General features: G+C 35.3%; 1 protein-coding gene across 1 annotated transcript; it reads left to right on the top strand.

The window, feature by feature from the left end:
* The first annotated feature begins 11,805 nt into the window (after nt 1-11,805).
* Nucleotides 11,806-52,460, top strand: LOC110445806. The gene is made up of 5 exons (XM_021490603.1): nt 11,806-12,203; nt 30,704-30,807; nt 33,455-33,565; nt 42,199-42,355; nt 52,062-52,460. Exons 2-5 carry the CDS (start codon nt 30,707-30,709, stop codon nt 52,107-52,109), a joined length of 417 nt encoding a protein of 138 aa, XP_021346278.1. The 5' UTR covers nt 11,806-12,203; nt 30,704-30,706; the 3' UTR covers nt 52,110-52,460.
* Nucleotides 52,461-72,089: the final 19,629 nt, after the last annotated feature.

Here is a 72,089-nt window from a genome sequence, read left to right as displayed (position 1 = left end):
TCATTTGCAAACGTTTTTGTTGTAGCCGAGACAGTTTCATTATTTTTGAAGAGTAGAGCTTTAAATTGTGATAGAGAGTTTACATTGGATAAACCAAAATTAAGAGCGAATGAGTTGAATTCCCTAAATGTACTTGGAAAATAGCTACTATAATAGCTTGCTGTTCTACATATTGGAGTGTTGAAATAGCAAGTCGTCCTTAATGGATATCTTTCATTTTCATTGTGATATATAAATGGTTGCACTATATCTTTCAGATGTTTCGGGGCATCCCATGAAGTACCTCAAACATTAATATTAATTTATCTTTTTGTCGTCTATCTGAGAGAGATTCCCAGACAAGTTCTTTATATAATCTATGATGAGAGGTACCTCTACGCAATCCTGTTATGACTCTAGCAGCTTCTAAATGAACAGACTCAAACAGTTGTTTAGCTTGTTCCGTGCAATTGTCCCACAAGACGTCTGCATAATCCAATAAAGGCAAACTATATGTTTTATACATCTTTAAAAGAGTTTTCCTTGAGACTCGTTTTTTAAGTGATTTTAATATATTTACCCTTTTAAACGCTTTTTCATATATATAATTTACATGGTGAATCCATTTAACATCTTCATATAAAATAACACCTAGATGTTTGTGAGTAGCAAGGGATTGAACTGGGCTATTGTTAAAAATATATCTGGATGTAGCGTGTCTCTTTTCCTAGTAAATATCATCGATACAGTTTTTGAAGGGTTGAAATTGATATCCCACTTTTTACCCCAAGTACTAATATTTGACAAATTTCTGAATTTTTTATTAGCTATTTAAATATTGTTATTTTCAATTATTTCACTTAAGGATGTATCATCAGCAAACAATTTTATGTCACTAGTTACAATATCGGCTATATCATTAATATATAAAAGAAATAAAAAGGGACCTAAAACAGATCCCTGTGAAACTCCAGCGTTTACAGATTTATAAGTTGAGAAAATGCCCTCGGTTAAAACACGTTCTTTTCTATCTGACAAGTAATTTTTAAACCACCTTAGCAAGTTTCTAGTTTGTATAATAACCCTTCATGCCTCACTCTATCGGAGGCTTTACTTATGTCACAGAATACAGAGCGGATTTCTCGTCCTTTATCAAGGGAATCCATAATCATATGATTTATCGAAAGAAGTTGATTCACAGTTGAATCTCCTGGAATAAAACCTGACTGGTTCTTAGTAATGATTTCATATTATTGCAAATAGTTATATAGATATTTAAAAATTACTTTTTCTATTATATTGCTAAAGCGAGAGGTAACTGAAATAGGACGATAATTAGAAACATCATTTTTCTCACCCTTGCCTTTATAAATAGCATTAATGTTTGCAGCTTTCCAGGACAATGGGATTGAGCCAGTTTCCATGGTTTTATTACAAAGGAGGGTAAGAGGAAGAGTGATAGAAGGTGTTAGTAGTTTTATAAGTTTTGGGACCACTTCATCAGGACCAGCGGGCTTCTTCCCATTTAAAGTAGAAAGTTGATCTTTGATATCCTGTTGGGTGAACTCAATGCTATCAATAACGAAAGGAAAATCAGAAGGGGAAGGGAGAGGATCAAGATCATTTGATGAAGTAGAGATAGAAGAAAAGTAACTATTAAGGTAGCAGTATACAGTAGAGGGTTGTGGCCATGGTGATATTTTTGTTAAATGGCTAACCCCTGTATAATGATATGTAAAAAAAATATAAAAATGAAACTGTACTAAAATTGGTATAAGCATGATGAAGTGGGCTATGTGAGTTTCACATTTGTAAAAAAATAAATAAAAAAATGTTTGGTTCGAGAATAAAATTTTGGCCATAATCCGAAAGGGTGCCTACACATGAAAAGCTAGCTTGACAGGAGGTAAAATTTTGACAACAGCACACGACGCAAAATTGCAAAAAAATCAAGTTTTACAACTTTACTGGGACCTAGATAATTCTGCATCCAGGTAGGTAATCTTTAATATTTCAGACAGAACTTAGGGGAAAAAAACACCAGTTGCGGGGGTCAAAGATGTATACACTTCTCAGTACTTTATATGAATTGTAAATGTAATGCAGTTTACAAATATATATACATGTATACATGTGTTGTGTAGGGTAAATCCGCTGTGTTTACATTTCCTCGACATGTGCCTTGTTTATCAGAGTCGGGTCATTTCTACTGTATTCTGCTACCTAAGACAGTCTGCCTTATCAAATGGATTTTGAAGGAAAGAGCCATTGTCGTTTAAAGGAGGGACACTGGTTTGCTTATTGTCGGTTTTTAACAGAGATTTCGCTACTTTCCACCACCTGTCAAGTGGTAAGCTATTGCTATTAAGGGAGGATTCGAGTTTCAAGAGGTATTGTTTGTTTGTAAGTCTAATTAAATCAATTGTTTCATTTCGAATTAATCTATACCTTTCCCAATGAAATGGGGAATTCGTGTTAACAGCTTTGTTATGGATACGATTTCTTTGCCTTATTTTAAGTCTAATAGTATTTGTAAACCAGGGTTTATCATTTGGTCTTACTGTAACTGATCGATGTGGAACGAATTCCTCGATTTGTTCATTTATGGATTCAACCAGAATATTATTGAAATCGTTAACATCATTGTTCTGGGAAATAGAGATCCAGTCAATGTCTGCATTATCATATTCAAAAATGGTTTTCTTATATGCAGTTTGTTTAAATACTGAGTATGATAAGTCAAAGTTGATGAGACAATGATCACCGCATACGGGACTAAGGACTGATGTACTTTTAATCAAGTTCCTGTTGTTGGTAAGTATAACATCAATAGAGGTAGCGCATGTGGGAGTAATTCTAGTAGGCTCATTTAGTAAACTGGTAAGATTATATTTTATTAGTAATAGACCTAGATGAGAGTGTGGCTGAAGGGATAACATATCTACATTTATATCACCAGTTAGAAAAAACATCAGTAACATCATCATCAAAAACTTTATCAAACATATCATCTAACTTTCGCCAGTATTCAACAGTAGATTCAGGTATGTAGATACATTCCAAAAGTGATTTACGATTATCAACTGTTAGTTCCAGCCAGATAATTTATATATCGTTGTGTTCTAAATCAATTCTATGCTTACTAACAACTGTATTTTTCGTATAAAAAATAACTCCACCTCCGAATCCTCCTTGTCTATCCTTTCGATAAAAAATACAAAAACTATCTAAAACAAGGTCACTATCACGTTTTCATGGGGTAAGATGTGTTTCTGTAAGACATATTATATCATTTTCAGAAAGTTCATTATCTATAATATCCAGTTTGTTTCTAATGGAACTTACATTAAGATGAGAAATTTGAAGATTGCGCAGAGGTCCAAGATTTAATTCAATATCATTACATAAAAGTAATAGGATTACCAATATAGGACTAAAATGTACGTTTTTCTCAATAAAAGTTAGACTGTATAGATAGAGTATATCAGAATATATTTTGAGTGCATTAGATTTGTTGCTTCCATGTACGTCATGTACCCATAGTCTCATTACATATTGCACACACATTAACCGGAATCTAAGTGATATAACACTATTTGGTACACGATACACATGGAAGATAAGATATGAGAAAATAACCTTGACTTGGGGTGGAGACACACTATACTGAACATAACACAAATAAGTATATACAAGACTATAACATTAACAAAATCTTTTTTGAAAAATCTGCGTGGGACAAAATGATGATAATATTAAATTCTATTTTTTACTACAGGAATGAAATTTTAACTACAACTGATATATACATGCAAACCGATGTCGGTCGTCACTGGTAGTCCGGTACATGTTTAATTAGACTTAAAATATTATTAGCTCAGATTAGCTATCTATAGTGTACGTGGAATCGTTGTTTACATGTGACGACACGTGTCTATTTTTTAAAGATACCATCTTGTGATATCACAGTGAAGTCATGTAGACATGTTTCATAATGTATGTATATTCTATGTTTTCACATTCTAAATGCATGTTTTATCAGAATATTGAAATATGTATCGAACTGCGATATAGTACACATGGCATGTACGTGCATACAGGCGCACGAGACACATGATCCATGACGACCGACCTCAATAACCGCGACACATATGAAGGGCCGTGGGTGGGTCAGGTTATCCATAGTGAACTCGTTGTATTCAAGCGCACGAGACCATCCGTGACAACCGACCTCGATAACCGTACCAAGGTGGACTAAGACCACAATTAATTTTACTATATGTTTCATTGTAACATTTAATTTCATAACAAATTCCCAATATCCGATAGCCAACTTTCCATCTAACCTGGTCAAGAGCAACATCTTGGGAGTAAAATATCAAAATTTCAACATAGCATGTTGGCCTTTTTCTTGAGATAATCGTCTGCATGTGTCACCAATGTCAAAAATAAACTTCCGGGTCAGGGGTAGAGGTAAACACAGGACTTTTCACACAGCACCCTGCACAAAAAATTAATGCACAATATAAAAATTTGACACAGAAATTGTTAGATTGATATCTCCACAGTATTTTAACACCAAACTTTTACACAAACACCAAGTTCTAAGAGGCATAGTATAGTTTTTACTAAAGTACCTATATTTCTAAGGGACTTCATTCGTGGGTACTGAACCCGGAAGCATTTAATTGTGACCTCAGTCCTATTATAGGACTCAATTTTTTTTGATTTTTTTAAGTAAATTTTTCCTGAAACTGTAAGCAATTTGGAACTTGTTGGTGAAAACCGCGTAATTTTAAGACATATAAAACAGAAGTTATGATGAATTTAAAAAACTCTATCATACTGTGATTTTGTGCTGAGTTTGACAGACATTTTCTACATATATTTCTAACTACAAGGGTCAGGGAAAATATCATATCTTCTGAAAAAAATATGATATTTCAATTCTGTAAAGTGATTTATGAAGCAGAATAATATCTCCACTTACTCAAATAAGTTGTTTACATTATAATCTTCAACTTAATTTTTTTTTAAGAATTTAAATTTAAATTTTTGCTTTAAAATTTAAACTCTTTCATTAAATGAATATTTAAACAGTGCCAAAACCATCATTCAGTCTCCATAACTACACAAAATACTCTAGAGACAATTACAATTATCATAAAGATAAGTTGCACGCATGGACGCACCCACAGCCACCTGCATACACACATATAGACAGATAGCCAGTGCCAAAGGCAGGGGGGGTGGGTGGGGGGTGTGTGTGAAAGGGACCTATCTCTTTGATGTTAAGGCTCTCCTGTTTTCTAAATCATCATCTTTAAAGTTGATAACAAACAAACTACATAAGAATGAGTAGACAAGTGGTCAGCACCACTCTGATTTTGGATTCTCAACACAACTGACCACTGACCACCACTACTACTATTACTACTATGAAGGGAGATACTAAGAGGAGGAAAAATCATTTTCAACCTGGAAATATTCCCAAGAATAAGGGCCAGACACTTATGCCTGTAGAAGATCAAGCTGGACACCCAAATGACCGGACTGTATTTACCAGAAGGCTAACTACAGAGGAGTTCAAGCTGGTGACCAAACCTAGTCATGATGGTCGATCACTTATAGCCTCGGACACTGAAGACAGACCATGTCCAGCTCGGATACTTCGCCCATCAACAGTTCCTCAGGAAGACTCAGACTCTGAACCGGACAATATCGAGGGAAACAGAATTATTGATGTACTCTTAATGGTAAAAATGTGGAATTCTGTATTCAGACTCCATGCAGAAAAACACCATGAGACATGCAAAATTCCAGAGTTTGAACTTGACACCGAGAGTAAACGGGCCCTGGGATGGAGTTGTTCCGTGCGGTGTGCTAAGTGCAGCTACCGGTCTCCACTGCACAAGCTCTACAGAGAAGCGGACACAAATAAGCCGGGACCAAAGCCAGCACTTGTGAACAGGTACCTACCATCAGCACTATGTGGCCAGTCTGTCAGCACCAAAGGAGCCAGACTGCTTCTCGGACACCTCAACATCCCTGCCGGAGCAAAAAGTGGGATGCAGCGACAAGCTAACCTGGTGTCCAAGGAGATAACAGCACTCAACAAAATAGACATGGCCGAGAAGACCAGACAGGTAGTGGAAGTTAACCACCTGAGAGGGGATGCTAATCCGAGCACTATCGGAATAGCACTGGACGGGCGATACAACAGCACATCATTTGGGAGTGCTAAGAAACCTGGCATGAATGCCTCACAGGGAATGAGTCTGGGCATTGAGACATCAACTCCTAAGAAGTGGATAGTAGCACGCACACTTCAGAACAAGCTGTGCTGGACTGGTGCTTGGCTGAGGGGAAAAGGATATGACGTCAACTGTCCTGGCGGCCACCCTGACTGCACAGCCAACACTGACCGATACGACGGCCTGTCAGAGCATGCCATGGGAAAAAACATCGGAGATCAGCTGACCAGTCAAGGTATTTTGGTCAAGTACGCCACGACTGACGGGGACGGTACTGGAGCCAAAGGCATTGAGGAGGCCATGCAAGCGCTAGATCCCATGTGGAAGGTGGAGAGACTGGCCGACCCTACACATTTAGGCAAGGCACAGTTCCGAAAGTCTAACAGTGCCAAGTTCAGTGAGTCCATGTTTCCTGGCCGAACCAGACTGATGAGAGCGCATTCCCAGAAAATATTTTCTCAGGACCTGAAAGCCCGGAGCAGTCTGATCTTCAAGGACCTGATGAAACTTCACAATGGAAACATGGACATTATAACAAAACGTTTACCCGCTGTGCTTGATGCGACTGTTGCGTGCTACTCCGGTGACTGCTCCAAATGCAAACAGCATTCTGTCGTGTGCTCTGGGGGTGACAGTAATAACTGGTGGACACGCTCAATGTTCCTAAGTGCCAACAAAATTCACGGCCTGCAGATGACATCAGATGATGAGATGTTAGTGCTGGAACTCCTGAAGATGAAACTCAGCACCGAGACGGTCCAATCAATGCGACTCAGTACATCTACCCAAAAGAATGAGGGATGTCATCGGACGCTGAATGTTTCCTTGCCAAAGTACCAGAATTTCGGAAGAAATGCTGAGGGACGGTTGGACAACACAATTCTAACCATAAATAATACCGCAGGCAAGGCCACTCAGCAGAAAGTAGATCATCTTGGTGGAACTCTGAGTAAGGAGGTTCGACATCAGCTGGACCAAATAAGCTCCGAGGAAATGTACCAGCGCCAGCGTCAGTACAAACCCGATGTCAAGAAGAGAAATCTTGAGTTGTTGGTGGAACAGCACAGGGAGCATGCAAACAGGTCAAAGTCTGCCAGGAAGTCCGACTACAGGAAAGGTCAACTTGATCCAACACTGCATCGAACCAGGGGAGACAATCAACCTCAGGACCACCTGTATTGAGAGAAAAATGACATTTAATTTGAGGACTTTTTTGAAATCAAAGACAAAATTCCAAATTCAAGAAATATGTAACAAATGAAATAAAAGTTACATATATATGACTACCTAAAGAGGGAACCTCCACGTGGTGGTAGTCGGACAATGTTGTATCTGTGTATACAATAGCTAATACCCTCAAAAATAGTTGTTTGTTGTTTTTTCAATCAAGCCACTTTCAATTCCAACATACAATTTCTAAAACCTACATGACCATAGCATAAATTTGAATTTAAGCAATATTGTCTGTTATTATTAATGAAATGATGCTCTAAACTAATGTGATTTACATTTACACACAAACTATTGTGGCACAAATGCGAGCAATCCATATCACTTCTAATATCTATTTTTTTTTCAAAAACCGTAAATGACAGTCTATGAGCATGGTTTTTTTTCCATTTCAAATCCCTGGGATCTCGGAAACTAATCAGTCCATATTTTCCATTCTTTGTTAATGGTCCCTGCCAGATTCTACATGTTCCATTTTCTGCACTGATAACTGAATTTTCTAATATTCTGTATTGATACAATTCAAAGAATTCCTCCATTTTTACTTTTAAAAATCAGGTGTAGGAATACATAAAACCACATAATATGCAAATTTAAGTGTCTATATTTAAACACTCTGCCATTAAAAAAATAATTAAAAAATTAAAATTAAAATGAATTTAAACTTTAATTTTTAATCAAATTTAACTTTTTTATAAAAACTATTTGATTCAAAAAATCAAGGATGCAGTATAGAATAATCATGCCAAATTTTATCGAAATCGGTCAAAAAATACGGATCTGAGAAATAAAAACATGCATTTTTAGACCAGTCATATAGGACTAAGACCACAATTAATTTTACTATATGTTTCATTGTAACATTTAATTTCATAACAAATTCCCAATATCCGATAGCCAACTTTCCATCTAACCTGGTCAAGAGCAACATCTTGGGAGTAAAATATCAAAATTTCAACATAGCATGTTGGCCTTTTTCTTGAGATAATCGTCTGCAGGTGTCACCAATGTCAAAAATAAACTTCCGGGTCAGGGGTAGAGGTAAACACAGGACTTTTCACACAGCACCCTGCACAAAAAATTAATGCACAATATAAAAATTTGACACAGAAATTGTTAGATTGATATCTCCACAGTATTTTAACACCAAACTTTTACACAAACACCAAGTTCTAAGAGGCATAGTATAGTTTTTACTAAAGTACCTATATTTCTAAGGGACTTCATTCGTGGGTACTGAACCCGGAAGCATTTAATTGTGACCTCAGTCCTAGGTAAGTATCATTCGGCAAAACCTCGGTCAGTTTCGGTACCCTACCAGGGTACGGATTCTGCCGAGATGTGGCGAGTGGGTAAGTATACGATAAATATTTTGGAATAGTTCTACAAGAATGGATAGGTGCAAAAAGGTATTGATTATTGAAATTCTGTACACATGTATGATATAGAAACGGAATTAGAATAATGCAAATATTCCTCACGATAATACAAGTGACATGGAAATTTATGTCCATATTGATGCCATGTGCTTATGACATCATAGAACAAGAGTACTGCGAGGTAGTGGACCAGCATATGCCCATCGTATGTTATGTATTGTATCCATTAAAACCAATTGTAAAACAAACGGCCAAATGTAGAATATTTCTGCTGGTTCAAAATGTATCAAAATATTGAAACCTCCTGAAAAAGTGAAAACTTGCCTTAACTATATGACTCATGGAAGGTTTTTTTAATATAAGTATTTTACGTATCGTGTATCACGCAACTCAGTGCAGTACTAAGGCAGAAGTGCGAACAATAAAAAAGTAAATGAATAAATTTGGGAGCTTACTCTAATCCATATACATTATATGTCTTCATTGTATATAAAATTGTTAACATAATGTCGACTAAAATATTCGGTACTTTGTTTTGTTTTCCTGGTTATGTTACTTGAATCAAACAATTGCCACTAGCAGAACTTCATTTCTCTATCTCTGGCTTTGGTGATAACGTTACTAAAGGCGTATTGGCTATGTTTTGCTATGAAAGGCGTCACACATTTTGTTGTATTTGCGTCATATCATTATTTATTACGTAAACAAAGAATGCCTTTGACATTGAGTGTGTACATATGTTAAACGACACGCAGTCTTCGTACAAATGAAATTAATAAAACAAAGATTTTCTAAGAAGCTCCCTAGTTCGTTTCCCTCTTTAGAGGTTCATCACGGGAACCCTGTTAATAAGACAATAACACACCACAGGAAATGTGAACGTCATGATACGTTATGACGTCACATAAAACTACCCAAATGCTACGCCAAAATCGACAATGATAAAATATATATCGATTGACCTTGATTCCTTTGAATCTCTTTGTAGAGTATCTTCAGCGGCTTGATAAAAAGGAATAACATCTAATTTATAAGTTGTTCAATGATGTTTATATTGATTTAAAGTTTAAACTCTAAGATGATCATCTTTTGTATGTAAAGTGTCATATGTTATCACAAATCACAACCAGTTTGTTAAAATCAGAACAATTTGCACACATGATTGTATGACATCATTCCGAGATCTATAGTTCATGCAAGCATTCATTTTTATCGCGTTTTTCTCTTCCATTTCTGAATGTTAATTCTTCTCCTTCCGCAACAATACTTCAAACTCCACATCTTATTTTAAACACATGCATTTTGTAAGGAGAAAATTAACCAAGAATACAGAACAATCTTTTCATTTTATTTGTTTGTCTTTTATTGTCAATAATTTTCTGTTTTGGTAAGGATTTTCCCAATACGTTCATCCGTTTTCATACCTTTTGATAATAGAAGAATATTCCAGTTATCGTGAATTATTCTGCAAATGTACAACAGATAAACCTAAATAACCGTGCATGTTCAAAATTTGTTTCAGTCATTAGTTCTATATATTTTTGAACAGCACACCATGATATACTAGCTTTAATTAAGTCAAATAAAGAATAAAAACATCTCTGAAAAAGAAATTCTTTGTAATAAGGAAAAATAAAAATAATAATAGTGAACGATTTCCATGCTAGTTAGTTAATTACAAATTTATTTTTGGGGACGAACGGTAAATACCGAAATAGAGTTTGCGTTTTTTGTACTAAACATTTTTTTCGGTTTTCACCGCATTATCCAAAAATTATTATGGTTATTCCTCATTATCTTTAGTCAAAAAGACAATTAAGAGATATAGTCTATAGTAAATGAATGTGTTCACTTGTTTAAAAAAATACATGTTTTCACAAAAAGCAACATTGTGCTTTTATTTTCTCGCAAAGCAGCTTCAACCAATATTAGGAAGTATAGCCAAAAGTATATGATGAATAGCATATCCTCGAGAAAACGCAAATCTCTTAATTTCAGAAATCATAACTAGTGGCGGAAACAAAAATTCATAATGTTCAATGTTGATCACAGTTTATGTATAGAAATCGCGTCCATCTCAGGATTAGGGGTGATATTAAAAGGCAGTATGTTTGGCATTTCACAACAATCTTAGAAAATCCAATTGTTTAAAATCGACTTCCGTAATCATAATAAATGTCGAATATTCACTTACGAAATAATTAAAGAGACATCTATAAAATAAAACATAGCAAGTCGATATAGTAGCCAATCATTTTCAATGAACCATATAGCTGTTTAACTAGGATGTGGGTTTTCTACGGTTACTCAGGTTTCCTCCCGTATGAAGACCCCCTGTGCACTAAAATCCGGATCAACAAGAGTGATTAATATAAGTTGAAAAATATTATTGAACATAAATTGAATATCTTATTTAATGTTTAACTTGGATGTATCAGTGATACCACGGATCAAAAGATTTAAAATCCATGTCTAAAGGATTTAAGAAATAGAAATGAGAAGCGTGATAGTCGATATGGATCTGTCAGTGCTCCATCATGAACAGGAAAATATCACCGAACACCCTATCTCAGTTTTAGCAATTAGTTATGGAATATCGTTTATCACTTTAGCATACTTTTTAAATGTTGTATTGCGTCGTTTCTTGTCACAGATCAATGTCCTTCTGAAACTATCATCACATGGAAGATCTAACTCGTATTGTAAAATCACAAGGCGACAGGAAAGACTACAAGACTATTCAGTACAAATCATTCTAGAAAAAGTTTATAAAATCTAAAGGCGACGATAAGAAAACGTGTTGTATGTCAGTGTTTATTGTTTTATCGACAATCCTATCTCCTGCAAATTTGTATATGTGTGATATTTTCTGACGCAGGACCTGAGGTAGTTAAGTTGGCGCCTTTAATTTCATCACCATTCACCAATCCCGATGTTTTGTTAAGCACGACATGCCCATTAGTGGAGCCCAGTAAGAAACCAAGACCGTTGCAAACGTGGGCACGGCCCCATGGTAATGTATAGCGGCGTGCATTCACGACCAACCAGCGGACACAGACAAAGACCCGATCAATGTATAGCGGGCGAACGGGCACTATTTAAATGCAACTTTGGCGACGTAACGCTACATCTGATAGACTCACGGACCGGCGCAATAGAGCAGTAATGGCATTATAGACCAACAACACATACAGATTGGTGTTAACTTATTTCTCCGAAGAAGACAAAAAACTAAGACTGAATTAAAAGCTTGGTGCTCGACGTATTCTTGAACATTTGACACAGCGTCTGTGGTTTTGAAACTCTACCGCAGTGAAGTATTGGTGAAGAGACAGCAGCTAACGGCTATATCGGTTTAAAGGTGAGTTTGTTTTAAGAGCTTTTATGTATAACACCTTAGAAGCAAAATATGTCGCTTTGTTTGATGAACACATCATTTTAATAGCATTAATATGAACGGTAACTTCCGCTATGAGATAACAGGAATATTGACAAAACTACAAATTATAAATTTATTTTTCGCAAAACACTGTAATGTACAGTTAATCATCCGTTGCGTATTTCTACATACACTCTTGTAAATTATAACTAACTCTGGTAGGTTGAAACTATAACTATGGCAGTTCGCGGGTTTTACCAACGTAAACTTTTTACTATCACATGGTATTAATGAAAATAATTCATGCACGAAACACCAGTAAATTGCCGTAAATATTCCAATACATTTTATAACTGTTATAGAATAGCTGGTAGATCCAATGAATCGCTCGCTCCCTTGGTGACGTAAACAGGTTCTTTAATTTGGCGGAGACATTTTGACATGTGCTACTTGAACGGCTGGAAACATCTTTTCAGAACACCGTTATTATCCTGTAATATTTTACGACTCAATGGCCTGTTTCATTTTACTATCTACCCATTTCCTGTTGAATTTGGCTGTGACTTCGGATATCGTTCTTGTGTTTTGACAACATGTCTATTATAATTATCTCGTTATGGCATCATGTTTTACGGCATGTAGAGAATGACATTATATCACTTAAGCGGGTTCAACGTTATCAGTTTTGCAGGCTTACATTGTCCGGTTGGGTTCATAGAATCAAACAGTATGTCGATTTCCAATAGCAGAGCATTGAGTTGCATTGCCCTTCTATTTAAAATTATGGTAGGAGTTGTATACAGAACAAAAGACTTCAGGCTGTATTTTATTACAAAGCCAACGTTTTAACATATTCGGAATCTATATTGCTTCGAGTAATTATGTCACGAACATAACTGTTACCAGATTACCAGATTAACTAAGAACCATTGAGTGTCAGCTTGTTAGTATACACTTAGTTTAACAATTGCTTCCCGTGTTCGTTTCATATAGCTAAATACAATATACCTTTCTCTTACGTACTGTTATATTGCACTTGCTGATTTCTCTCTCTATTATACATAATTAGCGCAGCACAACATTATATACATATCAGAAAATAAGAACATATAACACAAATATACAAGTCTGGACGCTAGATCTTTCTGCCTCTATGGGTATCTTCAATGATTTTTTTTCACATCGAGAGAGAAAGAGACATCAATTGTTCGTTTTAAAAGGGTATTTCAATTGTGTTGTTCACTACCATTCGATTTATGCTCGATCTATCTGAGTTTCTGTGTTTAAAGTTTATAAAAATAAAGATTAAGACATATACGTCCTTATCTACAACGGAACAAGTAAAACTTTCACTAAAGATGTATTTCGACGATCGCCGGGTATTTATTACAGAATCCGAAACCGACATGAACAAACAATTGTATGGCTGAAATGTGACACACCATACTTCAATTGCATATTCTTTTTCACTGTAGTGCAATATACTTACGGAGTAGTTAATACATTTATTTGCGTAACAGCTACCTTAAAAATATCTATCAAAAAGGAGATACTGCTGAAAACTAGACGTCTGTGCAGACAGACCAGATGCTCGTGCAGAGTCTGACGTCAACAAAGCTGCATCAGTTATTGCTGCAGAACGTAGAGTTTGTTTCGCGGATCACCAGATACTTAATGAACTAGAAAATAACGAACGTATGTCCTGTCACATTAAATACAGAAGCAAACTGGCGTCAGTACTACAATAACGAATGCAGCTGAAGAATTGAATTTATTTTCTTCAGCATCAGTAACCTTCAGATGAAGTTTATTTTTCTAAAGGTCATATACCTTCTGAAGAATTATCCAGAACCTTAATATTTATATTCACATTTGGTATGGCGATACCCCTTTTTGTTCACGACTACACGCGTAAAGTGTTTTTTAAAGCGTTATGCAAAGCATTCCCCAACACTTGATTCGACGCTAATTATATACTAATTATATACTAATTGTATACTAATTATATAATAGGTCTACAACAACTTTGCAGTTGGTTACATATACCATATTATTTTTACCTTTCAAACATGATTTGATAAGAAGCAATACATACATTTGTATGCGTTATCATTGCAATAAAATGGAACAAACAATAGCAAATAAAGGCTATTTTTCTCCAACGCTACGTTTATGTCACACTTGGGATGTCTCGCAAGCACCAGATTCCCAGTAGATGGATTATAATGTGTATGCAGCGAAAATATAACGTAAATGTAAATATGGATATATATATCATTAGTAACCAGCGTATAGCAACGTTCTGGAGTCAATACAACACTCGTTTCCAACCCATATATCGACCGTACTGTTATAGTTATATCATAGGAAATAATTAGTGGTACTGTCCTTGTTCTTGTTAATAAATGTAGACTGTTATCACTGTTCATTACACACAATGCTACGTGAATCACATTTTATAATTATTTGTTCGTCGAATACACGTACTAGTGATAAAATAATTCCTCTTATTAAAAAAACAATATATATTGTTTGTCTTTGATACATAATAATTTATGTTCAAATTGTCCGGTCGTAATAATCCAAATTCACTGTTAAATGTTTCATACACAGGTTTTGAATATGCTGACCACATGGTGTCAGCATAAATAATGTTATAGAATAGAAATGTTAACAGCTTGTTGTTTATGTCAAACTGTTCATTTTCAAAAATGATATTTTATTTATCATAGATATTGATGAATCATCTGAATAAAATTGTATATAGTGTAAACGAGTTAACGCAAGGGTGACGCTGTACATATGTTGGAGACCACAGACCTTACCCTTTATAGAATTAAGAGCTACTTCTGTAATAAGTACTGAGGTATATGTCACAGCATTTATACAAATTATACATTGTTAGCCCAAACATAGATTTCGAAGTAGACATCAATGCAAAGCAATGATAATCGAGAAGAAACCAAACAAAACATATTGCAACTCAAGCAAAACACTCGGTAGTGTCTGCTGTCTTCTATCTTCGAAATGTTAGTACTTTCTTTCTTTCAGAATATTGTATTGTACTAATCTTACGTTCTTAAGAAATTGGGCAACAGCCAAAGCCTATATAATCCCTCTCCTAAATGTTAATGACGAATAATGCATAACCGGTCGTCAGTTTTCCATAAAAAAAATGTCATCATGAAGTTATTTATTGTTGTGGCATAACATAACCGGCAATGCATGCGGAACTGTCAGAAAAAATACCGCTGGTCAAGTAATTGCAATTAACACATTGCTATAACGATGATGTTCCATGCCGCGTTAATCATTTAAGTACTCGGTATTGGCCGTTAAGTGACACTACACTTGGATGAGGTTCAATTTCACAACGTATTTCATAATGCCTTTTAATCGGATTAAGTTCGCAAAAGATGCAATCAGGCGCCTCGTAAATCAACATAGCACGTGCGTTTAATGGTTCACTGATGTTACGAACACGGCAATTCACGCTCGAATGCATTTGGTGATTAGGTAATATTTTGAATGCGTGTTATTCTTTACAACTGCATTATAACAAAATATAAAAGCTGAATAAGATTTTTACAAAATCTTATAGGCCATCTTTTCATGTCTTGTCGAATACATATCAGTATATCTTTGTGTATGCTATGCGTAAAATCGAATATATACAGTTACAGATATGAATAACAGCAAACAAAGAAAACAAGGGAAATGATTATATATATAAAAATGATTTCCCATGAGGAAGTCGAAAGCATGTGCTATGAAGGAATATGCTTATCTTGAACTGCATTGTTGCATTCGTCAAAAAGTATATAGAAAACTCAATAACCAATCAACTCACCAATAACTTCAGACAAAAGGTCAGATGCCATAGGGTAAACGCAAGAAGCAATATTTGGGATAAAAGTTATTCATGTCTGAAACACGGTGGAATTCATTCCCGAAATTACGATACTTTTATCAATGGGATAATATTAAATGACTGGGACAACTCTGAAAAGTAAAAAAAAAGAACAAAGACAAAAAACAAGTAACAATCTTCATGTGTAACTTTCGATATGTTGGTTTCAATCAGAAAACGGCATGAAAGACAGATAAGTTTAAGATTAACGCTGCTTTCTGTTTTCATGCAATGCATATATAAATGTAAGTACTAAAGACTCGTTATTGAGAATGTACATATATATATATATTCTGTTTGTTTATGTATTTTTATTGTATAATTGTTTCATGATGACTGTGTATCTGTCTGATCGTCCTGGACATTTGACAAGTTCCTTTGTCTGTACTGTCGTTATCACTTCTTTGCCCATTTATCTATTTAAGTAATACGCATCTAACCAGAATTTGTTTGTTCGGATCCAGTACCTATATTGGATCATACTGTCGTTATTACCTATGAGACATATATATACATTATATGTCTTAACGAAACACATACATTTGAAACGAAATTAGTGACGTCTAACTTGGGTTGATAGTCATGGTCCAATTACGTGGACACAATTTCACAAAAATAGAAAACAACAAATCTACACAAAGTGTATGCTGCATCATAAAACCTTTGTAGTGTATGTTTGTATAATAAATGACTACATTCTTATTAATAAATCCGACCTAAATGGTAATTTTAAAAAAGCAGGACCATACATATAAAAAAAATCTAAAAATAGGAATTATGTATTTAGCCGCACAGTGCAGAATAAGATATGTTTGGTTCGTACAGTGATTTAAGTATTTTCCATGTAGTTTCGCTTTATACTTTCTCAGGCATTTCATGTTCTTGGATGAGATTGAAGAAATATTGAGATAACAACATGCTAAGTTCTTGTAACATTACTTAATTCGCCTTTTTGCAGATACTATAGAAATACAAATAACGACGCCATCTCACATCTTTGTATAAACAAAAATATTCAAAAACATTGTACAGGGATTGCAATGCAGTTTGTTTTTACCGAATTGAATTTAAAATAGAATACACAAAGATATGAAAATACATTGAATATTGATTTCTGATATTTTGTTGACGAAGGTTTATATTTTAAAGTGTAATGGTGTACGATTGAAAAATAACACTGAAAGTCTCGTCAGTCGTTTTCTATCATCGGTACCTTAAACCATTGCTTTGTTAATGGTTGTATTGGTATCCCGTAGAGTTTGATTTTGTGTAATTGAGATAAGGGGGGACAAATGTCATTTTCTTTAGTCATACTATTGGAATAATTGTACCGTAGTGAATGGTATTGTCGAGACCAATTATGAAGTATTGCCTTAAGTTATAGCTATACTTGACGTTATCATATATCAATCATTGATATAAGAAATCATATAATGTTTGCGAATAATATAAGAGGACGTGATCTCTATTGGTTCGTCAAATGATTTAGTTAATGCCACGCATAACAGATGATAATGGACAGCAAGCATCTTATAAACGCGTCTTTCCCGAACTGTGAAATACAAGAGGACATTTTCCATGTATATGCATGGTATAGATAGAGGTGTTTGGCTGAATCGAGTCCTGATATATTTTCTACGTGTTTTTATGCTCAATAAACTGCGGAGAAGCATAAAAGGATATCGCACGGGAGAAATAACCCAATTCCATTAATTTATTGTTTTACTAGACAGTGTCCTTAAGATTCGGGCAATGTTTTAAATGCAAAGAGTATTAGGCTATTTAATACCTTGCAATGGAGTATTGTCTTATTTTCATTTATAGCGTAGTCGATGTAAGGAATATACGTAACTATCAACACATGCTCTTATACCAGGAAATCGAACCCAAAACACATATTAACATACGTTAATGGGTAAGACATCTTATGGAGTCTGTCTAGCGTCATTTGCTGATACATTACTGTTTCCATAAAAATGAGATATTTCAAACTTATTCAGGTGTTGGTACGTTGCAGTTTTTGTTATATAGTGATAATAGTTTCTTTTCACAAGGTTTCCTGTGGTATGATTAGAGTGTATTTTTTAGAGAACGCCATGTTTATATTTTATACTCTCAAATCGTCAAATCATTTTTGGAGTAATCATTAGCTACGACATACAATTGTACAGCAACTGTTTTTTTTAGATTCGATTAATTTTCTTGCCACGATTTTGTCATACTGCTTGTCATAGTTGAAGTGTCCGGACCAACTACATGAAATTTAATTCTTTTTCATTTTAGCGTATTTGAATATGGCTGCTATTAATTTTTGCCAATAATAAAAGAATATTTTTATTGAAACATAATTTCATTCGGTAGTTTTTATTTAGGATCTTGAAAAAACGCCCAATTGCAGAGCATAAATTTAGTTCTGTTATATGCATAGATCCTAATTACCTTCGATAATCCAAAGTTTGGAAGCATACTGTGTTCAGTTTCAGCAAAAACTTAACCAAATGCTAATGACATACAATATGTCGGTATATAAATGTTCTGGGAGACCAGTCAGTAATACATACATATCTGTCCATACGTGTGCCAAACTATTGAACACGATTTACTGGTAGTTGACCTATAAACGTGTTAAATAGGATGCTAGAAACGTATCAAGGGACAGTTCAGACTGCCATAAAAAGCAACGTCAGATAGCATTAAGGTTAACTAGCTTGTTGAGGAGTCAGAAGTGGTCACTTCAAGCTGTTAATTCGTTTTAGACCGTTTTCTGTTCGCAATACACACTTCGATTTAGGATTGATGGTCGTTTTTGTAATAGTACAGATATCCCTACATAAATAATAATAATATACAATAAACAACATTTGATATAGCGCCCTATTTACCAAAAATGAGCCACTCTAGAGCGCTTTACAGTACAACGATATACAATTTATACAATTAGCATATACATTAATCAATACAATTTTGAGGAATTTGCAGGAGCTGCCTTATCAGGCGCTAGCTATAAGTCCTATGCCACCTGGCTAATATATCCCTTTGTGTTTATGTCTGCGTGTGTGCTGGAGATGTATTGTGTTCTGTTTGTAGTGGCACCGTGCTTCCAACGGTATCATTGATAGTACTATCTCACTTGAATGCTACAGCACAGATACCGCAACATCCACCCCAGACCATTTTCTACTCCAGCTGAGTTGTGTGGACAGGAGAAAAACACTTTCTCTGAATATTCCATGCGTACGGCGACTTCGGAGATTGAAACCCGGCCGCCTTCGTGTTAATCACTCGACCAATCCGCCCATAATGAGAATATTAAGCATTGAACTGCATTATGTTAAGCGTTGTAGCCCTTATATCCCGTTTATATGCGAACATAACAAAATTTGTTATTGTGACGTCATCGATATCATTGTTGTCAACACCTTATTTGCTGTTCAAAAACTGTTCGAAATAACTAAGTAAAGCATGACTTCTGTATCAAAATGTAAATATAAATAATGAATAATTTAGCAAAATTGTTATGGTCGTATAACACATTTCTATTGCTAATTGGGTTTGTTTGGATCTGCGGCGTAATGCCTCAAAATTGACGAATTTCTTGTCTGCACCTTTTACTTCTTTGCTTATTACATTTACTATTTAACAAAACAAACATGAAGTTGTGCTTAAGATACAAGCTGATTTAGTTATAGCTCATCTCAAATAGCTTCGCTGGAGTACCTTTACACACCCTAGTGTCGTGTGACACAAATAAACACTAGTTCATCTTAAGTGAAATGGCCAAGGAAAATACTGAGTAGTACAAGAACAAACCGTATGCGGCTAAACTGTTTTCTAAAACAGGTCGTGATCGCAAATGAGTAACCATCGGGGTAAGAACAGGCACACACTTGGATACTATCATTTTAATTCCCCATGGTATGTTAACCAGATACACAGGCATTTGTTTTCTGCTTTCCGTAGAAAGTGGATGTAGCGAGGATAGGCCTAACATCTCCCTAATCACGGCGCTCACCTGGGTTTTTTCATCGGTGCCTTTGTCAAACAGTCACGTGTTATCCGTTGACGTTGTTAGAAGTGAAACACGTGAAGGAATACAAAAAGATTATTTTGAACGCACGTTAAATTCCTTTTTAGCTGACAAACGTTTCGTTTTCTTAATCAGAATATGCCATCTGAATTTTAGCTTGATCATCAATTAAATGAAAAGGGTTTTAGCCTCATTTGCTGTAATGCTTTCAATGTTCCGCTGTTAAGTCGATGATTTGCTTCACCGAGCTGTTAAATGTTTTATTCGAAATGTATGATAGAATTCATTCCTGATGATGTTGCCTGAATATGACTATATATTTACCGTATTTACAAATTAAATAATTCGTAGCTTTTTATAAGAACATGAGTTTGTTCAATGAAATATTCTGTTTTCCATCGATTTGACTGACTGTGTACCGGAACTGGATAGTGACCTATCCCGCGCTTAATGATCACCGCGTAACAGACTGGTTAATATCCACTACTTGAGAAAATCGTTCGTACAAATCAATTCCTCTGACGTGTATGACATCCAGTTCTCATTAAGCGTTAAACGATTTGTATAAACATCATCTCTTGACTTTAAATTCGGCTAATATGTGTCGTTAATTGATTGTGGATACACACTGGCATCGATTTCTTCTTGATTTCAAAGCAACGCGCGCGTGAACATCTCCGCCAACATATCTGTCGAGGAATGCTATGTTATCACACCAAACACTTTTCCTAACAACTGGATACAATTGTAACCGTCTGTTATTTTTAAAACTAATGGAGATCACACAAAGCGTCCGTATGTATGTGGGAGTCGGAATCATATCCGTGAGTAACTTACATGCTGGCGCTAGTTACTTCTGCAAGTCACGTCGATTATGAAAATATTAGTGTTGCTGTCGAAAGAAAAATAACCATATTGTTGGTATTTTTCTCTATATTACGTTTCCCATCCCGGCATAACACAAATTGTCCTCATGCTTTCTCTTGATTATTTGGTTTCACACATTTAAGTATTTCCCTGGCACACTTAAGATATTAACCTTGTGAGCTAAAATAGTAATTGAGTATTCCGTCTTATCTTATTCCGAGTTATCTTCTCTTGAGAACAGGTATTGATTGCTACGTCATTGGTTTGTGTGAGAAAGTTACGTCGTTTTTTCAAACATTGATGACGTTACTCTCACAAACAAATGACGTAACAATCAATACCTGTTCTCAAGAGAAGATAACTCTGCAATACGCAAAGACGGAATATGCTTGGCAATCGACAATACATGGTAAATTGCAACTATTTAATACTTATTTACATATACTCAATATCCCGGAATCTAGTGGCAGGACGCCGGGCTCGTGATCGAAGATTGCTGGTTCGAGTCATGTCACGGCTCTGGGTTGTATCATGGAACAACTGATACAAATGTCAGTAGTGTCTATGTATGATACAACTGTCAGTATCGTCCATGCATGGTCATCTGTTAATATTTACATTTGCACTGCATAGTGCCTAGATAACTCTACTGGTCCCATTGTAACATATTTTCCAATGAACTGCAACGGGGATTAGGTCAGTGTAGTGATACATAATTTGTTTGCCAGAACTACTTTTATGGGCGAAATGACTCGTGTTTCAGTGAGAATTTTGAAAAGTACATTATAAATAAAAAGGAAAAATACAAAAACAGTAGAAAATAGAAATAGAATGTTGTGAAATGGTATGAAACAATGGTCTTCGGTCTCCGAAATTGGCCCACTTTCTATCGTTCCGGCCATGACCAACACATGTACCACAGCTTCAACGGAAAACACAGTCATACCCACAACAGTTTTAACAGAAAGCACAGCATCACACTTGTCTACTCCATCTTCTGCATATCAGGCTAATTCGTCTTCATTCACGTCAGATTTCTTGAGTAATTCTACCTTTCATGGATGTTCATTTACCTTCGGGAAACAGTGAAAACTTATGTCAACCGCCTCAAAACTTTCAATAATGGCCGCCTCCGCCAGCTGATCTCTGACCTAATTACCGCCAAGTGGCGATGTTCCGCTGTGTTGTGTCTTAAAATGTTATTGTATGACAGTTAAATCGCTAAATGACCACAATAGATATTAAAATGGTCACATGTTAGTATACAAATTGGTAATTGACATATATGCATTTAAATATATATTTTTTTATCAAATTGATGTGTTTACTGTGGAACTTTCTTGTTTATTGTTTTTGTCGGCCTGGTTGCCCTTGACAACGACTGTGGAATGCGAAACTAACCGGCTGTTCCGAACAATTTACCGCTGACCCAGTCGGTGTATATAAGAGTTTTAAAATAGCAATTAACAATACTCGCAACATTGCACAACTAATATTGTTGGTTTGGAATATAAATATATGGATTGGTTGTCATATTTTTGACGTTTATTGGCGTGTAAACTACATCGGGCTTGCGATATATTGAAGTATCGTCTGTATGTTTTACAGCTGTCAGTATCCTATATGTGTGATACAACTGTCAGTATCGGTCGTGTGTGATACCACTTTCCGTATCACATGGTCTGGGAAATGTAGACATCAGTTGAATTTGATATGGTTTCTAATATGGTAGGTATGTGATAATTGAGAGACGGATGAAGAGACGATTTGTATATTAAGCATTGCCAATATCTCATTGACATGTATTTGACCGATTTAGTTCCTTTGATAATTCAAACATCCTACAACAGTTCATTAAATCGCCATTCTAGGAGTGGTTCATGATCCAGTGATATATACCGCCACTACGCATGTCGAAACAAACTGTTATCCGATTAACATAGTGTAGTGGCTTAGTCGTCGGAGAGACTTTGGAACATGAAGGCTGAGTTGAACTCTCCCAATTAGCCTTTGTTACATACCCAGCTATTGTCGCCTCCATTGTAAAGATGATAGATGGTTTCGTGACTTCAGATTATCTGTGATACGAGTTCATATTCCTTCAAGCATTATTCTCTAAAATGTTTTATGCTCGAGTTATTGAATATACGCAAGGGAATGATTGTCAATTGACAAGGATTAACTACGTTTAGAAACGAGTCACAAGTGTTTGAAAAACAGTCTCAAGCGAGAAGTAGTGTACAGTATCATGTCTTTGAAATGATTCACTCTGCTCAAGAAACTATCGTTGCGTTTCGAAGCCGTCAAATTAAATACACAATATACATTTGATTGACGAGGACAGACACGTTTTTTAAATTGACAATCTAGAGCAGCCGTTACAATAGAATCCACCAGAGGAGTGCATGCAACGGCCACGAAAGTAACTGTTTTGATGTCGTCTTCCACATTCAAAATAAGAGTGAAAATCTTACCTGTCGTGGCCGTATCAGCACTTCCAATCAAATCGTATCAAACTGACAGCTAATGACACGCGTGTCAGTCCCTCAATAAAGCTCCGGCAAATGGACTAGTGATATATTTCACCGGGTTGACTTTTAACATTTTATTTTGTTAACACGAAGGACTACACGAAATTACATATACTTGATAAAATCGAAACTGTACCAACAACAACCCTGTTTTAAGGATTTTAAGGATCCCTAGCCCAATGTACTGTGGACTTTCCTATATACAGTAGTTTTCTTTTAAGAAAAGATTTATCAAAACTGTAGTCAGGCCCGAAAAAACAGTTTCCAACAATTTGTGACAGTTTTTGGCAGTAGTACGGAGATCTTTAAGTAGAGATTAACGAGACATCACATGTACACAACAAATCAAGCAGCATTACCATCATCACATGTTAGGTTAAATGATCGCCATCTTGTAAAGGGGCTACATTTTGTATATAACAAATATTACATTTAAAAATAAATGTTACAGGGATAGCCGCAGATCACGAGCAGAGCTACTGATGTAGTTAAATGAATGCGCTTCTTGATTCTGGTAATGTGAACTCGTTTTAAGTATAAAATGTAATAAAAACGTCCCATAGACACAAAATGATACAACACACAGTTGTGTCATAGTATGGTCAACTTAACCCTGGGATATCGATAATAATACATGCATCTTTCTCGTATTTATAGCGAAAGATGTTTCCAGCTTGCATATTAATCCCAAACGTCTCCTATGTCAGAGAGCATGAAACCAGTAAAGAATATTTGAGAAGCCAAACGATCTATTTATTGTATTGAAGGCCAACCATTAGGTGTTACTGTCCTTTAGACTTGTATTTTGATATTGTCATCATGGATGCAGTACGGAAAATCGTTCTACATTTCAATTTAGTATTTTATACCAGTTTTAAAGCATTACCTATAGCAGTCATGCGAAACATGCAAGATGGCATATCTGATGTCATATGTAAGTCAAGCACAAGTCCATTACAAAAGCAGTTGTTATTTGCCTAAAAGTTATTTTACTGTATGCTATTGTCATTCGTTGATCACTGTAACTACAGTACATGTGCTACATTAATCGAGATATTTTCTCTTACTTTCATTTCTTTTTAACCGCCGTTTTCTACACTGTCTTTAATGTTTCTGGGTTTAAGTTGAACGGCATCTTTGTATCTTGTTCAGTCTCTAAAAGGTAAAATAATAAGGGGCCTGTTTATACTCAAGAAACCGTCCCCATTCCTTAAGTCAGATTCTGTGCTCAAGCCCAATTTCTTATTCCAGGGATAAATTTAGGAAAAAATACTTTTGCCAATGATCTGGAAGAATTTGGGAGAGTTCTAGGGCTGAATACCATTTTCGATGTTTAAACTTGTCTTTTTGACCATGTAACATGATTTTGAGCCAGCGACAAGAAAGTAGGTTTGAGCACAGAATCCAGGCTTGAGCACAGAATCCAGGCTTGAGCACGAGAACGGCTTCATGAATATGGGCCCTGGACCCACACATGATCATTACGGCGTACGTTTTGGTGATAAACATAGCTATAACAGAGTTTGTTGTTCACAGGAAGGACCTCCGATATCACAGTTTCTCGTTAAAGTCTTACGACCCATATGAACTGGTGTTAAATTCCAATAAGTCGATACCTTCCATACACCGTCCCACAGGTATACCGTAGTGCCACTTAATTGAGGTCAATTCATCAGTCACATACGTAATTGCCAACGACAAGTAATGAAGAGTAATTAACTTTAAAAGCTAGAATAAATGGAGATTTCACCAGGACTGCCGTGATAACAGTACCTTACACAGTAATTGAATATATAAAGGTTTATATAATCATGCGCAATGTTTGATGCATGTGAAGACTAAAGACATCAAATCAATATTTCCATAATAATTAGGAATAGACAAAGGTTAACAAAGATGAATATGAGTGAGTAAGACTTAATCATCAATATTTACCATCTCATGGCATTGTCACTCTATAACCCTACCAAATTCAGTTGGCATTCATATGGGCTATGACTGCAATATGGACCGATTGTTGACGTCATTATTACAGTAACGTAAGTATGTATACAGTATATGGTTACAGTAACGTTAATATGTATACAGGATATGGTTACAGTAACGTAACTATTATACAGTATATGGTTACAGTAACGTAAATATGAATACAGTATATGGTTACAGTAACGTAAGTAGTATACAGTATATGGTTACAGTAACGTAAATATGTATACAGGATATGGTTACAGTAACGTAAATATGTAGACAGTATATGGTTACAGTAACGTAAGTATTAAACAGTATATGTTACAGTAACGTAAATATGTAAACAATATAAGGTTACAATAACGTAAGTATTATACAGTATATGGTTACAGTAACGTTAATATGTATACAGGATATGGTTACAGTAACGTAAGGATTAAACAGTATATGGTGACAGTAACGTAAATATGTAAACAATATAAGGTTACAATAACGTAAGTATTATACAGTATATGGGTACAGTGACGTAAATATGAATACAGTATATGGTTACAGTAACGTAAGTATTAAACAGTATATGGTTACAGTAACGTAAATATGTAAACAATATATGGTTACAATAACGTAAGTATTATACAGTATATGGTTACAGTGACGTAAATATATATACAGTATATTATTACAGTAACGTAAATATGTATACAGTATATAGTTACAGTAACGAAAGTATTAAACAGTATATGGTTACAGTAACGTAAATATGTATACAGTATATGGTTAAAGTAACGTAAGCATTAAACAGTATATGGTTACAGTAACGTAAATATTAAACAGTATATGGTAACAGTAACGTAAATATGTATACAGTATATGGTTACAGTAACGTAAGAATTAAACAGTATATGGTAACAGTAACGTAAATATGGATACAGTATATGGTTACAGTAACGGAAGTATTAAACAGTATATGGTAACAGTATATAGTTACAGTGACGTAAATATGAATACAGTATATGGTTACAGTAACGTAAGTATTAAACAGTATATGGTTACAGTAACGTAAGTATTAAACAATATATGGTTACAGTAACGTAAATATTAAACAGTATATGGTAACAGAAACGTAAATATGTATACAGTATATGGTTACAGTAACGTAAATATGTATACAGTTTATGGTAACAGTAACGTAAGTATTAGATAGTAAATGGTTACAGTAACGTAAGTATTAAACAGTATATGGTTACAGTAACGTAAATATGCATACAGTTTATGGTAACAGTAACTTAAGTATTAGATAGTAAATGGTTACAGTAACGTAAATATGAATACAGTATATGGTTACAGTGACGTAAATATGAATACAGTATATGGTTACAGTGACGTACATATGTATACAGTTTATGGTAACAGTAACGTAAGGATTAGATAGTAAATGGTTACAGTAACGTAAGTATTAAACAGGATATGGTTATAGTAACGTAAATATGTATACAGTTTATACAGTAACACAAATATGGTTACAGTATATGGTTACAGTGACGTAAATATGAATACAGTATATGGTTACAGTAACGTAAATATGTATACAGTTTATGGTAAAAGTTACGTAAATATGTATACAGTTTATGGTAACAGTAACACAAATATGGTTACAGTATATGGTTACAGTGACGCAAATATGTATACAGTTTATGGTAACAGTAACACAAATATGTATACAGTATATGGTTACAGTGACGTAAATATGAATACAGTATATGGTTACAGTAACGTAAATATGTATACCGTTTATGGTAAAAGTTACGTAAATATGTATACAGTTTATGGTAACAGTAACACAAATATGGTTACAGTATATGGTTACAGTGACGTACATATGTATACAGTTTATGGTAACAGTAACGTCAGTATTAAACAGTATATGGCTACAGTAACGTAAATATGTATACAGTTTATGGTAACAGTAACGTCAGTATTAAACAGTATATGGCTACAGTAACGTAAATATGTATACAGTTTATGGTAAAAGTTACGTAAATATGTATACAGTTTATGGTAACAGTAACGTAAATATGTATACAGTTTATGGTAACAGTAACGTTAATATGCATACAGTTTATGGTAACAGTAACACAAATATGGTTACAGTATATGGTTACAGTGACGTACATATGTATACAGTTTATGGTAACAGTAACGTCAGTATTAAACAGTATATGGTTACAGTAACGTAAATATGTATACAGTATATGGTTACAGTAACGTAAGTATGTATACAGTTTATGGTTACAGTGACGTAAATATGTATACAGTTGATGGTAACAGTAACACAAATATGGTTACAGTATATGGTTACAGTATATGGTTACAGTGACGTACATATGTATACAGTTTATGGTAACAGTAACGTAAGTATTAAACAGGATATGGTTACAGTAACGTAAATATGTATACAGTTTATGGTTACAGTAACGTAAATATGAATACAGTATATGGTTACAGTAACGTAAGTATTATACAGTATATGGTTACAGTAACGTTAATATGTATACAGTATATGGTTACAGTGACGTACATATGTATACAGTTTGGTTACAGTAACGTAAGTATTAAACAATATATGGTTACAGTAACGTAAATATGTATACAGTATATGGTAACAGTTACGCAAATATGTATACAGTTTATGGTTACAATAACGTAAATATGAATACAGTATATGGTTACAGTAACGTAAGTATTATACAGTGTATTGTTGTATACAGTATATGGTTACAGTGACGTAAATATGGTTACAGTATATGGTTACAGTGACGTAACTATGTATACATATGGTAACAGTAACACAAATATGGTTACAGTATATGGTTACAGTGACGTAACTATGTATACAGTTTATGGTTACAGTAACACAAATATGGTTACAGTATATGGTTACAGTGACGTAACTATGTATACAGTATATGGTTACAGTGACGTAAATATGTATACAGTTTATGGTAACAGTAACGTAAATATGTATACAGTTTATGGTTACAGTAACGTAAATATGAATACAGTATATGGTTACAGTGACGTAAATATGTATACAGTTTATGGTTACAGTGACGTAAATATGTATACAGTATATGGTTACAGTGACGTAACTATGTATACAGTATATGGTTACAGTAACGTAAATATTATACAGTGTATTGTTGTATACAGTATATGGTTACTGTAACGTTAATATGTATACAGTATATGGTTACAGTAACGTACTAGCGGGTTCTGAATATAAGTTATACAGTAAAATATATACATTGCGCATGATCAAGGGACCAAAATCTGGACAAAATCGTGACAAAGGCTGTGGGCTCTGTTATTGTCACATTTACTGTCCTTTACAAATATTTTCGTTCGATGCGGAAAGTCTCTTCTATATCCGTTCTAGGGGAATATATATTTATAAAAGTAAATTTGCACACAGCATTTATCGTGTATAAAAACATAGTCTGGGGACTATTGCTGCATGTACGATTGCCCTCGTTTAATATGATTGTTCTATTCACTTCAAACATCTTTTTCTCTTAAAAACAAATCAATCAGATAAAACAACTTTTGTTAAATATGTCAATTTTGAACAGGAAACCGCGCATGAAGTAATGTGCTCGTCAGCTGCTGTTCTGGTTATTGACCTGGCCCCAACTACATGAACGGGAAATTGAAACGTAGGGAAAACCGTTTATCCTAACTGTATATTTACTGAGAGTATCAGCAATAAACTGCAGACAGTTTGACTGCGGTACATGGTGCTGTTATACCAGTAGGTATGCAATATCGATGCAGTTTGACCTGCTCTGTGTTGTTGTGAAAACAGATCGCTCGGTACAGTTATTTGCCAACTATTTTGCCTGTCATGTCGTTATCACAAAAATATATTATCAGATATTGGAAACCAACAGTGTAGGATACTAGTGTCCAAAATATCAAGTAATTGGAAACTTTAATATATCATAAACTCTTTCACTAAAATTACAAAATAAATGTGTATTTTATGTATTCTATTCTATACAACCTGTCCTCATAACAAGATATGAGCAGTTATATTTTTAAAAGTTAAAAAGGTCGGTTATCCTAAGTTTCCTGTATGAAATTAAATAAAGAAATATTTTGTTTGAAAATTGCTGTCCCGAGAGAGCTTTCGCTTTTCAATGCTCTTCAGCTATATATATATCAGTTGTTAAAAGTGTATCACCATTTAACTGCTAATTATAGAAACGAACGTAAGAAACAGATGCCAATTTGTGCAAACTGCTAAATAAGGAAGACCTGGTGGGCTTTAGAGTATATCATGTAGTAACAGCAGTCGCTCTTTTTATGACACTACATATTTTAATTGTACATGTAATAAATATAGATTGTCTTAAAAGAAATATGTAAACTTGAAGGCAATAAATGTAGTTGATAATTATAAAGGAGTGGTAACTATAATAGACAAATGGTTTGTTATCTAAATAAAGTTAAAGAGGATTGATAGCTATACAGATGATCTCTAAATCATATATGACTGTCGTTATAGAGAGGTGATAGCTATATAAGGTGATCTCTGAGACAAATACATGCATGACTGTCGGTTATGAGACGTAATAGTTATATGTACATGTATGTACAGCCTCTTTATCCGATTTAGTTTGGTTTTTATCATGCCGACAACACAACACTAGCACAACCTGCTCATAAGTTACACATATTTGATGAGGAATTCTTATATTAGAATGTCGGTTTCAATGCATGATTCTTTGTTTGCTTATTGTCCTACTAGAACTGTAATCACACGATAAAGTTATGTTTATAACGCTGGACCACTTTACGGCATTCTTTGCCGTAAAGTGGTCATCCGGGTCTTTGTCAATAATAAAAAAAGGTATATATGTATAAGATATATTGTCATTATTGTGTAATATTGTATGCTTGGCCTATTGGTGAGGATAAGGCATTTGTTTTTGTATTAAAAGTTATAGAAGTGTGACGTAAGTTTGTTATTTTATAACGAAAAGACACAAAACTACACAAAGTCTTGGAATTGAATTGAGGACTCTGCATGATCGTATACGCTCACTTTGAAGTAAATCTATAAAACCGTACCTGAGTTATTTCATACCATTAATTTATGTATTTCTTCTTTCCTATCCAGAGCATGCCCACAATAACGCCAGAATACCTGGTTTTGACGTTCATGGTAATATTTGTTGCTGGTATGGTCAATGCTAGGCCAAAAATTGGACGAAGATTTTGCGCGTAAGTATATTCAGTCAGGCGTATTAATAGGGCTCTGTGTGTTTAGTAAACAATATACTCGAGTTTTATTTGAAACTAGCATTATGAATAGATTGGAAATGCCCATGAAGAGTATCATTTTTGTGAACCAGAAGTTCCTACCTATAGTTCCCCGTTCCGTGAAAAGAAAAACGGAATTGGGAACCAGACCCTTATTCCGTTTAAAAACTGAAATAACACCATCAATGGAACTTTGACCAAAATCCTAGTTCTGTTTCATATATCATAACCAGCCTCTTATAAACCATTGGGAACTCCAATTATGTTTCCTCTTAAACGGAACTGGGAACAAGACCCCAGTTCCGTATGTAAACGTATAACGGGTTTTTTTGTAATTCTTTCCCTGTCTATCTCGCAAAACGCAAAGTCCAAGGCGCATAGTTATATCTGAATCCAGTACGGGACTCGAACCCACAACTTTTCAGACAAATATTAAGACTACCATAGCCTCTATAAAGGAATTGGTCTTATACGTTCGCATTTTTTTTTATCTATTTTTTAGTATGCATTGGAAACGCTTTTAACTGTATGACTATTGCTTTGAAAAATCCTTCCTTGAAAGACACACATAACTAGTCAAAATTGATCAGAAAAAAATATCCGAGTATTCCAACTACGATGGGGCCCAACAAAGATTAAAAGTATGTACCTCCAATAATTATATTGTAGCCCTAAGTAATTATATATAACTGAGTGATCAGGTCACACCTCCGATAATTATATTGTAGCCCTAAGTAATTATATATAACTGAGTGATTAGGTCACACCTCCGATAATTATATTGTAGCCCTAAGTAACTGAGTTATCATGTCAAATGTACAGCACAGTGCCAAAAGTATTCGCGAATTCCCCGGATTGACTCTTTTATTCATGCATCTCCAACCTCTTTTTTTTCATTGAATTGAATACCCTGAAAGAGTATTAATTATTGTTTTCATCTTTTTTCCCAATGAATGTTTTACAAAGTATGATGACTTATTTTTGAAAATAAAATTCCACTGCCATTATTTTGTAAAACAAAGAGCAAAATGGCATCGTAATATCGATTTCAATGAGAACTTTACATATTTCGAAAACCGATTAACAGAATTAAAAGTTTATCGGATTATTAATATAGAAAAGTAACATTCAGTTATTAAATGTGTTTCAATAGCGCTATTATGAGCCTCAGAAAATTCCATTAAAAAAAGGAAAATACACGATTTAGAATAAATTTTGAGACACCGCGAATACCTTATGCACGGTGCTGTAGTAGGGTGGCCCATTCTATAGGGAACTTCTGGTATATATGAGATACTACAGAGCAATTCTCTACTGTATTGCCTGCAATGAAACAGGTGTGTTACGCCTCGATTTCTCACCTCAACACGATTTCTCATTTGTTGAGAAACTATGCAAAACATACCACTGGGCGAGAAATCGTTCTATTGGTGAGAAATCGTTCTATGGGTGAGAAATCGTGCTATTGGTGAGAAATCGTGGCGTTACAAGGGCTCCCTAAATTATTAGACCATGTAAGGGGATGATACATTTCTCACATGTCTTCTTCTTTCGCACGAGAGTGGCGGTAATCATCTGCACAAAAATATTTTTGTTTAACATAGGCATATTTTATCAGTAATAACTTGTTTTCTGTTATGTATTTTGTGATGAAATACTGTTAATAGAAACAGTTTATATTTTTGTTATTGAGTGTGCTTATATATTGTGTTATATGTTTTTGTCTTGAAAAAGGGTTGGACGGCTTCTACAATATTAAAAAGGAGCGAGATACTCCGACTATTCAACTTTGTTCTGTCCACACTTACGACATTGAGTGTTTCAGTCTATGGATGTACATTGTATAAATGTTAATAATTTCGTGGGTTTTGGCTGTGGTGACATCAATACTAAGCCGATAATACATTAAGTATATTGGAAAAATTATGTATGTACTCAATCGTTTAGGAGGCAGATTAGTTTAGTGGTAGGACGCCAGGCTCGTGACCGAAGGATTGCGGGTTCGAGACACGTCACGGCACTGTGTTGCATCTTTGAAAAAGATTATTCACTTCGCTTGTTCCAGTCTACTCAGCTGTAAATGAGTATGTAGTTGGGCAGTACTAGAATTGTTGAATGCTAGCTATGAGCGCAAAAATGGCAGCACCGACTGTATGCGGGGAGTTGAAAAAGATATTGGCAGGTTGCAAATGCCCTATAACCACGGATAATAATTTGTGAACCGCTTTGACACGACCTGCGAACTAGGTTGTGATAAAGCGGTATATACGAACATCGAAATAGTATTTATTATTGTATATGTTTTAATAGTTTATGTATTGTGCAGGGCTGTAGAGTGGTTCTGTAAGCTGGACGTGGCTCTGTTTCAGGTGTCCTATAACAATGCCTAAAGTAATAATACTAGTAGTATACAATCAATAGAATTAGTGAAAGGCAGTAATTGATCGTATTCTTGTAGGGATTTGCCTCATACAAGTAGAATGTAGGACGTGATCATTATGGTTCGATTGAATCTGTTGCGGTATAATAACATTTGCCTCTTTGTTAATCGTCAACTGTTTTGGTTAATAAGCTGTAACTAAATAAGTCATTTGTCTTTGATTTTCAGACATTACCCCTTTGCTCCCCGATGTTTGGGTGTGGCAGCGAAAAGGGATGGAGAAGAGGCAAATAAAATGGCTAACGGTGGTTTACCAGACTATGGCGACATTGCTTCATTGTACGTATACTGCCTTGCTTTAGACTAACCTTTTATCGCTAACCTGGCAATTATACCCCCGCAACGAAGTTAGTGGATATACTGGAATCAGCATGTCCCTCCGTCCGTCCGTAGAAAATATTTATTCGGACAACTCCTTCTAATGCAATGGACATATTTCAACGAAACTTTCCAGATATGATAACTACCCCATAATACTATCCCTTGACGTTGTGCAATTAAGATTGCACCAATTGGAGTACCTGTATATTGCTATCTTTTGCTCAAATTCATCGATACATGAAAATGTAAAAAAAAACAACGACGAAGCGGTTAATTTTGAATGCGCTATAATAAGTTATGTAGCCATATTCCCTGATCTGTGTGTGGTATTGCTTTTATTACATACCTACAATCGTCATTTAAAAACCTTTTGCAATTTCTACAAATCAATGCTCGTTATTGACCCCTTATGTTCGCTTTGTGTCCCGAGCAACCATGGCGTCCAAAACGGCGTCGATGACGTAATATTTCAGTAGCATGAAATGGCGCTAATTGGTTAAAACCGATTCCTGTTTCAATACATCGATTTTGATCAATGGCTTATTCCCGATGAGTCCCAGGCAAAATGAGTTCTGGCTACTGGTGGAATATAGTATCTGCTTTTACCACAGTGTTAAATACGCATGAAAAAGACTGTATCCCCAAGGTAAATTTCACCTGATATGTAATAAATTCCATTATACATTTTTTGGCATAATATTTTGCTTTGAAACCAGTGTAAATGAAAACAATATTTTAGTTGTTTGTAATCAACATCAGGCAATCAAATCATTGTCTACATCACGCCTGACACTTGTTATCCCCTCGCAACGCAAGTTCGCAACGAAAGTTCGAGGGGATATCGGATTCGCCCGTTCGTACGTACGAACGTATATACGTACGTACGTATGTTAACTCTTTGTTATAGCTCTAGCAACTTCATTCCAACGGAAATTCATGAAACTTCATATAAGTATTTGGCATGGCAATGCCGTGAACGATTTAGCATTTCGGTTTTCTGCGTCGAGTGTTAAGGTCACTGTTACTATTTTTAGAAAAAGAACTTTGTCATCGTTATAGCTATTTCCTTACTAAACGGAATTTCATGAAACGTCATACAAGTGTTTGTTATGTCAATACCTTGAACAAGTTCGCGTTTCGGGTTTCTATATTGAAGGTTAATGTCACTGTTACTATTTTTAGAAACGTTTTTGTCATCGCTATACCGACTTTATTCCTCAATTGAAGAAAAATATATTGTTCATCGAAGAATGCAGTCACTAGAGCAGATACTGATACATCATTGGATTTTGTGAATGCGAGAGAATTTGTATCACTTGTGATATACCTTGTTATTATATTAAGCCACGTATATCTGACTTAATAGTATACTGGTTTTAAATTTGTTGACAAACGTGTTTTAAACCCGTGTATAACAAAATTGGAAGTCTTGAAGATATAGATTGTCTTTGACCAAACCCTATCCTTGGAAGTAAGTAACTGGAGATAAATGTAACAATGTTGCTTACAATTCTACCTTAACAGGAAATCTTCTGTTCTCAAGGTAAAAAATACAAGAAGATGTATGGACTCTAGCATTCCCTTAGATATCAAATAGATGTAAATCCTGTAATCACGTTATACTAGGATTATGCCAGCATCATAACGGTACCCTGATGGCCTCTTTAACTGTAACAATACATAAGAACAGTCCACAAAAATTTAAACCGTGATACATTAATTCTCTCAAATCAATGTATAAGGTGACAGTGATGCTGGGCCTGGCTTGTCTTGTCTCCTTGTCGGCCTCTTAGAGGCACGTGGGTTTTACATTGCTAACGAGGGAGTAGTTAAGATTGCTTAATGTCGTCTAACTAAATAGAACAATCAAATAGAAGACGCTGGCTATATATAGACACCCTGTATATGACTAACACCAGTAGGTAACTCTTCTATTTAACATTGCTCATATATGTTTGCTGTAAATAATTATACAGCTAAACTTGTGTTAAGTAGTAATATAAAGTAATGAATGAATTATACAAGATATGATCAAGGTCAAAACATTTCCTAAATTTCGGAAATAATGTCAGGATTTTCAATTATTCAAGTTCACAAAGGTAAAACACAGCACGGAGTTTATTAGCACATGAACGGGATCTCGTGATTTCAGCCTCAATTTCAAATATTTCTTCCTGACACAAGAAGTACATTTAATATCATCACTATGAAAAAAGTGATTGACTTGCGTTTCGAATAAAAGCAATGAATACCTACCACTGCTGGTCGGAGATCGAATAAACACTTTCGGTTATCTACAGCATGAACGTAAGAGAACCTAATTTTGGAACCCACTCAAAAAGAACAAAAACAAAACGTAGACATATAGTGACATACCTGTTATATACACCGTATTAAATACAGCACTACAATACAGACAATGACACACCTGTTATATATACCGTATTAACTACAGGACTACAATACAGCCAGTGACATACCTGTTATATATACCGTATTAACTACAGAACTTCAATACAGACAGTGACATACCTGTTATATATACCGTATTAACTACAGAACTACAATACAGACTGTGACTACCTGTTATATATACCGTATTAACAACAGAACTACAATACAGACAACGACTACCTGTTATATATACCGTATTAACTACAGAACTTCAATACAGACAGTGACTACCTCTTATATATACCGTATTAACTACAGAACTTCAATACAGACAGTGACATACCTGTTATATATACCGTATTAACTACAGAACTACAATACAGAACGTGACTACCTGTTATATATACCGTATTAACTACAGAACTACAATACATACAACGACTACCTGTTATATATACCGTATTAACTACAGATCTACAATACAGACAACGACTACCTGTTATATATACCGTATTAACTACAGAAATACAATACATACAATGACACACCTGTTATATATACCGTATTAACTACAGGACTACAACACAGACAGTGACACATCTGTTATATATACCGTATTAACTACAGGACTACAACACAGACAGTGACACATCTGTTATATATACCGTATTAACTACAGGACTACAACACAGACAGTGACACATCTGTTATATATACCGTATTAACTACAGGACTACAACACAGACAGTGACACATCTGTTATATATACCGTATTAACTACAGGACTACAATACAGACAGTGATACACCTGTTATATATACCGTATTAACTACATGACTACAATACAGACAGTGACACAAATGTTATATATACCGTATTAACTACAGAACTACAATACAGACAACGACTACCTGTTATATATCCCGTATTAACTACAGAACTACAATACAGACAATGACACACCTGTTATATATCCCGTATTAACTACAGAACTACAATACAGACAGTGACACACCTGTTATATATCCCGTATTAACTACAGAACTACAATACAGACAGTAACACATCTGTTATATATACCGTATTAACTACAGGACTACAACACAGACAGTGACACATCTGTTATATATACCGTATTAACTACAGGACTACAACACAGACAGTGACACATCTGTTATATATACCGTATTAACTACAGACCTTCAATACAGACAGTGACACATCTGTTATATATACCGTATTAACTACAGAACAACGATACAGACAGTGACTACCTGTTATATATACCGTATTAACTACAGGACTACAATACAGACAATGACACACCTGTTATATATACTGTATTAACTACAGACCTACAATACAGACCCTGACTCACCTGTTATATATACCGTATGAACTACAGACCTACAATACAGACAATGACACATCTGTTATATATACCGTATTAACTACAGACCTACAATACAGACAATGACACATCTGTTATATATACCGTATTAACTACAGGACTACAATACAGACAGTGATACACCTGTTATATATACCGTATTAACTACATGACTACAATACAGACAGTGACACAAATGTTATATATACCGTATTAACTACAGAACTACAATACACACAGTGACACACCTGTTATATATACCGTATTAACTACAGGACTACAACACAGACAGTGACACATCTGTTATATATACCGTATTAACTACAGGACTACAACACAGACAGTGACACATCTGTTATATATACCGTATTAACTACAGACCTTCAATACAGACAGTGACACATCTGTTATATATACCGTATTAACTACAGGACTACAACACAGACAGTGACACATCTGTTATATATACCGTATTAACTACAGGACTACAATACAGACAATGACACACCTGTTATATATACTGTATTAACTACAGACCTACAATACAGACCCTGACACACCTGTTATATATACCGTATGAACTACAGACCTACAATACAGACAGTGACACATCTGTTATATATACCGTATTAACTACAGGACTACAACACAGACAGTGACACATCTGTTATATATACCGTATTAACTACAGGACTACAACACAGACAGTGACACATCTGTTATATATACCGTATTAACTACAGGACTACAATACAGACAATGACACACCTGTTATATATACCGTATTAACTACAGACCTACAATACAGACCCTGACACACCTGTTATATATACCGTATGAACTACAGACCTACAATACAGACAGTGACACACCTGTTATATATACCGTATTAACTACAGAACTACAATACAGACAGTGACACACCTGTTATATATACCGTATTAACTACAGAACTACAATACAGACAGTGACACACCTGTTATATATACCGTATTAACTACAGAACTACAATACAGACAGTGACACACCTGTTATATATACCGTATTAACTACAGAACTACAATACAGACAGTGACACACCTGTTATATATACCGTATTAACTACAGAACTACAATACAGACAGTGACACACCTGTTATATATACCGTATTAACTACAGAACTACAATACAGACAGTGACACACCTGTTATATATACCGTATTAACTACAGAACTACAATACAGACAGTGACACACCTGTTATATATACCGTATTAACTACAGAACTACAATACAGACAGTGACACACCTGTTATATATACCGTATTAACTACAGAACTACAATACAGACAGTGACACACCTGTTATATATACCGTATTAACTACAGAACTACAATACAGACAGTGACACACCTGTTATATATACCGTATTAACTACAGAACTACAATACAGACAGTGACACACCTGTTATATATACCGTATTAACTACAGAACTACAATACAGACAGTGACACACCTGTTATATATACCGTATTAACTACAGAACTACAATACAGACAGTGACACACCTGTTATATATACCGTATTAACTACAGAACTACAATACAGACAGTGACACACCTGTTATATATACCGTATTAACTACAGAACTACAATACAGACAGTGACACACCTGTTATATATACCGTATTAACTACAGAACTACAATACAGACAGTGACACACCTGTTATATATACCGTATTAACTACAGAACTACAATACAGACAGTGACACACCTGTTATATATACCGTATTAACTACAGAACTACAATACAGACAGTGACACACCTGTTATATATACCGTATTAACTACAGAACTACAATACAGACAGTGACACACCTGTTATATATACCGTATTAACTACAGAACTACAATACAGACAGTGACACACCTGTTATATATACCGTATTAACTACAGAACTACAATACAGACAGTGACACACCTGTTATATATACCGTATTAACTACAGAACTACAATACAGACAGTGACACACCTGTTATATATACCGTATTAACTACAGAACTACAATACAGACAGTGACACACCTGTTATATATACCGTATTAACTACAGAACTACAATACAGACAGTGACACACCTGTTATATATACCGTATTAACTACAGAACTACAATACAGACAGTGACACACCTGTTATATATACCGTATTAACTACAGAACTACAATACAGACAGTGACACACCTGTTATATATACCGTATTAACTACAGAACTACAATACAGACAGTGACACACCTGTTATATATACCGTATTAACTACAGAACTACAATACAGACAGTGACACACCTGTTATATATACCGTATTAACTACAGAACTACAATACAGACAGTGACACACCTGTTATATATACCGTATTAACTACAGAACTACAATACAGACAGTGACACACCTGTTATATATACCGTATTAACTACAGAACTACAATACAGACAGTGACACACCTGTTATATATACCGTATTAACTACAGAACTACAATACAGACAGTGACACACCTGTTATATATACCGTATTAACTACAGAACTACAATACAGACAGTGACACACCTGTTATATATACCGTATTAACTACAGAACTACAATACAGACAGTGACACACCTGTTATATATACCGTATTAACTACAGAACTACAATACAGACAGTGACACACCTGTTATATATACCGTATTAACTACAGAACTACAATACAGACAGTGACACACCTGTTATATATACCGTATTAACTACAGAACTACAATACAGACAGTGACACACCTGTTATATATACCGTATTAACTACAGAACTACAATACAGACAGTGACACACCTGTTATATATACCGTATTAACTACAGAACTACAATACAGACAGTGACACACCTGTTATATATACCGTATTAACTACAGAACTACAATACAGACAGTGACACACCTGTTATATATACCGTATTAACTACAGAACTACAATACAGACAGTGACACACCTGTTATATATACCGTATTAACTACAGAACTACAATACAGACAGTGACACACCTGTTATATATACCGTATTAACTACAGAACTACAATACAGACAGTGACACACCTGTTATATATACCGTATTAACTACAGAACTACAATACAGACAGTGACACACCTGTTATATATACCGTATTAACTACAGAACTACAATACAGACAGTGACACACCTGTTATATATACCGTATTAACTACAGAACTACAATACAGACAGTGACACACCTGTTATATATACCGTATTAACTACAGAACTACAATACAGACAGTGACACACCTGTTATATATACCGTATTAACTACAGAACTACAATACAGACAGTGACACACCTGTTATATATACCGTATTAACTACAGAACTACAATACAGACAGTGACACACCTGTTATATATACCGTATTAACTACAGAACTACAATACAGACAGTGACACACCTGTTATATATACCGTATTAACTACAGAACTACAATACAGACAGTGACACACCTGTTATATATACCGTATTAACTACAGAACTACAATACAGACAGTGACACACCTGTTATATATACCGTATTAACTACAGAACTACAATACAGACAGTGACACACCTGTTATATATACCGTATTAACTACAGAACTACAATACAGACAGTGACACACCTGTTATATATACCGTATTAACTACAGAACTACAATACAGACAGTGACACACCTGTTATATATACCGTATTAACTACAGAACTACAATACAGACAGTGACACACCTGTTATATATACCGTATTAACTACAGAACTACAATACAGACAGTGACACACCTGTTATATATACCGTATTAACTACAGAACTACAATACAGACAGTGACACACCTGTTATATATACCGTATTAACTACAGAACTACAATACAGACAGTGACACACCTGTTATATATACCGTATTAACTACAGAACTACAATACAGACAGTGACACACCTGTTATATATACCGTATTAACTACAGAACTACAATACAGACAGTGACACACCTGTTATATATACCGTATTAACTACAGAACTACAATACAGACAGTGACACACCTGTTATATATACCGTATTAACTACAGAACTACAATACAGACAGTGACACACCTGTTATATATACCGTATTAACTACAGAACTACAATACAGACAGTGACACATCTGTTATATATACCGTATTAACTACAGAACTACAATACAGACAGTGACACACCTGTTATATATACCGTATTAACTACAGGACTACAATACAGACAGACTGCAACACACATGTTATATACACCGCTCTGTACACATACTCAGTTGTGTTTAACTTTTTGTAAAATCAATCATCCGTTGATTTAACAGAGACACAAGCAGTGAAAATATTCTGCTATTTTACAGACATTTTAAATATGCATGTAACATATGGTTGATGTTCATTTCATTGCCTGAATATTAATTACCAAGTACATACACGTGCACCAGTGACACAATCAACCGTTTGACAATATCATACAAAACTATAAGAAGTTGACGTTCCCACTGTTTACCTATATCGATATCGTCAACAGTGCTTGTCAGGGAAGCACTTGAAAAAATGGATAGATAAATGTTTGCTAGAGATTTTTTCCGTAAAGAAACTTCGTTCGCAAATTTTCATTCACCATTTATAATATTCATGCTATTTATTTTGGAAGTTGGTATAAATCGATACAACAACCAACAACACCGAGAATTAAGGCACGACAGAGACAATATAATGAAGCAATGTGTATATTTCTTTCAGAGTTTTGCGATCCAAAAGCGATATCGACGATAGTCCAGTTGATGATTGGGATAGTCATGAAGGAACGGATGACGTCAGCAAAGCTGTCATAGTGCCATTAGGTGTGCTGAGTAAGATTCTTGGCACAAAACCAGCAGCAGCGCTAAACAAAGCACAGGTAGGAACGAAAAAGACGTTATAATGCCCATTGATATTAAAAACTTTTTAACTGCTTCCAGAACAAACCAAACTGTGAAAATCTGAGAAAACGAATTCTGTCGCAGATGTCCACTTGAGGCCCAATTAGAATAATAAGTATACTATCATGTTACCGTGGGTCAAGTTACTTAACGTGTATACTTAAATGTCGTAAGTCAGGAAAACTTTTACAATTAAGCATTGCTAGACTGCAACAGTAACCTGATATATACACTTCACAATCCCATATTTGGACTTGTAGTTAAAGGCCCCCATTGAAACGCCATTGGAAGGTTCCGCCAGATGTTTAAGATATCCAATTAAACCTGTTCAAAATTGCCTATTGCCTGATTACACATTCTTTGCAGTTTCGTTCCTATATAATATTCTCCAAACTTTTCGGATGTTCCTTTTTTAGGATATATTTAGTCGTCTGATTCTAACATTTGATACATTAAGAGTGCAGAAATCTCTCATTCTGTTTGCTTGGCAGTTTATGATAGCGCAGGGAGCGGTCGATATGTCAACAACTATCGGGAAATTAAATTGAAACGAAACGGTAACGTGGAATCCGAGTTTCAAGTTATATACAATTCTCAATGTAAGAATCAAGGTAGTTAGCATAAATCACAATGCACATTACTAAGAATAATCAGAAATCATCGATATCAATATCGCACACGAAAAAAATAACAAAGTCCGATGAGATCATGCAAGCGACCATAAATATTGCATACAGACTTTATCAACCCACATCTCTGTAAAACATTTTGTTGTGAGCTTGTTCGCCAGCATTCGGATGTAGAAAGGCTTTCGTTCCCTATTTAAAGAAATAAAAATAAGCAAATTCCAATCGGTCAGAAGAGGAACTCGGTTTATTCCTATGCGTATGCCAAAAGTCTGCTGGAAAAAAATGCCTCAGAATTGAACAAAATTTTACCAGCCAAGAATCCAATAACTCCTTCGGCTAGGTTTGATAAATGGTAGTGCAGGGGTGAAAAAGTCGATTGCTGTGATTTAAGAAACTCTTATGACGAAAATGGTATTCAAGATTAACCAAAAGAAATTATGAATTCTTAAAAAATGCACATTCAACTCATTCATTGCCATGAAATATGCCACCGACGGAGATAGTGAGTTAGGATCAAACAACCGTTCGTAAATCACGTTCATATAGCGGCTTGACCAAATGCAGACTACCACGAGTGTAATTACGCATTACCGCACACCACCTCTAGGGCGAATCGACGTACGTTCATCGTCGAGTGCACTAAGTCAGCTCGGTCACTATATTCGTATTCACAATACAATCTCCCCGTTTTAAAATATGTAGCTTTTTGGCCCAAAACGTCCAACCTCAGCACCGGTCATCCGCTTCCGCACAACGGCTTGCAACCAAGCCTCAGTTCCGCAATCTGACATCGAGGCAGATGCCCTATGATGCAAACAACTGTGTGCTCCCCTATGGAACAGACTATATGTCCGGGCTATCAAAATGTCTAGGCTGATTGTGATCCTCTCATCCATGCACGACTTACCGGTCCCAATTAACCAATCAATATTCCCGTTAAGTAATAAAGGAACCAAACAAAACTCCATTGGAAGTCCAAGAACACACGCAACCGCAAATGTCTGCCGTGACTGCAGTTTCATCGCCTTTTGATCAAAGATGTTCACCAATTGTGAATGGAATGGTGGCCATGTCTTCTTCCATCGGTGATCAAATATTTCGGAATAAAGCGCCACTTCTCTAACCCCGTACGAAGCTCTTACCTTCGGAAGCTCACTTCCTCTTGCTTCAGTCTTTCTTGAAACAACACTTTGTGTTTCTTCGATCTCATCTTTCATTGCAATCTGTCTATATAGAATAGTTGTTTCTGGTAGATTTTGGGCATTTTGCCAAAAGCTTGCTGGATATCTGCCAACAGAAGCCACGAACTCACTCACACGTCACTGCCTTCGCCCTGCGAGGACCAATAGCATTTAGTTAGATCCAAGATACACAAATACGGATATGAGAATGTGTTTCCAAATCGTGCAAATATATAAACACTCTACGTAATGTGTACTCACGATATCATTTTGACGGGCTACATACATCACTTACACGACGCCATAAAAGCTACACCTAAGTGTATAGGTATCACCATATGTCGAGTGATATGAACTAAATAAACATTCTTAACTTCTGACACCAAATTGTTGTAAGAAGGCTACAAGATATATTTAAAATTCCCTTGAAGTATGCCTGCATGGGGGAGTGTAATATACGATCAGATCAATAGGACGTAAAGTATGTACGTATAGAACCTTGACCAAGAGCAGACTACCACACGTGTCGTTACATCACTTCTGGGGCGCATCAACGTCGCGCGTGAATCGCCGATCACACTAAGTCAGATTGGTAGCTATATATACATTCACAACAGTGCTTGAAATTATAGTTTCAAGATTGGATAACGGCTTGATTGGCAATAAAACGATGTGTACATAAACTATTGTAATGAATATTAAATCGAATTTATAGGAGTCAGTACCGTATTCTTATCATTAGGCGTCACTTGGTAATATTGTAATACGGGAGTATAAGTAGCTTACATTTCATCTATAGGAAAATTCTAGATTTTCGAGTAAATACATTCAGTCTTTTAGTTTCATATGGAACTGATAACTCGCTTAAATGATTGATTTGATCAGTTTAATCCACTTGGAAAATGAATTCAATTTAGAATGATCCTTTAATACCTGAATTTCACATTCCAACAGGAAGTAGGAATCTCTTTATACTTTGGACCTTTCATTAAAAGAGGTTACGTTACACTTTAAACCAGTCAGTGACTTATGCTAGAGTCATTTGTTATACTATCTTCAAGATTATAAAATTGAAAGAAGTCGATATCGGTACCTAATAACTTACACATTTTATTAGTTATCAAATTAAGTATCAATAAATTGCATAATAATATTTTACAGATAGATAGTAAGGAATTCTTCTCCAAAGAAGTGGATAGTAACAGTAAGGCAACATATACTCTTATACATGTATGTAAGGAAAAATACCACAAGTTTCCAATTCATAATATGCATAAATTATTGTTTTCTGATACATACAAATCGCATCAAAGTTGATACATAAGGCATTGATGACACATCTTCTTCCTACATCCTTATGGTTCAATAATACTCACGTCCAGGTCGGTGAACTGTTGTATTGACTCGGTGTCACTATTTATAGGATCAACAGGTCAGCTTTATAACGTAACTTCAAGATAACTAAACAACTATAGACTTCTATTTCGGTGAAAATTTGGTTACATGGATCTGAAAATGATATTGGAATCAGCTTCTTCTCTCTCTCGGTCAGTTTCGCTTTATCATGAACAGCAATATATTCAATCCAACAAAATACATAAATGATAAATATACGATGCAACGCAAGCATGTATATCTAAAGCCCGGTTTTGAGAATAGCATGATCAATGCGTCTTGACAGTGTACATGCTTTCGACAATGGTGCATCAAGCAAGCTTGGCAGCGAACCATGTTAATTATCAAAATGATCGTACGTAAAGTCATAAAGGAAGGTCAATATGTGGCTGTTTTACAAAGCAGACATATCTACAATACAATAGGAACCCACAAGATAGCCAATAATGAATGACAATCAGATAACCCGACAACATTGGCCGAGCCGATCTAGAACCGGTTATGGTAGTCACCGCAGGGTGGACCGGGGAGTTGGAGCCAGGCAGGATGATGATTAAGGTAATAAGGGGTATCAGAAATCAACATTAAGTACCAATTGATGCTCTGAATGCGATTTTAATCGTAACTTACAGAACATGATATTGATATATAGCGTTATTATAGTTCTCACCTGACACGTTGATCCATAGCGGCTGTGCTTTCCTACGCTACGTAACCGAACGTCGCAGAAAGGCTATCTGGCGCAGGTACATCAAATTTAGATTACGAGCGATTTAGAATTTTATTTCAAATCAATTTCAAGTTAATATATAATTGCTTATGCTGAATGCCTATACGTGTTTATAACAATCATTATTAAGATTATGATATTACCCGTGATTGCTGATAAAAACTAACGTATATAATTATGTACCTTTGTCATTTTCAGAATGCAAGAATCGTATTCCGATAAAAATCCGGAGCATACATCTTAGCTTTTGCTCAAACATTTTCAAAACAAATCGTTCGTTTCTCAATGAAAAGATTACCCAAATAGTGTGAAAGAAAAATATGGCCCAAAACCATACCAGGTGTGAAAGAAAAATATGGCCCAAAACCATACCAGGTGAAAATGAATAACACTACAAAGGCACACAGAAAACAGTCACATTGAACACAGACAGATGATTTCTCGCACCTCAGACAGAGATATCCCACGTCATACCCCATGCTAGAGTTTTCTATCTTGTCCGACCTGTCTTGTACCTTTACGTGACTTTTCGCGGAATTTTTACACTGCGATGTATTTATCCACGTTAACAGCTTGAAATAGACAATTTGCATTAAAATGTTCTGTTTTGTCGTTATATGTATAGTTTTGATGTTGTTAGGTATTTGATGTTGTAGATAAAATATAATCAACACTGCGAAATACGTTGTAATCTATGTAAGGACGGACTATGTTTGTTACGCGGAATCATTCAAATGTAGCTTAAGTAGTGAAGACGTCATTATCACTTGAGGCCCAAGGCGTGATACTTGTAGATTTTTGCAAAATTGAATAGTTTTTTTTAACTAAAAGTTAAGAGATATCTCAGCCTCGGGCTAAGATTATGTAACATCCCAAACTCGGCTTACGCCTCGGTTGGGATTTTTGGGTTTGTTTAAACATACAAAAGCAGGACACCTAGCCTCTTTAGGTCACGGGATCATTACGCTTCACTCCACAAAACGGCAATATTAAACTGTTAACATATCAAATATCAAAATACGTAAATGGACGGGATATTCTAAAAATGATTTGTTATGCTTTACATCATTTTCATTTCAAGCAAAAAGGGACCTCGATGCGATGAATTCGTTATCCGCCCTCGCCCCCTATAAATCTATGGTTCTGTAGAGGGTCAGTAACTGACTATATAACTAATAATGTTACTGCCCCTCTATGGTTCTGTAGAGGGTCAGTAACTGACTATATAACTAATAATGTTACTGCCCCTCTATGGTTCTGTAGAGGGTCAGTAACTGACTATATAACTAATAATGTTACTGCCCCTCTATGGTTCTGTAGAGGGTCAGTAACTGACTATATAACTAATAATGTTACTGCCCCTCTATGGTTCTGTAGAGGGTCAGTAACTGACTATATAACTAATAATGTTACTGCCCCTCTATGGTTCTGTAGAGGGTCAGTAACTGACTATATAACTAATAATGTTACTGCCCCTCTATGGTTCTGTAGAGGGTCAGTAACTGACTATATAACTAATAATGTTACTGCCCCTCTATGGTTCTGTAGAGGGTCAGTAACTGACTATATAACTAATAATGTTACTGCCCCTCTATGGTTCTGTAGAGGGTCAGTAACTGACTATATAACTAATAATGTTACTGCCCCTCTATGGTTCTGTAGAGGGTCAGTAACTGACTATATAACTAATAATGTTACTGCCCCTCTATGGTTCTGTAGAGGGTCAGTAACTGACTATATAACTAATAATGTTACTGCCCCTCTATGGTTCTGTAGAGGGTCAGTAACTGACTATATAACTAATAATGTTACTGCCCCTCTATGGTTCTGTAGAGGGTCAGTAACTGACTATATAACTAATAATGTTACTGCCCCTCTATGGTTCTGTAGAGGGTCAGTAACTGACTATATAACTAATAATGTTACTGCCCCTCTATGGTTCTGTAGAGGGTCAGTAACTGACTATATAACTAATAATGTTACTGCCCCTCTATGGTTCTGTAGAGGGTCAGTAACTGACTATATAACTAATAATGTTACTGCCCCTCTATGGTTCTGTAGAGGGTCAGTAACTGACTATATAACTAATAATGTTACTGCCCCTCTATGGTTCTGTAGAGGGTCAGTAACTGACTATATAACTAATAATGTTACTGCCCCTCTATGGTTCTGTAGAGGGTCAGTAACTGACTATATAACTAATAATGTTACTGCCCCTCTATGGTTCTGTAGAGGGTCAGTAACTGACTATATAACTAATAATGTTACTGCCCCTCTATGGTTCTGTAGAGGGTCAGTAACTGACTATATAACTAATAATGTTACTGCCCCTCTATGGTTCTGTAGAGGGTCAGTAATCGACTATATAACTATACATCTTACTGCCCCTCTATGGTTCTGTAGAGGGTCAGTAACTGACTATATAACTAATAATGTTACTGCCCCTCTATGGTTCTGTAGAGGGTCAGTAACTGTCTATATAACTATACATCTTACTGCCCCTCTATGGATCTGTAGAGGGACAGTAACTGACTATATAACTATACATCTTACTGACCCTCTATGGTTCTGTAGAGGGTCAGTAACTGTCTATATAACTATACATCTTACTGCCCCTCTATGGTTATGTAGAGGGTCAGTAACTGACTATATAACTAATAATGTTACTGTCCCTCTATTTTTCTGTAGAGTGTCAGTAACTGACTATATAACTAATAATGTTACTGCCCCTCTATGGGTCTGTAGAGGGTCAGTATCGACTATATAACTATACATCTTACTGCCCCTCTATGGCTCTGTAGAGGGTCAGTAACTGACTATATAACTATACATCTTACTGACCCTCTATGGTTCTGTAGAGGGTTAGTAACTGACTATATAACTAATAATGTTACTGTCCCTCTATGGTTCTGTAGAGGGTGAGTAACTAACTATATAACTAATAATGTTACTTTCCCTCTATGGTTCTGTAGAGGGTAAGTAACTGACTATATAACTATTAATGTTACTGTCCCTCTATGCCTCTATGGTTCTGTAGAGGGGCAGTAACTGACTATATAACTATACATGTTACTGCCCCTCTATGGTTTTGAAGAGGGTCAGTAACTGACTATATATCTATACATCTTACTGCCCTCTATGGTTCTGTAGAGGGTCAGTAACTGACTATATAACTATACATCTAACTGCCCTCTATGGTTCTGTAGAGGGTCAGTAACTGACTATATAACTAATAATGTTACTGCCCCTCTATGGTTCTGTAGAGGGTCAGTAACTGACTATATAACTAATAATGTTACTGCTTGCCCAAGGAATAATGTTGTGAAGGGAAAATGTGGGATTGTAGCTTCTGTCACCAGTTTGTTACGATCTCACTTGTAACACAACTATGTGATTTGGTCTGTTCCTGTCCCTATGTGTTAGCTTCTTTTGTGTATGATAATTTAAGAGGTTAATAAAACCATACAACTTCTCTTCACATCAACATTTTGTTGATTCAAAAGACACACCAATCTATTGCAATACACATGTTATATATAGCATCAGTGTCATCTAGCCAGGGTCCCTGCAAGTCTAAAGTTTTGTATTCAAGGGCTACGGTTTACATTACCTGATCAGAACTCCAATGCACCAACCTAACTCTATATTAATACAATTATATATGCAATGTACTCTGCTAACTTTCCAAAACATTCATCAAGTAAAGTAGCAAGTCCCCCAACTCAACTGCATTCGACAGTGCCCCCACCCCCTACCTGCAAGGCCATGTGAATTTTGTTCGTTAAATTATCAACACTATTGAAGAGGAAAGTGTGCTTACATTTCATGATGATGGCCGGGATTCGATAGTGAAAAACTATAGGACACCTGTCCGATCCCGAGGGTTTTCTCGTGGTACTGTGGGCTCGTCCCACCTGTCCGATCCCGAGGGTTTGCTCGTGGTACTGTGGGCTCGTCCCACATTTAGTCCGTCTACGCGCTAACATTCGGTCCGATAAGGCTGATAAAATAAATCAATAGACTTGTTTCATGTTTGTTAATAAGGCAAAAAAATGTTTGTATTTACTCATCTTATCTATTATATGCATATACTAAATTTAGCAAAGAAATAATACCCAGGGCTACTCAAAAAAACTCAACCAGGAAGTCGTCTTCTACGTTTAAACAGACTTACTGTTCTTTGAGAGATAATCTGTTTATACTCTTTAGCCGTGTAGGTCTATTCAAGTACGCACCAATGATGACCATAAACCTATTTTTATATTAATCCCTCCGAATGAGCTACTTGATTTAAATAGGACTAAAATATGATTACTATTCCAGTCATGAGATACCGCACTAGAGGGTTTTTAAACAACGACCATGTCGATTTCACTGATATCTCAGCCGTAAATAGATACAAAATCACAAACATGACCCTTTTGAACTGACTGACCTTAGGAAACACAGACTTATCCTCTATAGCAATGATCATTACGAAAACTTCACTAACGTTTAAAAAACCCAGCAAAATACTTAATGGAAGTTCAAAACATTCCCTTCAAAACACAAAATTTAAAATAATAAAGCAAAGGTTGGCTTTGTTTAATTTTGTTTTACGTCCGTTCAGCAGATCAAGCCATTTAAGGCTGTGCTCTCAAGTGTGTAAGGAATGCCCGCGTGGATGTGTGCGTTCTGGAGGTGGGATTATGTAGATGCATATGTCCCTTGTGATAGCGTAGTTTGATACCGACTTTTAAAATGCTACCTCAATGACATACCTCGCCAAAGGCACCCAACACAGCATCCCGCCTGGTCACACATTACTGACAACGCGTTAACTAGTTGTTTCCCGAAATGCTGAACGTTAATCTGGAATAAATAACTAACAGTTTTAAAGACTGACATATCCCAGACAGGGGATAGAACATATTGCCGCTCTCACTTGGGTAAACGTGCTACACTAAGACCGAAAGTGATTGTGTGGCAAGGAATGCGCAAGTAAAAATAAACGTTCTTAGGAATCAAAGAGAATATATCAAGAACCCAAATGCTGCAATCAGTACAGTATATTTACTTTGGTCATTTTCGTGACTCCATATAAAGGGAACCAAAGCAAATTACAAATTCTTCAACAGGTTCCCACATAAGGTCCTTCTTAAAACATGATTTGGATAACAGCAGGTGCAGAGGTTGTAGTGAGGGAACAGTTTCAAGAGGATATAAAGTACGATATAAAGACCCACTTCTTCACGTCTGCATTTTAGGATCTTTGCACAGGCGTCATTAACATACCACCCTTTATTTATTCGTTACTAAGCACATTGAGATGATTAGCTTCTCGTTTAATGTATAATGGTGATCGTAAGCATTTTTTGTTTATTATACTATTATCAGTATGCTATAAAGCGCTTTAGAGTAATTTTACAAATTATATAGGGCGCTATATAAATGTTTGTATATTATTATTTTTATTAGATGTAAGTATCTTGAAATGAATTAAATGAAGAATCTAGCATAACAAAAGTGCATTGTTACATTATTCCACTCTATTGCTGTACCGTATAATGTTTTATCCTTAATTCGTCTTTGTATTCCGGCAGAAAGTACAGATGATGTATAAATACTGATATCAAAGACATTAGTCCATCTTATATTGAAAACAGCACTGAGTTTATCAAATTATCTTAAATCGCTTTGAGTGCATTTCAGGTTTTCTTCGATCTATTAACTTGCAAAACATGATTTTAAATTATCTTTATATTTTCAGAAAAGGCGCCTAGATATGTGGCTTGACTACGACACTGGCCGGGAGTGACAGAATTCAAGCCGAAAAAATGTGAATTGCCTTGTTCGGCATTAGTGTTCCTTCGAAAGTCTTACTTTTCAAAAAATATTTTGCCTGTATCAATTTTCTGTATTCAAAGGCTTAAAATGATAGAACAAGCATATCTATACTTTAACGGATATTTTCTTATATATTTCTATATATCATAACACAGTTGTCGCTCGTTAAATATTTTCCTTACTATAGCACTATGGTATACAGATAAGGGAAAATTGCTTTAGAAATGTACAGATAATTTATATAAATAATTTCAAACATTATTTTGTTACATTTAAATGTATATATGCGATGATCCAGGGAAACAATGATAGTTTCATCAATTACAACTCATATATAAAAAATCGAGTTCTGTTTTCTTATGACTTGAAAAGGAATATATATTTTTGCATAAAAAGCAAAAGTATATTCTTGTAAAATCATGTTGTTTTCTATGGATTCGGTATAATTTTGCTGAAGTCGAATGAAGTAATCAGGGCTGGTATCCTGATTACAAGAGATCCCAGAGGTCGAACTATCTTCATTAGTTCTTTGTAAGACTGGTCTGTTTTCTTCTCTTCTCTTGTTTTTTGAGTAATGTAAACAGTAAAAACACCTTGATGTAACCTTTGACCTAAACTTTATACTGCTATGTGGAAATGATATTATCTTTAAAAGTGGTATTATCATTTGACATATTTACCTGTACAGTATTCAGTGTGAAATAAGAAGAACCGATAATTGAAAATTAAGAAAGACATATTAAGCGTTTTTTTACCTAACATGTTTAACTTATCACTAAGGTGAACATCCGTATGAAATTTGAGAAAGATTTGTCAAGTACTTTTTAAGGAATTAATAGCGATAACAAACTTGAACGATCAAAATTAAAGATGATCGCTCAGACAAGTCTTAACGCGACACATGCACAACTAATCACCAAGGGAAGCCATCATATGAAACTTGAGAAATATCTGTCAAGTACATCTTGAGAAAAAGTGATGACGACGAATCGTACCTGTCTCAAGATGACACATGCAAATGCAAGAAATAACTACCCATGAGATCCTGCATATGAAATTTGAGAAAGATCTGTCAAGCACTTCTTTAGAAAAATTGCGATAACCCTCAAGTCAACGATGGCAGCCTTTCGGCCATTGTATTTCTTCGATCAGTCTTATAATGAACATGCACAACCAGGGACTAATGGATATTTTTTCATATGAAATTTGAGAAAGATATGTAGAATATCTCTTGAGAAATAGCGATAACAAACTTTAACCCTCACAATCCAAAATCGTTGCCTTACGCACAACTACGGACCAAGGAAATCCTTATACTGAAATTTCAGAAAGACCTGAAAAGTATTTCTTGAGGAAAAACACTTTTATTTTCAAAATTCAAGATGGTTGTTTTTTCGATCAGTCTCAAAATGAAACATAAACAACCAGGGACATCATATGAAATTGGAGAATGATATGTCAAATCTATTTAGTGAAACGTCTGTAAAACAAATCTTTTATTCGCAAAATCGTCTGTCTAGCAGGTATTTTGTTTTACAAGTAATCCTAAAATAAAACATGCAGAAAAAAGGTGAACAAGGAGAAATTCTTATGAAATTTGTGCGACATCTGTGAAGAACTTCAAAAGGAAATATAAAACAGGTCGGCCAGATGAGGAGAACAGCTTGCTTACAGTCGGCTGGACAATTTGTCCTTAAAACTCAACAACAATATTGTCAACTCAATCATTATTACATTTTCAACCTCAGTTTATTTATTTTTTCTGTTTGCTCAGCTATTTTTATAATAGGCTGCAAAGCAATTTACATCAATACATATATATCGCCTTTTTTTTGCAAATAAAGACTTTCATAACAAGAGAACATACACGATATATTAAGGCATTTCAACAATGCAAAAGTATAGAATTTGGTAAAACATTGCATCAATACATAAAAGTCCATCACATGGACAATGCAATACATGTTTTACCGGGATAACACAGTAAAGTCACAGACTTATTTCAACTGTGGTCCCTAACATATAACTTTGATACGATCATTTTACAAATACAATTACAGGTCAATACATACATATATTTATCACAGGGTAATATATTGAGTACAAAATTAACATCGTCACCCTATGTACTGTGTAACATATGATAGTATTCATAGTAATCATAAGTAGTATCAATATCTTGTTACATGCTTCATTAACCTTTTGGATCCAACATAGCATGGAATAACATAAAAACAATCAAATACAGGTACAACTTATTTTGACATAGACATCGGCCTGACACAAGTGATTCACACAATCAGTCAATCATCTTCTTGATTGAAAAAATCATCTCAGCGATGAAAATTGGGACCATGATATATCTTGTAGGTTTTAGTGTAAATCTTAATTAATCTCGACAGGTTCCTTATTAAACCAAAGGGTTAAGCTTGAATGGACCGCAAGTGTGACTGCAGCGCCCCCTGTACCGATTTTCAATATTTTCATCTCCACCGTGTGCATTTCATGGGACCTTTATCGCAATTATAAAATTAAAATCGTAATCCGCTTGGCCATATGCGGTCTCATTTTTTAGGAAATTATAAATTACCTATTTGACCTTGTTGTTGGTGAAACAGAATAAGTTCGGATTCCATCAAATTTCCTTATTTGAAATGTTCTTTAGTAACTAATCTTTCTAGCATCTAAGAAAACTGTGGATAATTCACGGAATCGGAACTTTCCACTACCCCTTTGTTTTCCATTAAATATCAAGTTGCTGAATGTACTGAATCACTTTTGTAATTTGATAATGAAAAGGTTTGGCTCGGCCATCAACAACCCAATATTGATCAAATGACTGGAATATGCTTAAAAAACAGTGTCTGTGACTGTATTGCAACATTGTGCAATTTCTTAGTAAAACTGCATTAATATCGAGTTTCAAAATGTGTTATACAATACGCATTTGCGATGTACTGCATGTATTTTTCGCAAGAAAAACACAATAACTGCATGACACGACATACTTATAATTAATATCTGTATAACGAATTACATAAACGATATGTTTTTGCTGTAGACATAACGCATTACTCAGCACATCCGTTAAAGCACTTACTCATCCTTAGAGAATCATAGTTCACACTGTTAACAAGCGGTCTCAGGCAGGATATATCAATTCTTTTGCGGAGAACTGAAACTGATATAATCCTGTATTCACAGTAAGATCGTACACATAGTAATAAGTGATAAAACTGGGTTTGAGCATGGCCAACATACTTTACACAGTAGCGCAGAAATACATTCTGGGCCATGACACACTCTGAAAGGCGGTAAAGGGACATTCGTGGTTAAGAAGAATGTCTAATTTTAAGGGCTTTAGTATGGTCCGAATTAAGAAAATCAACATATAAAGTGTCATTGATAAACATTGAATATTTCAAATTAATAGTTTTTTCTTGACCATATCAAACTATTTTTGGCCACAAACAAAATTGTAGCATTAAAACTTAAAAGAAGAAACATAAGGAAAATGTGCACTAAGTAAAAGATTTACAAGAAGAGGAAAACATTGAAAACGTCCAAAGATAAGGCTATGTTTCCTGAAGACCTCAGCATCTTCTGCTTCACTGAAAATAGATGACATCGAATTATCGGTGAAATACATTAGAATCAATAGGCATCGACTATTGCAAATCGAATCAATGCAGGTATATCACAATGTCAACACACAAAGATAAATCGAATCAATGCAGGTATACCACAATGTCAACACACAAAGATAAATCAAATCAATGCAGATATACCACAATGTCAACACACAAAGATAAATCGAATCAAGGCAGGTATACCACATTGTCAACACACAAAGATAAATCGAATCTTATTTTCGATACAAAACGCAACAACAGGAGAAAATAACATGACATGAAGAAGGATATTTTGAACCCCCGCAAACAAATGGCGGCGAAACGTCTGATGCTCCGGAAGGTCAGATTTCCCTGCTTGTGTTACCCATAACTACACCACATCCTGGCATTATATCGATAACACCAGGAGTTAACCAAGAGATACTAAACTAATAAAAACACCATACATAAGGATTTCCGTTAGCTGTATGACTCAAAACGAGGTTCCAAGAACAGGATGTACATGTAATTTTAGGAAAGTTAAACTAACGGGACGCAATCATCAACAGTAGGAGCGTAATTATTTGCAAAGGGTGGTCAACAACATTTCAAATAGCACGCGTACGTTTATATATATTTATATAGCAAATGTTTGTAACTATACAGTGATCGTGATAAATAAACTTTTGATAATATATAAACTGAAGGAATATTTCACCACTTTAAAATATGAACAAGAGGACTCAGATGTCAAAACTGTTACTTTATATGTGTACAAAAACGACAGTGTCCAGCAAACCTTATTGACAATAAATGTATACAGTTGGGTTGTGCACTAGACAAAGTATAGCTCAAAACACAGTATTTTCCGAAACAATGTTGATTATAAATGATACATAAATCACAGAATACACTATACCAGCAAAATGTTTTCATGACAAAATCTACTATCGGAGAGCGCGACGTAGTATTTAAAAGAAACATTCCGTATATATGGGCATACATGCTGAGCATACTCTCTCCATAATGACCAATCAGAAAGTGAAATGTTTTATAGTGGATTGTGTTATTTATTGCGATACGTGTATATGCTGAAAGATAAAGTTTAGAATTACGTGTATATGCTGAAAGAAAATTCTCTATCCAATAAAGTTTAATATTGTACAACTCAAACAAGACATGGAGTTGACCTTTATATTTGACAGTTTCCACAATGTATCATGTTTCATACGGCTGGGAATTAAATGCTACAGTGACATAAGAGACATTTGTCGGAATAAATCAAACCAAACTGCAATCAAATAGAAGATATTTTCCTCAGAAAAGGTTGACGCGCAAGGTTCTACGAAGATGTAAAATGGTTTTCTAGACATGTTTCCTTCAAAAAACAACAGCCGAGATCATATCACTGCAAACTTGCGCAGGACTCACTTTACCTAAAAACTATGTGAAGTTACACAACGTTTGGACCTTCCCATCTCGTTCCTCCCACGCGTTCATTTAAACAGAATGTCAGTGCTACATATCACATCATCGCAATGTGTTTGTATGCTGATGAAGCAAACATTTATTACTTAATATAACAGCTCTGTAGTCTCAGTCCATCTCCACATACTCAAAATAGCAATATAAAAAAACGAGAAAAATTATACGTGTTTCCGTGGGAAAGGATTGATTCTACAATGCACTTATTTAATCAGCATCCTTTGGGATGTTCAATTCTGAAAATCTCATGAGAAAAAAACCCATGTTTCTCTTTATTAGGTTAACAGGGTACCCTGGAGAGTATCAAGATTTTGTCAAATCCACATCGATTAATTGTTATTCTTCTCGCACGTTTTAATTACCTATTTGTCTCAATGTTTCGTGTTTTTAACATCTCTGCTATCCCCTTCCTGACAGAAACACCAGAAAAAATAAAACATACATCACAGCTTCTATTAATTCCTCTAGCTCAATACCTATGGAGGCATCTGTGATGCCTAAGCTATGGTTCGAGAAACTATCTGAGAAGGCGATGCCCTGCTTATCTAATCATAACGAGTATTCATCAGATGTGAGGACGATTAGAATACGTATCCTAAAACAGATTGAATCTCATCTGAATTGTATGGACACGTCCACCAACGTCAATGCCAGGGTTACCACGTCTTTAAATAGGAGATCTCAAATGATGTTTTTCAACTGCGATGGCCGATATCAGCCATGTCAAAATACACTTAAGCTGTTCCATTTTGTCAGAAGTTTCTTGACATAATGTTGTCAGCAACTACAAAAGTAGTTGTATTTTGTCAAGGGTGTGACAATTTGTTTTGTCAAATTCTGCTTTACTATCTGATGTTTTTGACAGCGCAGTGTTGGCCCGTATAAGCCTTGACACTTTTCGAGCTTTGTACACGTACTTAACATTTCTCTTGCTAATTGTAAATTTGATAGGGTGAAGTTATAAACGTCTGTATATTAGTATATAGATATCCAAAGATAGCTCAGCAGGTCAGATACAGGAACTTACTTTAGCTACATTTTTGTTAGCTCTATTCATCAAGTTAACATTATTAACATTTATGAAAATATATAAATCAGGGCAAAATAAAATAAAATTTGAGACATGTACAAGTACTAAAATAGCTCAACTTCATTATAACGTTCATGTTCTTGACCTCTTGAAATAGAAAGAATAAGAATCTGATTAGATATCTTATGAAGAAAGATGTAAATACAAGTATGTACATGTATTATTATTATTGGAGTTCTGGTATATTGGAATCAGACTATAAAAGTTGAACATTTATATGAAGGGAAGTACGGGACTGTCTCTTTAAGTCAATAGTTTATCAGTAAGAGGGTTAATATGACCAAATCGGGAAATCAACTACATTCATGCACTATAAGCAATACTTTCTTTTTATTTCAGAAACACACTGTTTGTAACGACATTAATATTGTGTCAATATATTTGTATCTTGTGGTATACAAAATGTATATTGCCAAAGGAGATTATTATATCGTCGCAAAGTATCAAGTTATTGAGGGTAAAGTTACTGAATTATTTAAATTGTCCTTTCTATTTTTTAAATAAAGAATACTACGTGATTGTGAATAAATAATAGAGTTACTGTACTTTGACAACTTGTCCGCAATCACCTTAATTGTTCCTTTTCAAAACAAAGATTGTATGAATGTGGCTTTTAGGTACAAGACTTACTGAACCTCCATTGATCGATAAATTCATAGGATTACAGCAATCCGCTATCAATCCTTATTATCAATTATAATAATGTAATTGGAAGTTAATCAGAAGATTTACAATTGTTTTAGATTTGATCGCGGACGTAAACGTTTTAATGTAATTTCCCTTCCACTCCTTTTATGGTAGGGAACCTGACTGGGAACCATGGGATTGGTCAATTGAGCCCCGACTGATAATCAACACGCTATCACTCTCTTGCTGCAAAGAATATTATGTGATGATAGACGGCATGTGAGCATGGGACCACCTTGGCTTGACATAGTATTTCCGCGGTGACCAAGTGGTTAAGGCGTCTGACATTTTGCTACCACTAGCCCTCCACCACTGGATGGCGGGTTCGAGACCTATGTTTGGCATTCGTCAGGTACTGGCCGTAGGTAGGTGGTTTTATCCGGATTCTCCGGCTTTCCCCAACCACCAAAACCTGGCACGTCCGTAAATGACCATAGCTGTTAATTGGATGCAAAACACAAACAAACTACATGTAAAAGCATGCTATCAACTGTGTCCTGCATACAGACAAAGGTCAGTATTAAAACTGACTTGAAAGGAATTACATCTTTATATGGTCGAATATAAATTCCAATTCCATAAATATGACAATTGTAGGTGACAGGAGTACATAAGATATGCTCCGGGAAAAGTGCCATATGGTAACGAGAGGGCAATTACTCTGTATGGAATGAATGAACCTATATCAGCATGAGACACTTTACATTCTAAGATGAACTGTGCTAACATACACAATTTGGCAATTGAAGATTAAGGAGTATACAAAATGCACGCTGAAAATGCGACACACGGACCGACCGAATGATTGAGGAACTGAAATGATATAATCTTTTCAACTATAACCGGGAGGGGTTCAAAACTGTTGCCTGGGTTTATAAACTCATTTTTATATTAACTTACAAGCTTGAATGGGTTTCTATATTATTCAAAAAGGAAAAAGCTGCCTGAAACATGACCCCCTATGTCCAAACCACACTCAACGATCTACGTGATAGGTAAATGTTCTGTTCTAGTTGTCGAGCCAAGCCATTATCCAAACGTCTTACTACCATTCTTAGTACCGATGCATCAGGATTACAGTCGTATTGTGTCACTGTATACTCAAGTGATATCAATGAGATGTGCATTTTTGAAGAATTCTAAATATCTTTTGATCCTTCTTCAACATTCCCTTCTTCAATCAAAACGTTTGACAATTTGATCAGTCTTGAACATCATCCTTTTCCGTAGTAAAACGTAGCGCTACCATACCTCATAGGAAACTAAAAGATTATGGTTGTAAATTATTTTAGAACATGTTTTATTAAAAGCACAACAAAGGCCGAAATACACAGATGGTGAAATTGTGAGAATGATTTAGTTTCTAGTTTGGCAATATCTTTGTTGAGTTCGTTAGAGAGATTTTCCAACGCACTGAAGATATCCCTATTGGGGCAAACTGTTCCCCTATTCAGGCAGGTTTATTTATGTTATCATATGATTTGTTTATGTTATCATATGAGGCTGAATTTTATTGACACCTCTGTATTCCCTTTACCTTCTTTTTTCTAACGAACACCAGACTGGAAAAACATAATAATAATAAAATAATATTTCGAGGTTCTTATATACCGCTTTATCACAACCTAGTTCGTAGATCGTCTCAAAGCCGTAAACAAACTATTATCCGTGGTTATAGGGCCTTTGCATCCAGCCAACATCTTTCTCAACTCCCTGGAGAGCATACAGCCGGTTCTGCTATTTCGGCGCTCACAGCTATCATTCAACAATTCTAGCACTACCCAACCACATACTCATTTACAGCTGAGTATACTGGAACAAGCGGAGTAAAGTATCTTGCTCAGAGATACAACACAGTGCCATGACATGACTCGAACCCGCAACCCTTCGGTCACGAGCCCGGCGTCCTACCACTAGACTACCGTGCCTCCTATAAACATGGTCCAGTTGTTCAAGATCGATAGCCATGGGAGAGAGAGAACGGTCCATTTACCGAGTACTATATATCTCGTATCACAGTTTTACATACATCATTTTAACGTGTATACTTTTAAAATTTATGAAAAGAATAAATCGTTCAATTAAGATTTTGAATTATCTCCGATTCAGCCCTGCTGGCCAACTTTGAATGTTGTTAATTGTTCGTGTGTGAAAGCAAAAGTAATTTTGTATTATTATTAAATACAGGATACCACTTTATAAGGTATTAGTCATGAAAGAATGTTGCTGCTGAAATTAACAAATATTGTTTTCTGTCTTCAAAAAGGCAACAAAAGCCCATATCGTTAACTTTAGAATGCTTTAAAATATAAGTAATTTTGATTTATCTAGCTTGTAACGCCGCTATCTGGCCTCCACTTTTATGTACATGATTAATTGTATAAAGGCACTACCAACCTCTCGATCATCCCGTGATATTATCTATAGTCTTGTTAAGTGTTCTGCGGAATTAACTTTATATCATGTTGATACTACAAAGGAGAAATCGATGTTTGTATCAGTCTCGATGACACTCAATGTACTTATGTATTCCTCCTTCAGCCTGTTTTTGCTCCACTTCACCATACTACTATGGTTCAGTTGGACAAGTAACTGCCGATCAAACAAGTAGAGTCGATCTTTCCACTCTTACGTTTGAACACATTTAAAAGAAAGAAAAAGATCCTATTTCGTTAGTGAAACAGCAAAGGTTTTGAAACAACCGATGCATTTAGCTTTTAGATATCAACAGCACGTGTGTCTAACACACAGCCCATTAAGATAAGTCAGGTGCTCTTGAACATTTTTGCAGGTAGGATATCCGAAAAGGAGCACCTCATCTTATCAGTCACTTTATGAGAATAACTGACAACAATGTTTTCGTAATTTCATGCAAAGATCGACACTTTCTATTACATTTTATTGAATTATTCATGAAGATGCTAATTTTTAACAATATTAAGGTTAAGAGGCGTGGTATTTTATTTACGGTATGTTGTCGTTCCATACCATTTCCCGGGAAGTATTTTCACTTTATTTTTTTAATTTTGTAATTGAGTTATAGAGGAACAAATAACAGTTAAGCAGATAAATTATTTCTACAAAACATATAAAAACTAAATCATTCTGATTTTTTTTTTATAGTTGCAAAAAGCAGTGCTGTAACACACAAATAAAATGTTTTTCATTGTTAACACTAAAAGTTATGGAAAATTTAATAAATAAAAACAACAAAAAAACAAGAAAATATTGAAATGTCAACAAAATCATTATTCGAACTAATAATCGGTACAATAAGGGCAAAATATGTAGATTTACATGGGGAAATTTAAAAAAAAAGTACTAGGAGAATAGGACCAGGTGTTTCGGAAGGATAAGCGTTTTCTGCTTCATCAACGAGACCTGCCATGTAACTCTAAGTCAAATCCAAATAATGTCCTCACATCAAGAACTTGGGTGCTGACAACAAAACCACACGGCACTCTTATGAGCATACATTTCAACTATCCACACAAAGAAATGGAAAATTTCCCTGCGAGATCCTGATAGGAGACGTTTGGATGTTCCATACAAGAAAGGGAAAGTTCGCGATTGAAGTCACAGTTACCCCGCTTATCATGCAGTTTATTAAGAAGTCGTTCCTGTTGTAAGGAAAGATAAAGAAAACGGCTGACATAAAGGAGCCCATGGTGTCCCTTTTCAGATTCTGGAAGACATAAACATTTAATGTAGTTAATAAATTTCTTGTCATTTAAAAACAGCACATCGTCGACATATCTGAAATTGAAACTAAAGCACTTGGCTATGTCTTTGTTACCAGTCTTAATAAGCTCGACAATACATTCAGCTTAATATATAAAAAAAAAAATATAAAAAAAATGTCAGAAAAGGGTACTGTTTGTTTCATTTGAATGTCTACAGTCTGCAGAAAAATCTTGCCGTTGAACTGAACAAGCTATTGTCAACTAGAAACTCAATCATTTTCATAATATCTTCCCCAGTAAAGGACTTGGGGCGTTATGGTCATTTTTGGCCTCATAAAGAGTAAAAAAATATCAACTTGAATGTATTTACCAATTTCTGTTATAAACATCGTATTGGTTAATTGGAGCTATCTTTCTTGCTTCAGTTTTTTCCGATGCACATGCGTAGATGCCCTACAATAGCAACACAATTACGTAAGAGTGGAAAGATAGACTCTAAATATAGAATTGCCGTTAGTCGAACTCATGATTCATCCATTACCAATCCTGCACTTTACCAATGTTGCAATCCAGAAAGTTTGAAATATATCAAAACGGAGGATCAATATCTTACATAGGGGAGTTGCCTTAAGCAAGAAAAAATTGTTTGATACTATTTTATCTTAACAATGACAATGGGGTGACATCTTCTTCGTAATTGCTTCATTTATACCCTCATTCTCAAATGAAAATTTAATCTTGTTTATATACACTTTATCATTTAAGCTATTAGTTTGTCAAAAGGGGTCATAATGAATATATGCTATATTTTGTTAAAACTTTTCTAAGATATTTTAGATCTTCAGCATGGTATATATCTAAAAGAAAAATAGCTAGTGGCTGGAAGGATAGTAAAATACGGCTCATGGGTACAAATTATCCCTAGTTTAATAGACCCCTGTCTTAGCAGTAAAACTTGCTTATATGATAAAACTCCAATAAATTGGAGTGACAGCTTTAATGCATCTATGATATGAGTCAGTAGATACCCCGGTGGGACGTCTGTGGAGAAATTATCACAAAAGTATCACACTTATCAGATATAACCTTGCTTTAAGGATGGTTATAGGCCTCCTTTAAACCAATATAGGCACTGGATCTGAACAAATGAATGTTTGATAGATGTTTAACACTTCAATAGATATATAGGTAAAAACAGTTATATTGACTATAAAGAAATATAATTGACAAATTCAAGAGGCAATCTGCGCTTCTTTCAGGTAACAAACAAAAACCAAATGTTTCATAAGAACACATGACACGAACATAACTCGATATAAATATGTTACATTTTATAAATAGCACAAGTGAGAAAGGAGGCCAATTGTATGGCACTAGTCCATCTCGGCCTCGAACAACAAGTGGTCAACAGTCCGATACTGTCGCCATTGTCATGGTAACAAGTCGTCTATCGATGTTATGGGTACATGGATCACAATGTAGAGATATTATACATGAGTACTTTGGTTTGGTTTGTTTGTGATTTACGTCTTATTCACAGCTAAGGTCATTTAAGGATGTGTCTACTCTGGTTTTGGTGGTGGAGGAAAGCCGGAATTCCCGGAGAAAAAACCGCCGACTTACGGCCAGTACCTGGCGACTGCCCCACGTAGGCCTCAAACCCGCGACCCAGTGGTGGAGGGCTAGTGGTAGCAGAATGTCAGACGCCTTAACCACTTGGTCACACGAACATACAAGGTTCTGGTAGTATCTTCAGGGGAAGCATAGTTGCGTCTTTACAGTTGTAACAAAGAAACTGTTCAACATTGTCAGGATGGTAATGAAAGTATGTGTCTTTTGACCAAGTCCATTTAACCGACGTATACATGCATTATTTTAAAAACCTAATGAGATATTCAAATGCACAGTACCCACAACATTTGCTTTTAAATTTCATTCTTGAGACTTTACCTTCGATCGATAACTTTCTAAGAATTATTTCAAATTTCACGTCTGCCATGTTAAAGCATTTTACAGCATACTGAACAAGGCTTGCAAATTTCAAAATAGTCTCGTCAAACGATTCATACAATCATAGAACTTTGTAACAACTTGGTTAATTAACACATTTTTATAGTATTATGTAAAATCGCTTATTGACAATAACAAGAAATTAATATTGTAAATGATAACAAACAAAACCTTTTTTCTAAACATGTTCTTCAGGTTGGTAAGTATGGATTGTGAAAAGATTGTTACAGTACAACAAAAAGGTGTTTATATGCGACGTTTCGATGACTAGTACGTTATGTACTCTGTCACCTTCATCAGACAAATTACCAGTCAAAAGTATGTACACAAATGTATGAAATATGTACGAGTTGTCCACGAATCGACTCATAATAGAGACCCTGTATCCTTACTTCTACCACAATACGCTGTGTTATTCCACTCTCAGATCATTGTATAAACACGCAGACTGTTAGATAAATATGAGTTATATACCACACGTGGTATATGACCTTCAAGAGTTTTGATTGGTCGAGAAGATGAACTTTGACCGGAAAGACTTTTTCCACGTGCTTTTTGCCACCTGATCTTTTGTTTACTTTGTCGGCTGTCAACATCCGACAAATGTTGGTGACTTTGTGAGGTTATGCGAAAAGGGGAGTTATTAAGGCAATATTAAAAGATGATACTTAAATATGTGATCGCTAGTTTCAGGCAAAATTGCTACAGACGCTCGATATCGCTTCGACGTCACACCGTCGCGTGTCCAGGTCGTGAAACCAAAACAAGATCTGTCACAGCTATTGTCGGGAAATATTTCGTTCCCTTAACGTCCCGTTATCGCTATTTAGACGGTCTGACTATGGCTGAACTTTCATTATAAACGTCAAGCATAGAACCGTCACGAAGAAACGTAGGCCTATGGTTTTGGATATTGACAGCGATAAGTTCGTCTACGACGGTGAGTTACGGTGAGTTCATCACTTGGCGGGACGCAGACTTCGTACGACATGCTTACGCGCATATAGTCCGTGGTTAATTTATATAAATAAATGCAATACTGCTACTCTCAATATTTAAAGTCGTTCATCTATTTTATTTTTTCATGAAGTTGTTGCCGAAACAATAATTTTGACAATAATTAAATTTGTAAAAAAAAAATCATTTTTGAATATTAATGAGTGACTTTTTAAATATGGGTCATATCACTACGCCAGCCTTGTCAACAAACACATGTGTGTGCGTTATTTCCAACTGATCATGAGATTGTGGTAGAAACAGATCACACGACTCGTGGTTGTTGAGTATGGTATTTATTTCACTCTCGTTAGTTAATTTTCAAAAGTTACAGAACGACACTCGCTTAGTGTCTTTCTGTAACTTTTGAAAATTAACTAACGAGAGTGAAATAAATACCATATTCAACAACCACTCGTTGTGTAACCTCTATATCACCATCTCAGGATACGTACTTTGCATAAAGTGCTTTAAAAGCTTGAGGTGTGACGCTGTCCCTTAATTGTATATTCAAATCATGTTGATGGATAAAATAACTAGTGTTGTTCGGTAGCGAGCAGACGATTGTACGAGTAACCTCCGCTAACCCATCGAATTCATGCGCGCGCGTGATATGGGTGTAATATAATATGTTCCTATACCCTTTCCTTGCCCTGGACAGAATGATTAAAGAAATGTATAAATTGTAACATCTACCTGTGTTAATAAATACATGTGTAATACCTTTCTGTGTTAGTATGAATGTCTGTGATAATGAATGCACGTTTAATCACTGTCTGTGTTGATAAATACATATGTAATACCTGTTTGTGTTAGTACATTTGTATATACATATGTTATACCTGTTTGTGTTAGTACATTTGTATATACATATATAAAACCTGTCTGTGTTAATAAATACATATGTAATACCTGTCTTGTTAGTATATACATATGTAAAACCTGTCTGTGTTAAAAAATACATATGAAATACCTGTCTGTGTAAATAAATACAAAGTAATGCATGTCTGTGTTAATAAATACATATGTAATACCTGTCTTGTTAGTATATACATATGTGAAACCTGTCTGTGTTAATAAATACATATGTAATACCTGTCTGTGTAAATAAATACATATGTAATACCTGTCTGTGTAAATAAATACACGTGTAATACCCGGATGTGTTAGTATATACATATATAATATCTGTCTGTGATAGTATATACATGTGTAATACCTGTCTGTGGTAGTATATCCATGTGTAATATCTGTCTGTGGTAGTATATACATGTGTAATATCTGTCTGTGATAGTAAATACACGTGTAATACCTGTCTGTGATAGTATATACATGTGTAATACCTGTCTGTGACCGTATATAAATGTGTAATACCTGCCTGTTATAGTATATACATGTGTTAAACCTACCTATAATAATAAATACATGTATAATACCTGTCTGTGATAGTAAATACACGTGTAATACCTGTCTGTGATAGTAAATACACGTGTTATTCCTGTCTGTGATAGTATATAAATGTGTAATACCTGCCTGTTATAGTATATAGATGTGTTAAACCTACCTATAATAATAAATACATGTATAATACCTGTCTGTGATAGTAAATACACGTGTAATACCTGTCTGTGATAGTAAATACACGTGTTATACCTGTCTGTGATAGTATATACATGTGTAATACCCACCTGTAATAGTAAATAAATGTAAAATACTTGTCTGTAACAGAACATATATATGTTATATCTGTCCGTGATAGTAAATACACGTGTAATATCTGTCTGTGATAGTTAATACATGTGTAATATCTGCCTGTGATAGTAAATACATATTAATACTCGTTTGTGTTAGTATATACACGTGTAATACCTGTCTGTGATAGTATATACATATATAATATCTGTCTGTGATAGTAAATACACGTGTAATATCTGTCCGTGATAGTATATACACGTGTAATACCTGCATTTAATAGTGAATACATGTATAATACCTGTCTGTGATAGTAAATACACGTGTAATATCTGTCCGTGATAGTATATACACGTGTAATACCTGCATTTAATAGTGAATACATGTATAATACCAGTCTGTGATAGTAAATACAGGTGTAATTCAGTAGAATTCAATAGGATATATGTTGGACGCAGACTTGCCTCTGTACCATATCATATAACATAACAACTTTAATTTTTTTTAAAAACACTCCCGTTGTTAGATCTGTAGCTAGCTAGGTGATTAAATTTCATTTCAATATTTTTTTAATGATTTTCAAACCTAATTTTTAAGTCTTTCTTGTTATAGCATGTATGACATCCTCATGACGACTGTTCCATATAGCAACAGTTCTGTAGGCTAATGAATGTTCCCTTATACCTAATTTGCAATGTTTTCTTTATTTTTTGTGTATGCCTTCGTGTTCTAGATGTTGAATCTTGATCAAAGATGCCAACAGCAACTTTGTTGTCGTGAAAACTGTTCATAACGTCATAGACGTTTATGATATCTCCCATCATTCTTCGGTATGTCAGTGTTGGGATTTCTAATTTCTTAAGACGGTCGCTGTAGGACAGATTCTTCAGCCAGGTATTAGTTTCGTTGCCCTTCGCTGTAGGAAAGATTCTTCAGTCCAGGTATTAGTTTCGTTGCCCTTCGCTGTAGGAAAGATTCTTCAGTCCAGGTATTAGTTTCGTTGCCATTCTCTGTACCTTCTCAATTGTACTTCAATGTCTTTAACTTTGTATGTGTCATACACTTGCCGCTTATTCCAGGTGCGAATGGTCTAGCGCCTTAAACAGCTGCTTAAAATTTACTTCATCCTAACATACCAATGACATTTTAATAAGCCCCCTATAAGGATGTTTGTTTTGTTTATTGCCGATTGAATTTGGGTGCATTTTGTCTAGTCCTTGGGATTTGTTACAGTCTAGCATTGCAAGTAGTTTGCCGATAATCTGGTCAATACATGATAATTCTTCAAAAGGGTATTCTTCAGTTCATTTTCCATTAGTATGTCTCCCGAAGGTTTCACTGTGAAAACACTGCAAAAGGAACTAGTCGAAACATCAATTTGTCCTTGTCCTTGATTGCAATTTTTGATGCGTCTCCATCTAGACCTTATCCGAAATTATTCCGAAATTCCAGTTTTTACTTTTCAATTTTAATTAATTTAAAATCTGGTTCTTTTCGACCTCACAACATCATTCAGTGAAAGATAATCTAAATTTGTTTTTCATATTGGCTTGTTGGGCTCCGTAACTTACCGGAATATACTTATCAACACTTGCCTGGAAGATTTTTATGAACATGTTGTATATAGTGTTCGAATCAACTTTCAGTCCTTCATCCCATATGACAACCTCAAGGTCTTTTCTCATACCTTCATAATCTCCCTTGCTGTTTGGGTTTTCTCCGGTTACACCGGTTTCCTCTCACATTTAGACGCGCTAACATCTGAGCCAACACGAGTGGTTAATATAAGTTGAAATAACTTGTTTCATGATTGTTGTAAAATAAAGAAAGTTTACATTTCTCCTTTGCTGTACTTTCTGCGGATCATAATATTTTCTGGATACATGTTATAGCACACAAATTCAAATTTCAAAACAAAGTGGTCACTGTTACCGAGGGGGCGTTCATATTTAATGTCGTTTACCATCCCCTCCTCGTTTGTTATAATATGTTATAGTAATACCTGCCTGTGATAGTAAATACAAGTGTAACACCTCTCTGTGATAGTAGAAATATGTTAAATATATGTATCTTATGCTTAAAACCTCAAATGTCTTGCCATGATTACTTATAATTGATATGGATTGTTTTGTGCTATATGCATTTATCAAATTTTGATGCAAATGTATCTTGATTAATGTTATTGTGTTGTGGGGCAATTTGACATACATGCATTGGTTTGGTTTACGTCCTATTAACACCTATGGTCATTTAAGGACGTGCCAGGGTTTGGCGGTGGAGGAAAGCCGGAGTTCCCGGAGAAAAAACAGCGACCTACGGCCAGTACCTGGCGACTGCCCCAAATAGGTCTCGAACCTGCGACCCACTGGTGGAGGGCTCTTAGTATCAGAATGCCAGACGCATTAACCAATTGGCCACTGCGGCCCCCATGCATTAATTATCAGTTACATTTGGGGGGAACATAAATTTGCTATGTTTCCTTATTGTCCATTCTATAACTGTTTTATTTTAACGAAACAAATTAAGGCATTTAAACAAATGAATTAATAAATTCAATTCTTTAAACAATTGCAAAGCGAAAGAAATCATTTCAATTTTGAGAAAAAGTAAATGATCACAGATATTTCGTTTCGGGTCTATGCCAAAAATTGGTTTTGGATAGATTGAGTTTGGACATGTACTTCTTAAATCAAGTGATAAGGCAACTTGAATCAACTGAATAAATCATATTGTTTCAAAATTTATTCTAGACTAAATTTTCTCTGTAATTCTTGTCCTTTATAATTAAGAAAATGTCAACAAAACTTTGTCATGTAATACCTGACACCTGAGCGATGTTATACACATGTACAATGAGAGAGAACACTCGACACTGTTTCTGATCTTTGTCTTGGATGTCATCATCTCTGTGTTTCTTTGTTTGCCTGTTCCATACTCTCACATTTTCTCTTTTTGAAGAGTCCATACAAACACTGAAGTCGTCTTTCGTGACTCCTCAAAAAGTTCTCCCTACCCCGATCACAGAAGTGAAATAAGTACTCGAATGCCGTTTTATTTTGTAGTCCCCGCGGAGCGTCAATAGAACAGGCACTGGATTCATACAGTTAATCAATATCTGTTAGTCTCACCCAGACCAACTTTTTTAGTTGTACCAAAACAGCCTTGAACATTTTACCGGAAGTGCTCCTCGAGCGGTTATATCTTCATTTCTAGCATCCAAAGGGTGTTGTTGTAGATTGTATCTAATAGAAAAAACAAACCGGTATACGAATACTTATGTTACGTCTATCAAATAAGTTTGAAGTAAATTCGCCGCAGTCTTAACAAGAGTTTTTGTATTTAAACTGCTTTCAGTCTCCAAAATCTGCTGAAACTCGTAAGCCTGTAGACCCCTCCTCACCCGGCAGCGATAACGAATTCGTCACCCGGACAATCATATATTTTTGTTTTCTGCAAAATTTTAAGTCATTTGGTGAGTTTGAATTATTCTTGACTGTTTACCTAAAACAGTCCTTACCAGATACCTTTTTGGCAATATTTCTGACAATTCAAAACCATCTTTGCTATTAGCAACCTACATGTAGCAGCCCCATCGTTTACCTTTCTCGTTGAATTTGCTGTCGTTTTAGATTTCTTGTAGGAAATATCATCCTCTGAATGAGTGGCAAACCTCGAACGCTTGTTTGTGTCAGACGCCATCTATTCCTAACCCACAGATAACAAAGTTGGCACCCTGACAATCTTTTATTACTGTTTTCTGAAAAATCATAAATCACTTTGAGAGTTTTTACTATACTTGACTGTTCACTCAAAATAGCCACTACCGGACACCTTTTTGACACTATTTCGGACAATAAACAATCGTTATCGTTAATGAACCTCATTTTCCTTTTTGCTGTCGTTTTAGATTTCTTGTAGGCAATAGCATCCTCTGAATGTGTCGGACGCCATCTTTGTTGTTATGAAGAGAGATTCTAGTTTGAGTTATCTCCCCTTGCACGTGCTTATATAGATCCCGGCAGAAATATACACCCCGGCAAGGTGTATCCAATCAGAAAGAGTGGTACTAATAAGAAAGGTGACAAATATGATTTGCTCCCCCATAACATTTTAGGGTCACAATGTATGATAATTTCTGACTTACTGAAGATCGCAATGAAATTTGAATGATATATGTAGGAAGGCAAGGCAATGTGTTACATGTTTTGTCCCTTTGCCTTAGGTCAAGGTCCCATTTAGGTCATAGATCAAACTCATTGAGCTGACTTGATGAAGATAACTCAATGCAATTGAAGTGATACATGCTAGAGAACAACAGACGGTATGTCAGGTAACAATGTGGGGTCCGTACCGTCAAGGCCAACTCTCATAAAGTCCTTAGGTCAAATAGTTTCTCCAAGTCTTCACCTGTATATCGCCATTGGTAAGTAAGTGTAGAATGAAGATAAGGTGTGCTGCATACCTCTTTCGTGTTCATTCGCTATAACAGTGAAGTAATTCAGAGATAACAACAGTGTCATGCATGATAAATTTCAGATTTGATAAATCTACGTCACAACAAAATGCAATGAAATAGTGAAATGATAAATTAACTATTTATTCATTAATGCATATATCACGTACACCAAGTACAATAACAAACAAGCTAGTGGACCCCTACATATAACATACTATCAGTACAAAATAAACTAAATACA

This window comes from Mizuhopecten yessoensis, unplaced genomic scaffold (assembly GCF_002113885.1).
Source record: "Mizuhopecten yessoensis strain PY_sf001 unplaced genomic scaffold, ASM211388v2 scaffold267, whole genome shotgun sequence".
Taxonomy (NCBI): Eukaryota; Metazoa; Mollusca; class Bivalvia; order Pectinida; family Pectinidae; genus Mizuhopecten; species Mizuhopecten yessoensis.
This window is presented reverse-complemented; position numbering and strand designations above follow the sequence as displayed.

What these genes read in the sequence shown, in the direction of transcription:
- LOC110445806 (XM_021490603.1), top strand. Translation starts at nt 30,707, where the DNA reads ATGCCCACAATAACGCCAGAATACCTGGTTTTGACGTTCATGGTAATA. An exon ending in ATTGGACGAAGATTTTGCGC is followed by an intron (nt 30,808 to 33,454) that starts GTAAGTATATTC and finishes TTTGATTTTCAG; the next exon opens with ACATTACCCCTTTGCTCCCC. An exon ending in TATGGCGACATTGCTTCATT is followed by an intron (nt 33,566 to 42,198) that starts GTACGTATACTG and finishes TATTTCTTTCAG; the next exon opens with AGTTTTGCGATCCAAAAGCG.